The sequence below is a fragment of the Lampetra fluviatilis genome, chromosome 36 (genome assembly GCF_964198595.1).
Source record: "Lampetra fluviatilis chromosome 36, kcLamFluv1.1, whole genome shotgun sequence".
In the NCBI taxonomy this organism is placed as follows: Eukaryota; Metazoa; Chordata; class Hyperoartia; order Petromyzontiformes; family Petromyzontidae; genus Lampetra; species Lampetra fluviatilis.
Window position 1 is genome coordinate 5,515,494 of NC_136310.1, and position 71,035 is coordinate 5,586,528.

The following is a 71,035-nucleotide window of genomic DNA, read 5'->3' on the forward strand; positions in this document are numbered from 1 at the left end:
TCTATGTTTGATTGTTCTATTTCAATTCAAACATTTTAATAAATATATGTTGGAAGCAATTCATATGTTTTAAGTTCTCATCCCTGCATTGGAATATATAGAGCAGTTCATATTTTGATGGCACCATGTGGTAATGCTCCATCACACTTTTTAAATCTATTACACAGTGAATATTGAACTGAAGCTTGACTTAAAAAAATGTAATCGCAAATCAAATCGCAATTGCAATATCTGTCAGAAAAATCGCAATTCAATATTTTCCCCAAATCGTTCAGCCCTACTGGGGACATGCAGCTACGAGCTGGGCACACGAGGGCAGTGCAGCAAAAAACTATTGTTGTGTACAGTACTGTACTTTAATGCCCCCTAGTCTATGCTGCCTGCCTTCACCGACCCGTACCGTAATGCATTTGGTCAAATAATATCAATAACCCACGCAGTGTGGGGAGGTCCTCATCCAGCAGTGTGTATTTTGGACTTGTTTCGCGCCGTATGTAGCCAACCGTGGATAGACAAGGGGGCTGCGCGTGTACATTGCATTTGGAGGCTCTGCACTTCACATTCTGTGCGACATTGATGTGAAACACCGCATCCGTGATTGGTTGGGGACACAGCTATCCGCCTCTCTCCTCATGCTACCATGCCTGGATCTGAAACAACCCTGTAGCAGAGGTCGCAAACGGGTTTTGATTCCTTACCCGTACCCGGCCGCACCAGGGTCGCAAATGGGTACCTGTACCCGGCCGGGTACGGGTAGCCGTTCCCTACTCGTACCCGTACCCTACCCGAAATGAGTGACAAATGGCTACTCACCAGTGACTCACGGCCTACCCGTACCTGGCCGCACCAGGGTCGCAAACAGCTACCCGTACCCGTACCCGGCCGGGTACGGGTAGCCGGGTATCGGGTAGGGTACGGGTATCGGGTACCCGGTTGCGACCTCTGGCCTGTAGTGTTGTGGAAAGCAGGGGTGTGAAGGGGGGGGGGGGGATGATGGAGGCTTGGTCCCCCCTTCAAAGTCTGTTTCAGTATTCAAGTTCAATAAATTTTGGTACAAATTTTCAACGCATTGTAATATTTGCTCGCATATCTTTCCTTTAGTAGGCATCATACAACGATGTTTAAAATACGTTTAACTTTGATTGTGTTGTATGTATGTTGAACTTCTATCGCACCGTACATAGCCAACCGTGCTAACGGGAGGTGTGGGGTAAGGACAACAAACTAAACACAAAAAGCTATTTTTTGTATGACCCCCCCTCCCATTATCTACTTTAAACAGGCTTAATCTGAACCCCAATCTTCTGCAACAAAACGTCTAAACCGCAAAGTGACTTCGACATTTTTCCGGCTCTTTCCATCCAAACGGAAAGAGTGTCTGTGCAATTGCTCTTGTTCGTTCGTCGAACTTAAAAACTGAGAAGCTGAATTGTGACCTGTAGACGACTGCAATCGGCACAGAGGACGAAACCGAGATTGGTTTTCTGCATGAGGTGGCCGGGTGGCTCAGAGGTCGGAGCTCTGAGCTGGCACCGCTCACACATCCTGGGTTCAAATCCAGGCAGCCGCCTGTGATTGCGCGCTTTCGGATGTGCTTCTGCCGTCTGGAAAGCTCTTCCTTCCTGTATATTAGGTACCCACTGGAGCTATGCACTTTTAAATCATCTAGATTTAAAACTAATTTCTTTCAAACTGCTTTTTGTGTTTAGTTTGTTGTCCTTTCCCCATACCTCCGATTAGCGGGGTTGTCTACGTACGGCGCGAAAGAAGTTCAACATACATGAAACCGGGTTCTCAAGTGTAGCTAGTTGATAGTGTCGCGGCTCGGTCACCAATGACTAAACAAAAAAAGTTCAATCACAATGAATTTGCTCTGCGATTTATGTCGGATGAAATCCAGCGCTGAGAATTACAAATATCCATTTGATTGTTCGCGGGAGAAAGATTACTTGCTGTGACGGGGCGGGTGGCAAAATGCCGCCCTCTACCTTGTGGACCAAAACTCACTTGGAAGGAATTTCTGAATCAGAATCTTGGAAGGGATTTCAGAAGTAGCTCCGTGGTATCCGCTTCCGTGGGCCGATCTCAATTTCAAAGGAGTGCCACTTCTCTTGCGAGAGATCCGAACTGATTCCTCATCTCGTTACGTGACATCGATAGCACATTCTAAATAAAATTGGGGGAGTGAGGAAAGAAAAAAAGAGTTGGGTTACTTGTGGATTGGGTGAGTGTTGTACACCAGGAAACGTGTTATGTTTGACATGCACATTTTGAAATCGTAGAGCATTGTGGGATGTTATTTGAGATGCAAAGGTTGCAGTGAGCATGTTATTGATTAATTAATGTTTTAACACACTTCAGATTATATATACCAGTCAACCTTTCAAAAAAAGGTTTTGTTAGAGTTATTTTAGAGAGCACTGTTAAAGCACTTGAACGTCAGTTTTGTAGAAAACAATAAACTGTAACTTTTAAATAAAACTACTTTGCTTTGTATCTCCAGTGACGAAGTGAGTTAATCGGTGCACCTAAAACACACGGCAAAGTTAGAACCACGAATGGTTGTATTGCCAGTTCACCGTTTCTATCTTGAGATATTTTTGCAATTGCACGCATCATAAATCCACTGTATTTGTTACGAATTTGACAGCAATCTTCAAATTTGCTGTTCCTCCAGCATCATGAGACTGCTAGCATTTATGGCTTACAAAAAAACTAATTTAAATTATCTGCATTGTAAGAAGCTCCATATGTACATTTGCGAGAGGTGGCAAACCCTACGTGCAGGTCATGGCGATTAATTCTCCATACGTCAGCATGCTGGTCAGTGTGGTTTGGTGAAGGCGTGGAGTAGAAATGGAGCATGATAAAAGTCTAACAAATGTCGCTACAGTAGACTGCCCTCTGCTAACGACCAAGACCCACAGGATCCGATAACACCACACAAGGACGATCCAGGCTAAGCCCTGCATAGCTTCCGAGATCAGACGAGATGGGACACATTCCGATTGATTTGATCATCGTGAAGATACACGTAGCAACATTATTATTATTAACAAGAAATACCTTCACAAGCGGTGTGTTTGAGCTGTGGGCTGCCACACTTTTTCTCTTTTAAACCATATGATATTTAGAATCAAGTGGCAATATGTCCGTGGAATATCCCAAGAAGAAACACCACTGTAACTTCAATTATATCATTTGACCAGTAGTAGCGAGACTCTACACTTGCTTCAGCAACAGTGTGGATGACTAACCGCTGTGTTTTACACCTGATCTGTAAACCTGCAATGGCATAGCTGTCGAATGTATGTGTAATGATGACTTGATACACTTGTCTTATGGTGGTTCATTCATACAGGTAGAGACCACACTGCAACAGCTCCAAGTCTCCCGCGCATCTCCCTTATATATGGACCGAGGCCACACCCCCCTTCTCGAACCTTCTCGCTGGCTCGAGATGCTCGCTCCACCTGCAGAGTCTACCGTCCTCTTTCGTCACTTGGCCACGCTATTCTCGATCATTCCCGTAGCCACCAGTCCCTTCATACTGCAAGCTGACACCCTTGTTATTACCTCCCAAGGCCACTAGTCCCTTCGCACTTCCGGCTGACTCCCCTGTCATTACCTCTCGTGGCCACTAGTCCACTCACACCACAGGTTAACTCCGTTGTCATTACATACGTACATACGAATGTTGAACTTCTTTTGCACCGTACGTAGCCAACGGTGCTAATCGGAAGTGCGGGGGAAGGACAACAAGCCAAACACAAAAGGCAGTTCTAAAGACATGAGTTTTAAATCTAGATTTAAATGTGCAAAGCTCCAGTGACTTCCTAATATCGGAAGGAAGAGCGTTCCAGACGGCCGCAAAAGTGCATTTGGCTGTTCGATAGCCAGCCAAAAGCTGCTGTTGCTGCGAGGACCGAATTTCTTGTGATGGCTTATGTCTGTTGATGAGATCGGCAAGGTATTGTGGTTCATTTGTGGCAAGCACTTTGTGTGCAATGAGTGCGATCATATAATGAATTTGTTTGGAAAGGGGAAGCCAATGCAGGTCAGCGAGCACTGAACGAACATGAATGTGCGGGTGGTGTAACTGTACCGTGCCCCACATGACATAGGGATCCAAGTGGGCAGGGGGGAATAATAAGGCACCGGGACCCATGCCAACCCTAACTACACCAACAATACCATGCCACCAGGTCTCAAAGTCAGGCTTGACTGAACGAATGAAATGAAAAACCACACTTTGTTTAACATATTTTGTCGAACCGTTCGTTGGTGATGAGGCTGATAATCGTCAACTAACAATACCCGGAAACAAACGTTTTTACTCCCCTGGAACAAATCTTGGCACTATAACAGAGGACAGTGGCTCAGTTGCTCTGACACAGACCAAGTGTCCGATCTCTGAGCCATTCGGCCACATTTAAACTGTCCATGTACATTCATAAATTGAGACAATGGGCCTGTTGACCCGCATGGGATAGGAAGGCCCTCGGCTAGCATTCGATTGTACAAGTTACGTAATGATTTTCGTGTGCGTGTCTTTCACCCTCGATTGTTTAGACAACATCTCTGAGTCACTGATTTTGTCCTAACCGCTCCCTTTCCTGTTGTATTAATGAGTAAACAAACATGCCTCATTTTACGTAGGCAATATTTAATAGGCATTAGGTAACATTTTAGGGTAGTGGCAGATTGGGGGAGGGGTGGCGGGAGAAGCAGTACACAGTGGTTCGCGAAATTCGCTATGAATCTAGCCACCTGAGCTTGATTTCCAGCTGTAACTCACATGAGTTGGCGAGTTATATCTGAACCGGTCCTGGGCCCCCTTTCTTCACCAACTGCACAAGCCGGAATGGTGAAATACGGTCATATAACCACAAATATCAGTAAAAGATGATTACTTTCAGTGGCTGCAACAGACAATATTAGGAAAGGTGGTTTGTTACCAATCATAAGTTGCATGTTCTCCCCGTGGTCGCGTGGATTTTTTTCCTGGTCCTCCGGTTTTTCCCTCCACATTAAAAAAAGCTACTATATATTTCCACGCGATAAGCCACTTCGTTGAGCTATCATTTGTGGCCAGATCGCTTCTGAAAAGAAGCTATATGGCTCAGTGGGCCTTACCTGGTAAAACTCGGCTACCTCAGTTGAATTCCTGGCCATAGCTAACATCAGTGACGAGTGGTAACTAAACCAATCCTTGGACCCCTGGCCCCTTAATAGCCCGTGCTGACCAGTATGGTGAGGTATGGTCAAACAAACTTTTGCAACAATTAGCATTATTATGAAGGACCCGATAAGACGAGTTAAATATTTTTTAAAGGAGCTCTGGGTATAATAAATATGTTACATCATAATGGCAAGTAGATGTTTATGCAACAAATTAGAACAGATAAGTTAACATCAAAATATCAAACATCACAGCAGCAAACAGGTGCAGGCAGGTTCATGCAGGGCTTTACACAGACAAGAAGCATGGCATCCTCAGGCAACGTAGGCATACCAAGGTTCTTGTGAACAGTTGGCACAGAGTGGAACAAGGAACGATTCTTGATAGAGCCTTGGTTTGCCGGAAAACAAATTAAGCTCCTGCACCTCCGATTAGCACAGTTGGATGCGTACGGTGCGACAGAAGTTCAACGTACATACGTACATACGAAGCTGGGATATTCGATTCATGAAGTGATAAAATACACAAGCATGCAATACACCTCGTTAGATATCTGCCCCCTCCACATAAAACATTTTAACTATTTAAAAAAACGAAATGCACTTCCCATCAACCACAAATCCTTCTGGGAGTGCACAACCCTAGAGGCACTGGCCAAAACACGCAAGCTTTTGGCGCGGTTTCAACAGCGACGCTAATGATTATTTAGTGTTATTTATGACATAACATTTCGTCGAACCCATGTCTGAAAAAGAGAGTACTTGCTTCTAGCTTTGGGCAGTTCACCAGCTTTGGTTCAGGCGGGTCTGTTGATGAGACGCTGCATGTCGAAACCAGTCCAGTGTGCTTCTATTGCACCAGTGCTGCTAAAAAAATATGCACATCCAGAAGGCCTTGTGATTGACAGAAAGTGTAAAAAATTAACCCGTAAAAACAACGTTTTTCACTATAAATCCTTTATATGCGTGGCATCGGTTTTATTTTATTATTAATTTCTGTTTTTCTTGAGTAAGAGTTTCATTTTTATCACATTGGTATTTTAAATTAAATATGACATTTTTTTTTTCCTAAAAAGTGGAAAATTTTGGAAAAAAATTTTCACGAAAATAAGTTGTCACGCACAACGAGTCTGTGTGCAAAATGTCAGCTCGATTGGATCACGGGAAGTGGGTTAAAAAACGACCGAAAGATTTGCACGGTCGTAAGCGCGCAAGCAAGCAAGTGAACTTAATATAAAGGATTTAAAAAAACACTTGATGGCCAGCCAGAAAACGTAGCCAATTGGATTTGTTGGCCACCTTTCTTGATAAGAGAGAAATGCTCATTAAATACCACGGTGTTGGACGTACTCGGTTGAACCGACGGTGCATTCGGTTCGTGCATGAATCAAACTTTTGACTTATTTCGCCAATCAGCCACTTTTCTTTCCCAATCTAAAATTACCTTCAAAATTACACTCTAGATGTATAATCACGGTGGATAAAAAAATATTGACCTAAGATTGCCCAATTAGTGGAACAGCGCACATTAAAATGTATTTTGTTTAACGAAGTGAGACCTAAAGACAAAATAAAGTGCGGCAAATTTTATTCGTCATAAATTCCAATCTCGAGGTCTGCTAGCCACAAGAGGGCTTCGAGAGAGTTCGCGTAACTGTGCGATTCCTCCGTTTGAAGGAAATGAAGACTAAGAGTGGTTTACTGCATGGCCCATAGTTTGGGTTGCATAGCCTACAATCGCATTATTGCGGATTGTTTTTAATTATTTTCCCAGATGTTTTTTTTATGAAGTAGATGTTCCACATCAACGATTTGTTTGACGTTCTGATGCGGGGTTGATGGACCACGGCATTGACTTTGTGGAATGTCCAACGCCAGGAGGGGGCGACGTTTTGGGTCTTGAATCAGGTTGAAAAAATAATAGGTTTCACCCTTTCTGGCAATGCATATATTATTAACATGTTTAAATTTTGACTTAAAACTTTCGTGACTGCAAGAATTCATTTTTTTTGTTTCTTTCGGTAATGTCACGTAAATAGAAAACCAAAAATGTAAAAAAATATATAACTTCAATTACAAATTTTTATAATAAAATTAAAATAATAAATTGAAAATAAGAACAGCAAAAAACCCCACAGTAAAATAAAAATAGTAAAATATAATACATATCTTTTTTTAATTGAAAATAAAAGCAAAAAACTCACGACGTTTCGGTCTCAATACAAGCGGTCTTCATCAGGCGGAGAAGACTGCTTGCGACCGAAACGTCGTAGGTTTTTTGCTTTTATTATTTTTAATTTATTTTTATTTTACTGTGGGTATGTTTGCTTTTATTTTCTATTAATAATTTGTATTTTTATTTTAGTATTTAATTTAATATAAAAACATTTACGTGACTTTACCGAAAGAACCAAGAATATTATCATGTTTATTTGCATGTTTACCACAAGTACCGTGTGTGGTTAATACCTTGCTATTTGGCGTTTGAACACCTGCTGTTTTGTTGCCAAAAAGGGTCAAACCTCTTCTTATTTTTTCTTACTTTGCTCCTGGCAACAAAAAAGGTCCCATTTTTGGAACGAGGTTGTTTATTCCGGACGTTCAAGTTAATTTATTAGGTATAGCCCTGTGAGCCATTCGGCTCTTGAATCGGGTGCAACCGCAACAAACAAAAACATGAACAAGAAAACATCTTAAAGTGACTATGTGACTAAGTGCATGAAATTGTCTTTTCCGAGACTAAGGTGCTCTGCAAGCCTCCTGGCTACCATCAAAGGTTTGTACACGAGGCCATCCAAATATACAAACACAGACATCATTTCAACCGTGATGATGGGTACAAACTTAGTAATCATTGGAAAGATGTTATGAACCATGCAAAAAAGATTTAACTACACATATTTGGAGCATTCCTAGCAGCGATTTCAGCCGCACCACATCTACATAACAATAGGCTCAGTCAACCATTCTACACAACAAAGACTAATTTCCTGGCAGCGATTTCAGCCGCATCACCTCTACATAACAAAAGGCTCAGTCCCTTTTACACGCACCTTTACATCATCAGCACCTAGTTTACACAACAAAGGCTCATTCCTAACAGCGTGCTTCAGCCGCACCGAACCTCACAAAAAAAATATTCAGGGCCTTACCTTGGCTCCTTCCACCCTCAACCAGTATATATACAAGGACTGTTTTCTTGGAATTTCTCTTACTTGATACAGCTATCGTGCTGTGACGGTTCCACCTGAAGACGGAAGCTTGTGTTGCCTCCGAAACGTCGTGATTTTTTTTTTACTTTTATGAATTTTAATTTTTTACCTACGTGACTTTACCGAAAAAACTTAGATTAAGGCCATCCGTCTTACTCCGTACTACAACAAACAAACATGGCCAAACCAAAACACTTTTCGAAATCACCCAAATAAAGCCATGAAAGCAATGAAACAGTGATCATATGAACTGTGACGGAATTTTCACAATAAACGACATAAACAACATGTACTGCCAAAACCCTGCAGCCATGGCTGGCTGCATGAGTCACTCTACAACAGCAGGAGCATCAGTCGGAGTATCATCATTTTTCAATGCCCCTTTAAGGGGCCAGGGGTCACGGAAATTTAAACTCCATCCTGAAATCTCACGAGAGAATAAATCTAAAATAATATAACACTATCTACATTTATAATACATGCTACTGTATGAATTTATTAAAACAAAAAAAATCACGTAGGAATTTTTTTTTAATTAATAAAAGTAAAATAAAAATAAAATAAAAATCACGACGTTTCTGAGGCAACGTCGTGATTTTTATTTTATTTTACTTTTATTTATTTTAATTTTTTTTCCTACGTGACTTTACCGAAAAAAACCCCTAAGAATGTGAATCCTTGCAGTTACGAAAGCTTCAAATCTATAATTAAAACAAAAAAAAGTTTAAAGTTTTCTTTGTCGTTTAGTTTCAGCCAATAGCGGCAAGATACGCCCCGCCATGCGAAGGTCGGGGCGTGACGTCACTTCCGCTCGAGGCCCAACTCCCGGCGAGCACCGCGCGCGGACCTTTTTTTCCCACGTCGCCATTTCCTCTTCGCCTTCTCTCCCGACGTGCGGCGTCTTCCACCTCCTCGCCTCGGTTGTATCCCCTCCCCTCCATCGCTCTCTCCTTTAGCTCGTCTAATCATCGTCATCACCGTCTCACGCCTGCCGTGGTGTCTGTGTGCGAGTTTGGTGCTGTGCGGAGCGCTTGTGCTTGTCGCTGTTGTCTTGACCTCACGCCGTAGCAGCTTCACCATGTTCCGTCCTCGCGGGAACTCGAGCTTACAACAACAACAGCAACAGCAGCAACAACACCGCGCCTCTACCCCATCTCCACACCACGGCGGCTTCGGGCCTCATCACGGCGGCCAGCAGAGCCCAGCGACCAGCCCCCGAGGAGCAATGCGCTTCGTCTCGGCGACGTCGCCGCAGACGGTCGGGTTTCAGCAACAGCAGCTGATGATGATGCTGTACCAACAGCAGCAGCAGTTCAGTCCCCAGCAGCAGCAGTTCAAGCAGCAGTGCTTCCAAACGCCGTCGCCGCGGTTCAGCCCCTACGGGCAGCAGCGAAGCCCACGTGGTTCCCCGTGGCGCGGGGAGACGCCGAGGGGCCGCGGCTCCTGGCAGCAGGTAACTAACGCACAACACGGGGGACAGGCCGTGGCTTCTAGACCTACGAGGGTTTGACGATAAGGCCATAACTGCACGTGGCTGATAAGCTATAGAAAGCATACGAGGGTTATATGCATGGGGTTAACGAATAGACGATCATAAACACGGTTTACTGATGCCTTATCAAGTGTACAGATTAACTAGAATCACAGCGTTATGTTTCAAATAAGGTCCTTATCAAGTGTACAGATTAACTAGAACTACAGCGTTATGTTTCAAATAAGGTCCTTTTTGGTAGACTACAAATTGTTCAGAATGCGGTAGGATGCTCACCTGAACCCCATTACATAACCATATTTCCCCGGTTCACTTGTATTTACACATGCTGCCGGCCTTGAAACGAGTAGAGTTTGAGGCTTCTACTCGTTTTTAAAGCTTTGCAAGGGCTTGCACCACCACATTCACGAGCTTATTCATCCGTACAACCTGCAGACTGCCCATGTGTGCGTGCCTCGATCCTGGGGCTGCGTTCCTGGGGTCAGCGGGCGACTTGCTGTGTGCGCCTCGGTTGTGAAATTTTTTCCTCTTTGGAAATTCTTTAACCGATTGTGGATACTTTTAAGTCGCGTCTAAAAACACAATTTATGTTTATTCTATGTAGCGCTCCTCTATCGGCCTTTTCTAACAAAGGCGCATTGAGACATTCGTGGAAGGTGCCTTACAAATGTAAATTATTAAGCAGAAATCGCTAAGGGTTAACTATTATATAGATTTGGTTATAAACTATTCATGACCACGTGGGATAATGCAGGGTGTTCAAATTATAAACTACCTCGTATATAGCTGCAGGATATAATATACTTTAATGAGAATATAAACTATAATAAAACATCGTAAAGATACATCAATGTGCATAATGCACTCTATGGTTTATACATTTAACCTTATGGCGGTACCCCGGGGTACCATAGTACCCCGGCTCTCGCATAATGTCCATGAGTCTGTGTTGATGGTCGGCGATATGGAAATCGACTCATCTCGACGAGCTGTACACTACGATGCACCACTACGGTGCGTACACGAGCGTTCAGGGTTTCAGCGCAATCGTCCTCGCTGCGTTTCGACATCGCGGAGTAGCACCGATTTCGGATTGATTGGTACCCCAATCGCGGAGTTAAGTACACCCCTGGAAAAAAGTGTCCCAGAAATAAAATATTTAATTGCCTCGGGCATTTTGTATTGTTTGGTACCCCGGGGTACCGCCATAAGGATCAACTCGCACCTCACGGGGTGTTAACAGGAGTTGTACTCTTTGGATTAAAGGCCATGCTAACACTGGTCAAAGGGTTAGTTGCGAGGTTTTACGAGCACATTGAGGCTTCCGAGCCTCAAAATACTGCACACGTGCCTTGGGTAACGCAGAAAACGCCAAACATTGGGCCACCGTTAGTTGATGTGGGCCCCTTAACAGTTATTGGTCCAATGGCCACCAACGTTTGGCGTAACGTTTGAATATTTTTTTGTTTCCTCCACAGTGCTGATCATAGCCGCAGCCCAGGTTAATGTTGGGTTGGAATTTTGCAAGTCGCGTTCACTCGGGAGTTTCACCTTGGTTATGAAATAATATCGATTATCCGAGTGGCTTGGTTAGAATTTAATTTAACAAGCAGCCTTAGATCCTGAGTTTTAATCCATGCTTATACTAATCGAGGACTTCTGGTTCAGCAAACTTGAGTCTGTGATCAAAATACCCTACACTTTGCTTTTGGCCACGTTTAGCACTCGGGGTCGTATTTAATCGACATATACACATAACAAATCGTAGAGACAATTACATTGCCTTCAGGTTGCAGCATTGACCTATAAGGCACCCGTGGAATTAGCTTAATCCCTGAACTTTGTAACCGCGTCATATTTTTTTTAAAGCAGTCAGGCGTATTTGTGACAAACAATTTCTCGTCCACAAGGGATCACCAAGGATGCCAGGCTCCCGCTCTCCGTGGCACGGCCGTGCGGACAGGGAGGCTAGTGTGGATTGCTATTACAAGAGCAGCATGGTGCAGGACCCCTGGAGGGGCCTAGTGCCCGTGTCTGTAATCGACGTGGAGGGCGGCAGGGACCAGGAGGTCAGTGGTAGGCACGCAGGACGCTATTTTGGCCGGCTCACGGCCTAAATTCGCTTCCCGTACTGCAAGCGTTGGTGCCCGCTAGAACATTTGTCCTGGTGTGTCGCAGCCACAAGAGCGGGGCTATGTCGCCTTCCGATGCAGCAGCAGCAGCACATTCAGCAGCTGTTTGATCAGCATCACTCGTATGGCGTATTTTATCGCTGAAAGAGTTTGTTTTCCCAAACAAAACGAGCTGTGCATTTCTACAACACGAAGAAACGTTCTTTGTATCTGTTATAATCTCAGCAAACGTTTTACGACTACAGCTGCACGCATTCAAATGCAGTCACAATGTATTGACATTTGTAATAGTGGTTACAAATCTCGTGTTTATTACCAGATAGCCCATAGTCTACTTACAGCAGATATCTGCTTGGGAGTTGGGCCGTGAAGTTACATCGCACAATAAACAAATTGGTCAATATATTTAACATCAATCTACCGGATCCAACTAAAATTGTATTTGTTAACCATCTGTGCACAATATTGGCTAAAAGGGGAAATTGAACACTTCAAGACAACTTTTCTCAACAGAAACGTCCATCTGCTGTAAATTATCATGGGAAATAATAATTTCAAACAGAAGAGGTACATTTTGTGCATTGTTAACCTCGGCATGGTATGTTTGTTTTTATAAGCTAGCAAGGGTATATTTTGCTAAAAAAAATTGTAGTCAACACATTACTTGAGCATTTACCCCCATGTATTCAGAAGAGCTGTGTTAATTGCATGCATTAGATGTCCAACGCCAACACCAGCAACATACATTTTGGTTTTAATTATGGGTTTGGTTTTTAAAGAGCTTATGGTAATTATATGAAGTTATTTCATACTTTCAGTTCAACATTGAGTTTTCCCCACCCGATAGGTGGTGTATTATTTATGTATATCATGAAACAAGGGCAGTTGATGACATTGATTAGTTGACATTTTTGAATGTAACTCCTGTAATACAAACAAATTTTGTAGTTTTCTACCATCACTTTCCTGTATAAACAGTATTTATTTTGACGAGAAGGCAGCTTTGCCAATTGTTTTGTAAATGTTACTGCTCAACAAAGATAAGGGTTTTTGTAATAAAGTTGTTAAGTTTGTGTGTATCATTTAAATACATTTGCCAACTGCTTCACTTGACACTGCACAACTACACAAGTGTATAAGCGCGTCAATTACCCTGATGTTGATGATGAACACCAGCACTGACATGGGTCTTAATATTTTTAATATTAACTATGAATGCCGCATGTATAGCATTCACTTTCAAGTCACTGCAGAATAACACAATTATATTGTATACCTCGTCATTAATGAAATAAGTACTGCCCATTTTAATTTATCAACACTGATGACGGTGAGTTGAAAATTGTGAAGAGGTGCATGCTTCAAATTAAATGAAATGTTATTTTACCAGGTAAGGCCCACTGAGCTATATAGCTGTTTTTTAGAGGCGACCTGGCCACACGATAGTTCAATTATGTGGGTTTTGTGGGAATTTAAAGCAGCCAAATACTAAAAACATTCAATATCTTGAGGAGAAAGCTGGAGGACCCGGAGAACAATCCACGCGACCACGGGGAGATCGTCAAACCAAATATACAGGTTTGGGATTGAACCCATGCCCTGTGTATCAGGTGAGGTAGTTAACATCTCGCATTGGCGAGGAAGAGGAACCATTAGATATTTAAAAAAAAAACATTCCTGCGGAGGGAGCTGGTAGGAACGTTGGGTTGCTCTGTCAATGGCCAGGGTCAACGGCAGCGTGGTGTATTCCGCAAATATGGCCGACTGTGAGGGCGGGCACAAGCCGGCGTGAGTAGGTTAAACGTTGAGTTTTATAAGGGCACCACGGGGTAACCAGCCCCTCCCCACCCCTCCCATTTTTTGATGCACGACGGACAAACAATAATCCCCTGTGAGCCGGTGTAACCAGGAGGTTCCTACCAGTAAAAACAATTGGGTTAGGCAGGACACGCCGCTAGAAGGTATGATTGCCAGTGGTCGATGCTAACGGAGTGGTAGAATGAAAGAACACTCCAGATATTACGTCCACTACCGACTTGTAAGAATGAAGTGACTGCTTGGGGAGGCCTTAATCCACCAATGCAGCTTAACCATATTTCTGCGGCACGCTTTCGAGCTTACTGGGTCTTTGTGGCACATTGAGACAAAAACTATGGCCACGTGTGGAGAGAGAGTTGACAATCCCTTATATGTACTTTCCACCGTACGTCGCTAATCGGAGGTGCAGGGCAAGAGCAATAAAAAGCTGTTCTAAAGAAATGAGTTTTAGATTAAGGGGTGCATATCTCCAGTGGCTTAATATCGAAAGGAAGAGCTTTCCAGACGGCCGCAGAAGAGCATCTGCGTGCGATGCAAGGATGACGAGTTCGCGTTATGGTTTGTATTGTGCTTTATATCTGGCCAGCACTAATTATTGCCACCTCGTTAGGCAACCAGAAACCTATGGCAGCTCTGCTAGCAGTACCTGTAGTGAATTGCAATAATCCAACCTTATTGATGCGATACAACACCGTGTTGGATATAAAAATTGCAGGACCTGACTACATTTTGCACGTGGTTATGAAACGAAATTCTGGTCTCGTGGTGCCGAGGCTCTTGAGTAAAAAGTATTTTAAAATAAAAAAATTTAAACCACGCTTTAATTAAATGTACCCTACTCGTGTAATGGCAGAACTCGACGACTCCAGGAAGTGGCCCCGCATCAGTATGACATACCTATACCAAGTTTGCAGTCGATACGACATTGGGAAGATGATTGCAATAGAGTTACAAGATTTGAGGACATAACAGACAAAATATATTTGTTTAATAGAATATGGTATTATCAGTATCACATAAGTATACCAAGTTTGCAGTCGAAAGCACATTGGGAAGTGGGTAAAAATGTAGTTACAATATTTTTTATGGATACAACAACAGACTGAGTTAAATAAAAGCGTGTAATAATAAAAAAGTGAATCCTGGAGTCTGCAATGAACCCCCAAAATCTGACAATCAATTTGTCCCAACTGCGTGATTGTATCAAATGTTTTAATTTGTGTCTCCCCATGTCTCTATCTTTGTGTGGCTGCCCAATTTGACCAAATGAAAACGTTACATCTCGGTCGGTATTTTTTTTCCAGCTGCAAAGGTGAATGAAATCGTGCTGTTATAGTTGTGTAACAGAGACTGCTCCAGCTAAGATGTTCTTAAATACTTGGGTGCTGAGCTTTCGAATATATGCGCTCCATCTAACGCGGGGCAAGATAACGCTGCAAATTATTATTAATACAGCTAGTACATTCTAGATTTGAAGCTTTCGTGACTGCAATGAAGCATACTCTTATGTTTTTTCGGTAAAGTCACGTAGGAAAAAAATAATAGAAATAAAATATTTTCTTTATATTATTTCAATTTTTTTCTATTTTTACCTACGTGACTTTACCGAAAAAACCTAAGAGTACTGCTAGTACAAGTTGTTGCTGCTATTGGTGACTTCTGGAACACGATCCAAATAAAGCGAGGATAAATGCTCGTCTTGTTTAGACGCTGTATCAATTTATTCTTGACATTCTGCATTCTTGGACAAGGCAACGTTAGGTTTTTCTTACGCATCCGTGTTCAATAAGACTGCCTCTGATATTGCAGGGAAAAATATCGTGAGTTTGTGTATGGAATTGCTTTTTTATTTGCCAATAACATCTGATAACCCAACGGCAATTGTTTAAATCATTGGAATGCTGACTAGGCTCCTAAGGTCGAAACACATTGAAAGCGTTCGCTTGCTGCGACAGAAAAGTTGTTGGATGTTGGGAAAGACAACGGGAGGCTGATCCAACTAAAACGGGTTTTATTACAAGACGGACATTAAGAAGAAAAAAAAACTCAATGTGTAAGTTAAAAAGTCGACGTTTCGAGCCATACCTCTGATGTGTGGCGTGCTAACCACGGCCTGTAACAGTCGACGCAGCCTGTTATAGGTTCCAGTGCAAGTGCCGTACCAATTAATAAAATGTTTCCAATACGAGTGAATTATTTGATAATCCCTACCAATTTCAAGCGGTCATCGCGTAATTTGCCGGTAAGAGTGGCGCAATAAAACCGCAAAAGCCGACAATGCGCTGCGGTGTCCTCTGAGCGTGACGTCATAACGAGACGGGGCGGGCGTTCATTGGATGCGGTGTGACGTCACAAGGTGCGGCCGCCGCGCGTCTTGCAAAAATTACGTCATTTGGAGGCTTGCCCCATTTCCGCCTGATGGCCGCTTGTGTTGCGATCGAAACGTGGGGTTTTTTTTTGCTTTTAATTTTCTAGTTACGTGACTACCGAAAGAACCAAGAATATTAATTACGTCATTGTTTTAGAGAGGTGGATGTGTGACGTTGTGGTGCACGTGAAACGAATGCGGATCCGTTCTATGACATTGGCTGCGGATAACCTGGCTGCGTTTTACGCCGCGCTCGTCGGCGGTGACGTCACGACGCTGCGTACGTCCCGGCGTTGTCGGTGCGTGCCTACGTCATCGGAATCTCGCGCGCGCCCGATTGACGACGTCAATGGTGGGGGGGGGGATGGGTCGCGCTTTTACGCGTTGACGTCACGACGTTGACGTGCCGGCTCGCGCACGAGCTTTACGCGCTGACGTCGCGGGCGTGCGTGATGACGTCGCGGGCGTGCGCGATGACGTCACGCGGGCGTTAATCTTCCTGGGGTCACGAGTTGACGACGTTCCCTCCATTCATCCGCTCGCCATGGCCGCGTCAACCTCCTCCTCGTCTCTGCTGTCTCTGCTCTTCGTGACGGCGCTCACGCTCTCAGCGGCGGAGCCGGTCAAATTCAAAGACTGCGGTAAGTTGGCGGTTAAGCGGTGGTGTTTTATAGTGTAAGGGGTGTGTAATGTACAGTGTATTAGAGTACTGTATCGCGTGTGTAATGTTATAGTGTGTGTGGTGCATGGTGTGTAATGTTATAGTGTGTGTAGCGCATGGTGTGTAAGTTATAGTGTGTGTAGTGCATGGTGTGTAATGTTATAGTGTGTGTAGTGCATGGTGTGTAATGTTATAGTGTATGTAGTGCATGGTGTGTAAGATATCGTATGTGTAGGTAGGTGCCCTGTTAGTATAATATAGTTTGCATTATAGTATACAGCAGCGTGTAAGTAATGTGTGTGTTGGTGTTTGTAGGACTGTGATGTGTGCTTGTAATGTAGTTTCTGTATGTTTGTTTCACATGTGTGTATCTAATAGTACTTAAGAATATAAAGTGTGTGGGTCGTAGTGTTTTGTGGACTATGTGTAGTGCAGTGTTTACGCGTCTAGTGTAAGGCAGTGGTAGCGAGTCCATAAAATTACATCATGTTATGTCATTGTTATATAACACATTGTATACCATACTTGCTACAACAACATACAACACTTGTGGGTGTCTCGTATGAACAATTCGGGCACTCATCTCTTGTATTCCTTTGCTGGCTGTGAAAATGGACTGAAGTACATTAGAGGAATTAACTGTTCATGTGCAAAACATTTCGAAACATATCTCTTCCTTATCTTTACGTAAGTTAAATATATTTCCGTCTTTCATACTATTCGCTTTTCAGACCTGTGTTAATCGGAAATATAAAGGTTTTGTCCCCCATCTCTGGGCCTGATCAGAGCCAAGCGTGTTTTAACCCCGAAGATGTATTATCTCGCATCAGATCTTGTTGGTAAGTGCCATCTCTCCACGCCTTGGGCCGTCAGATAAATAGAGAATTTGCGTAATATTTGACCGAGCACTGTGGAACAGTGAAATGAATACTATGAGCGGAAGGTGAGTTATGGAATTTACTGTGCTGTAATCATTCTCACCACTCAATCCATTGCACATTGAAAGCCTCACCGCCGATTAGCACGGTTGGCTACGTACGGTGCGAAAGAAGTTCAACATACGACCATCGCCGCGTTTGCCAATGAGGGTTTGTGAAAGGGGCTGGGTAGGGAGATGATCAGGACCGATTCCCCTTAACCGCGAATCGAACTCTATTCAAGAGTGAGTGCCGTGGCTCGCCATTGAGCCACCGCATTCACTCACACGCGTAAGTGAAGGGAGCAAGAATATGTTTGTTCATTCGTGGAAGAGGTGAATATCCAGGGTGTAGAGGTGATCGTGGGTCGAACACAAAGGATCGCCACCATCCCTGAATGCGAACGGTGGGTGGTGGAGCGTGTCAAAACAACACAGACCATGTGGGAACTCTGCCCATGGCAGTAGGAACAGCAGAGAGGAAACTATTCTCGAAAAAATTCCCACTTTTGGATCGGTGTGCAGTTAAGTAACTGTTGTAATCACGAGGGATTTGGGTGGGCGAGGGGACAAACCTCCAGATAGCAAATGTTGGAACAATGTTGTCACATGCTTCATGTGTTGGAGAGATGCGTCATCAAGATTTGAATCACGTGAATCTCGTAAGAGCAAAACTATCTCATCCTGCTACCCCCCGGGTACGGGTCGACACAAAACAACTGAACACAGCAATTCCACACTGCCCAGCGGCATGTTCCCGATTACGAGAGCTGATGCCGTGTGACTGCATTTGTCAAACAGCCACGTGAGGCTGACTCATGCCCTCCAAATTTCCGTTGACAATTGTCAATACCAAGCTTTGGGGCATCGTCTTCCATATTAATAATCCATTTGCTTCACAAATCAACCGCCTAACTTCCCGCCCACCCCGTCACGATTCTTCTCTCCACCAGTTTGCTTAAATGTCTGGATAATTCTGCGGCGTGCGATGCTGCAATGGTTAGCGCACTGGCTAAGCTAGTGAACATGCAGCTCGTTAGAAAACGAACTACACCACCTCGAGGGGAGGAGAGAGACGCACCGAGAGGCATACCCACGCACAGAGAGAGAGACACAGACAGAGAGACACACATACAGAGAGACAACCACACAGAGACAACCACACAGAGACACATACAGAGGGAGACAGACACATACAGAGACACAAACAGAGGGACACACCCAGAGAGAGAGAGAGACAGAAAGACACGCACACACCGAGACATACACACAAAGTGACACACCGAGAGAGAAACACAAAGAGACGAGAGAGAGACATAAGGAGACGGACACAGAGAGAAAGAGACGCAAAACCGAGAGACACACAGACAACAACAACCGCCATTCGCCACTAAGTGGCGGTGACGTCACCACGACGCTTGTGCCAGGCCAAGTGCACCTTGAGGCCACGTGAAGTGTCGAACGCCCGCTGGCAGGAGGTCACGGGGCAGACCCAGCAGGTGCCACGGGTCGACTGACCGAGATGACCGAGATGACTGGCTGATGCACCACCTTTGCCCCCTACTGTACCAACTTGCTGTGCTTTAGCCACCCGGCGCTCCGCTCGTTGTGAGCGTCGCTCCTCCGCCCTCCGTTGTTGTAGGGCGACTGCCTTCAACTGCCCAGTAGCGTCCTTCACGAGCCTCCTCCACTGAGGCCGATCTTGACACCGCTGGTACCAGTCATCGGCAAGTCCACTCAGCTCCACGTCCTCCTGTACCACATCACTCCATCTCTTCTCTAGCCCGTGCCGCGCCCGTTTAGCCCCCTCGATCCGGCCGAACAAAAGCTGTTTAGGCATGCGGTGGCTGGGCATGCGGGCTACATGACCCACAGACGCACACAGAGAGACACAACATCACAGGGTATTGCTGGTGTCTACAAACTAAGTTGTGTCTGCGGTAGCAGTTATATTGGGGAAACGAAACGACATGTCTCGGACCGTGTTCGCGAACACAAGGCAGATTTTAAACAGGGCAGAACCAATATCTCTGCCGTAGCTAGATTCCTGCATTCACGAAAGCTTAACATCAAGATTTAACAAGTATTATTATACCTCAGACGTAGCCTGGTGCCTCTTTCTGCTCTATGCTGATGTGTTGTCTGTGTCATAACTTTAAGTTGTTAGTACTTTGATTCAAAATTTTTTTAAACCCCGTCATAAACATTTTGTTTCTCACACTTGTTCAGTTTACTGACTCGGAGATATACTGCGCAAATCATTGCTCTGAACAGCCCAAGGACGTTCAGTCTGGAGGTGACGCCGTGAAAAAACTGGTTCTTTTTTACTTGTGCATTGTAAATGTTGTTTTGTCAGAAGGGCCTAGAGTAGTTTTATGCAGTCGGCTGACTCGGTGTAGCTTAATCATCTCTGAATTCTGCACCTGGGTGTAAAATGCTATTTCTTAATAATGGTCACCTACATAAGTAACTAAATGTATTACGTTTGTTTTGTATTGTACGCTGTATAACATAGCTCTCTAAGGGGTGCTCAAGAGTATGAACAATGTCTAACAAAGTCAACTATTACCACTTAAATTTTCCTAAATTTGATTTCTACCGTGCTTGTTTATGGGTCCATTTTCTCCTCCGTCTGCTTTGGGCAGGAATTCCACACAACTCCCCCTCTGCCCCCCCCCCTCTCTCTCTACTTAAGGCCTCGACACAAAGACGTTGTCTTTCTGTGTGCCTATGTGTGTGTCTCTCGCTGTTTGTCTCTGTGTGAGTCTCTCTCTGCTTATGTGTCTGTCTGTCTGTGTGTCTATGTTTTGTCTCTAAAATTTAGCAATCTTTGGAGGAACGTAATCAACCAGGTGGGGTGTTGACTGTTATGTTGGCCGACTGTTGTATTGCATTATATTTCCAAGTTTACTATGTTTGATATCTCATTCATTTGTACCTGATGATGGTTGCTTGTGTTGCAATCGAAACGTCGTATTCTATTATTATTTAATTTAATTTCTTTCGACGTGACTTTACCGAAAGAACCGAAGAATAAAAAAACAATGTTTAACCATTTGTCAATCCACTGCTTGATGAAGGCATCACCATTTGTTCAAGGTCGGAAATAATGGCAGACAGCACGTGAACGTCCTTTATGTAACGTTGAGTAAGGAGTGCGAGATGAGCTGAAGATTTATTCAAATCCCTTTGTCATTCTCCTATTTCCCAAATACGAAGATTACTTATGGGTAAATCGCAAAAATGTAACAGTACCGTAATACATTTTTAGAAAAGAGATTACGTCAAATTTTAAAAGGCCATTATCTGGTTAAATATTGTACGGAGTATTGTTTTGTTTATGGATTTTAGGGTGGGACGGTAGCACAGAGCACTGCACTTTGAACCCAGCAAATCAATCGTACTGTAAACATTCCATAGGCCGCGAATCCCTGTAATTTGTGGATTATTGGCGGTTCGCAAATATTCCCATGATCCCTAGTGGATCCCCGCGGCAGTTTAAAACGCTTGGCGGACCACGATTCATAGAGGTGTGGAGCTGCAGAGTAACATGGAGGTATCTTCTTGGTTCTTTCGGTAAAGTCACGTAGAAGGGAAATAATAAAATAATAAAAATAAAACATAATAAAATGCAATTCTCACGACGTTTCGGCCACAATGCAAGCAGCCGTCCTCAGGTGAAGAACAGGTCTGTCGGAAAGACAGCGTCTGAATGAACACCACCAAGCTTGCGTTGTGGCCGAAACGTCGTGAGAATTGTATTTTATTATGATTTATTTTTATTATTTTATTTCCCTTCTACGTGACTTTACCGAAAGAACCAAGAAGATGAATCCCTGCTGTCACGAAAGCTTTAAATCGAAATTTAACATGGAGGTAATGTTTATTTTTGGTTTGCATTACACAGACTAGCCTTGCTAACATATTTTGTATAGTAAGACTTCAAGAGGATTTTTTAAAGTTTTCCTAATTGCGTCTCAAGTCAAAAAATGAATAAGAAAAAAACCCTTTACCCAAAATTACGTTAAAACCCATAACCTATAAATCCGTGAAAATATTGCAGATAATTTGAATCGTGTAGCTAATTCCTCCCATAGTTCGTGGCACATTGCGTTGGCGTGAATTTATTTTTGGATTATAGGATTCGCAACCCCAGTTCAATGCGGATTATTTGAATCCTGCTGTGGATACCATTCTTGGGCACGACCAGAAAAGGTACTACAGCAGGAATCAAATCCTGGGCACGGGCAGGAATGATGATGAGTGATATCTGAATTGGTCATGGGGTTACCCCCTTCACCGGCCAACACTAGGCAGCATGGTCAAGTATGGTCACACGCCCTCCCCCCCCATAGTGCAGAAAGTTTAAGATATTAAAAATATAAATATCTTTGTAAGAGCTCTGCTGAAAACCTTACGTGTTTTGCCAAGACCAATAATTTGAATCCGCTATGAAGCTGTCAATCAAACCAATCAATTTCTAGTCTCAGAGTTGGAATGAGCCAAATTAGGTGAAAAGGCAAATGTTTGTGCGATAATTGGTGACTGGGCTTAGACGATCAACTCGCTCATACTTTAAGGAACCCGGAATTGAGACCAGAGTCTCAGCGGTACTGGCTCAGTGCTCTGACCTTTGAACCACCCAGTCACCTCTTCACCTATTATGGTGGAGCATTTTATTGCCTGAAAAATCTGATATTATTGGCTCGTGTTAAAAAGGAGCAAATAAAAAAGCAGCAGTTAAAGCCTGGTCAGTGTTTTATGTTTGTTTTAGTTCCCCATAGTGGTGTGCTTGACGAAGGTATTGTCAGCGTTTTACTTGTCTCGCTGTGGATTGCACAGCTAGTGCGTGTACACAGCAAAGCTCGGCATGTTCTGTGCTGCAAGGTCGCGTTGAATGTGCGCGCGGTGCAAGTGTGTGGTTGGGTGTTCAGTGATTACGCAACAGGGTTTGCTTGTCTGAAAGCCAGCTCAAGAAGTAGTTGTCATCATGAGACTTATCTAAATAAAAGTGTATTTGTGTGGGTTTATATTTTTTAGTATTCCAATAGTTTGTCATTAATCTTCAGAGCAGGGGTTGTGTTAGGAGGATTAAGCAGGATAGTACTCCAACTCAATGCATAGGGGACACTTGGATGCAATAGATTTTGCAGCAGAGAATATATTTCACTGCTTTGGCGAAACCATAATGATGATATAATTGGTGAACATTCTCAGTAAATCAAATAGTTATTTCGTTCAGTTTGTTTAGAACCCCGTGATATATTTTTTTCAAAATATCTATCTAGGTTAGTTATCACTTCTTTAATATAACCTAATGGTAATTTAAGCATTTGAATTATAGCCTATTACACTTCCCTTAATGGACCTATCCTTAAAAGGTACAGTATATTTAACGCCCACTACATTGGCAATTCGCCACAGACGTATGAAGCGTCTGCAGAAATTGACCCATTATGTGCAAGCTGGTCAGTTGCAATCTTTTTCCACAACTTCACACTAACCATTGGATTTCCCAGCCACTAAACAAATGTGCTGTTGTGTACATGGTGAGCCCTTTGTCAATCCATTGCCCGATGAGAGCCTCCTCACAGTGTGTCGGGTCGTTTGGATTATTTGTGCCATAGTTTACCACGGTGGTCAGTGCGGTTTGTTGCAGGTGGGGAGTGCGTGGTGTGTAATGAATATTTAGCTGGTCCTCAATGAGTGAGCGAGTTATGCCAATTCTAATGATGTTCTAGAATCGCTCCATAGCTGAAAATTTGCACAAATTAAATCAGTTAAGTGACTAGATGAATCTAAACACTTTTTTTTATTTTGGGTTCACAATTTATTATTTTTTGTTTTTTGAACTTAGACTTACAAAGGTTTTTATCGGGAGGTTTTGATGGATATTGAATCCAAATATAATCTCAGATTTTCACAATCACATTTGCAGTGTACTATTTGAAGAATGTGGCACTAAATTAAATAAATAGCATGACCAGACCATTCCTTGGTGTACTGGTTTATTAACACAACTGTGCTTTTTGTCTTACCTTGCCTTTCCCCTTTCAGGTTCCCAGACGGGAAAGATATCGGCGGTGAACATAATCCCATGTCCTACCCAGCCCTGCATTCTCTGCAAGGACAAAACCTACAACATCAACGTGACCTTCACCAGCGGTGAGCAGCAGACACGTCGCCTTGTGTTTGGGAAAGCGCAGGAGCTGGTGGGAAAATATATGGATCAGTATAATAGTAGTGGTGATTGTAAGGGTTTTTTTTATCAGCAGAGATGAGATTGTGACATTGCCGCTTGAGCCAAGATGATTCTTTAAGCTGTGCTGTACGAATGTGCATTTTCCACCTCAATCAGGGAATGCCGACTATGGAGAAAGCATTTAGCATGGTGGTATTTTAAGGGATAATATAGCGCTTGTTTGAATTACCATGCCTAGCTGTGAATAAATTATTGTTTATAGATAAGATATGGATTGTGTTATGTTATTTTACCGTGGGGGAGAGCCAGACGACATTTGTTTTGATTTTAAAGACAAACATCGGTAATTATAGTCGCATATATAGTAATATTTACGACAAACGGACAGCCTGTCCTATGGATGGGGTGACATGACACTCCTATGACATTTACCCGGCCCTAGTCATTCTCAATATCTTTATGTTGCCTTTGACCACATCAGGCAGAATGTGCTCAATCTTGTCAGATCTTTGATGATAATCAGGATATGAGCCTGGTGGATAGTGCTTGGATGGGTGACGGCATTGCTAGCGTGGGTGGGCAGCAAAAAGTAGTCCAGCACAAGCCATTGTTGTACTGTACTTGTCTGCATCCATGTCTATGGTCCCTACATTCACTAACCTGCACTGACTGAGGTGTGGTCAAAGAATGTCTATAACATGCAGAGGGCTGAGGAGGCCCTCATTCAGCAGTGGTTTGATTAAAGGACTGTACATGTACATATTGTTACTTATCACACATGGTATTTCGTGTGTGAGCGACCAAATTCTCTCGATTTGTTTTGTGATGCGTGCCCTGGCTCACACTTCCTGCTCCCCCCCCCCGCCAACCCTCTCAACCTTGTTCCCCAAACCCCAACAGACACGGAGAGCCAGGGCTCGACGGCGGTGGTGCACGGCATTCTCGCGGGGATCCCCATCCCCTTCCCCATCCCCAACAACGATGGCTGCAAGTCGGGTATCACATGCCCCATCGCCAAGAATCAGGCCTACACCTACGACGTGGGGCTGCCCGTCAAGTCCGACTACCCCAGCGTGAGTCTTCCATAGCCATGACCACCACCATCTTTGCACCATGGCCGTGTACTAAACTAACTTGAACTATCAACTTAAACTATTTTATTTTACCAGGTAAGGCCCACTGAGCTATATTGCAATTTCTCAGAAGCGACCTGGCCACAAATGATAGCTCAATGAAGTGGCTTATGTGGAAATTTATCGCAGCCAAATACTCTAAATGCATGTTTCTAAATTCCCGACACTGGGCACATTCATCTGTGGTGGAAGCTCACAATTTAACCCGTCATTTAAAAACTGCCGGATCATTTCCTGAACATTGGCTCCTAAACTAACAAAGCCATCCGATGCATTGTTGTGTCTAGCTTAAATCTGAAAATTTACGAGTGATTTGTATTTATTGTCAGGCAAAACGAAACATCCTCTGACAAACATTCCATTGTTTTTATAATTTCTGTGGTCTCACTTAAGTCTTTATGATTTTGTAAGTTTACAGATTGCTTGAGGATGCCTGTGGAAATTAGATGTTTAACCTCACGGTCAGTGTTCTCAGAAAATAGTTTAACATTTTGAACAAAATGTGACGAAGCATTCCCCTTGAACCATTACAATCACTCTCGGTTTTCTCACCTGGTGTAAACCACAAGAAAATCTGTTTAAGTTGATTTGTTATTTGACTTGATGCGTTTATTTGTGAAGCTAAACTAGTCAAATACTCTAAACGCATGTTTCTAAATGTGGAGGAAAAAAACCGGAGAAACATCCACGCAACCACGGGGAGAACATGCAAACTCCAAATATACATGTGTCAGGGTCGGGATCAAACCCACAATCTCCTGTACACCAGGTGAGGTAGTTAACATCTCTCTAGCGTGGCTGATTTGCTTTTCTGTGCCGTTTCAGATCAAATTGGTGGTCAAGTGGGAATTGAGGGATGACAAAGCAAACGATCTTTTCTGCTTCGAGTTCCCGGTGGCCATCAGCAGCTGCTAAATCCATAGCACAGCAACCAAGGCGGAGTGTGACGACACCTGCTTGTTGTCACTTTGCCTTTGGACTATAAGTACGGTTATGTGATTTGTCCAATTCATGACCCTGACCACGTGATGGATTAATTTCATTGAGTCGATGCAATACCCTGGTGACATGATAATCTATTTCTTGGCCCTGGTAATTCTATTGATCCAATCTGTCAACCCAGTCATGTGATCTATTGTGTGCGTTTTTGATAAAATTATTTTTTTATGGTTACCAGGTCAGCTTTATTATACTTCACAGATTGAATGTGTACATTTAAAGACGTTAAAATTATGAGTTTTAACAGTTTTTTTTTATAAATGCTCACACAGTGCCTTCGACTGACCTTTTTTTAATACGAATGTTCAAGCCCAGGAATAATTAAATAAAGTGCTGTTTTCAAACGTTATCTTGGAGTTTGCATCTATAGCACTCTGATGGATAAAGAGTTTTCAAATCAATATGGGGTGATGGGGTGATGGATTTCCTCTTTCCTGAGTGCAATGGAGTCTTCCCCCCTTCCAAACCAGCTTAAATAGACGCTCCAAGCGTGGTGGTGTTTCATTTAGACGCTGTCGCCTCGACAGACCTGGTCTTCACCTGAGGACGGCTGCTTGTGTTGTGGCCGAAACGTCGTGAGAATTATTTTATTATATTTAATTTTTCTTATTTTATTACTTCCCTTCTACGTGACTTTACCGAAAGAACCAAGAAGATGAACCCCTAACAATGTTAACTTGATTTATTTTAAATGGCAACCACGTTTTTTGTCAATTCAAAATGGAACAGCATGCAAAGTTATGCAAACGTCACACCAGGCAGTCCTGGCTAAGTATTGTAGTATAAAGGTGACGAGTATTTGATTGTACTGTTCCAGAATTGGCTTGTGGTTTAAATGGTGATTTTACAACATTGATTTCAGTATTACAAAGCCTAGAAAGCAAAGCTGTTAAAGTGCTACATTTGGTCGAGATGTTAAGAAAACGGATCTCCCGGGGCACATACGGATCAGAAACATGGAACGTTCACACAAAAAACCTGAGAAATGTAGAACGCGTGGATAGAGGTTCATACTTGAAATGTAATCAAAAGTGGAAATCGTGTATCTGAGAACATACACAGGCTTGGGCAAGACACTTGAAGGGGGGGGGATGATGGCTCATGGTTGATGGTAAGGATGGAGATGGCATGATGAAATCGGTTTGTGTGCTGGAGCAGCATAGTTTAATTGCAAGACTGATAGCGATTGCTGAGAGGAGCCTTCAGCAGTGGATCGATCGTGGCTGATATTTTTAGAACGCCTTAACTCAAAGCGCTTCACAGTGGTTTAAAAAGCGGTAAGAAACTGGAGTGATTTAGATGACGGGGGCATGCAAGGGCCGAGGAATCGGTAACTGCAACACGGCACAAACGGGTAGTGGAGGGCACGGGAAGGAGTGGAGGGGCGAGGGAAGAGGAAGGGAATGGGCAATGGCAAAGAGGTGAGCTTTGAGATGGGAGGGAAATTACGTGATTGTCAGTCGAGGGTGGAGCGTGTGATGGTGCGCAAACATTCCTGCGGAGGAAGCTGGTAGGAACGTTGGGTTGCTCGGTCAATGGCCAGGGTCAACGGCGGCGTGGTGTATTCCGCAAATATGGCCGACTGTGAGGGCGGGCACAAGCCGGTGTGAGTAGGTTAAACGTTGAGTTTTGTAAGGGCACCACGGGGTGACCAGCCCCTCCCCACCCAGCCCCTCCCCACCCAGCCCCACCCCACCCAGCCCCTCCCCACCCTCCCAGCCCCACCCCACTCTCCCAGCCCCACCCCTCCCATTTTTGGATGCAGAACGGACGGACACAATAATCCCCTGTGGGCTGGTGGAACCAGGTGGTTCCTACCAGTATTATAAATACAGTACATTATTTTCTGACCCTGCATTAGACAAGCACACCTTTTAACTAAAATAAATTCGTCAATAACACTGCCTTTAAAAAAATACAACAGTCGGCAACGTTTCGGGCAATGACTATCAACAGCACAATTACGCCCGAGATGAAGACTTTGCGTTACTTTCCTAGGCTACATTATGACCTTATGCAGAGGTTTAACCTCGCATCTGGCAAAACGTTTAGTGCCGATGACGTAATTCCGTCACCTACCTGTTGACGTCACGCGGCGGCGCAACGTGTCCTCAGGCGACATGACGTCACGCGAGCAGGCGGAGCCGCGCGTTTGTGGGGGGGGTGCGCACAAGCGTCGTCGTGGTGACGTCACCGCCACTTAGTGGCGAATGGCGGTTGTTGTTGTTTCGAAGAACAGACGTGGAGCAAGCGAGCCACGCGATACGTCAACAAAGAATCACGTGACAGTCATAGGCGGCAGTGGGGGTGCCACGTTGGAAAAAAACAGCCACGTGACGCGCGGAGGAGGTGCCACGTGGAGTGGGGGCGGGGACACGGCGGGGGGGGGCAGTAGAGTCATGCGATTCGTCAAAACCGCGTCACGTGATTTCCATCGGCGAGGGGGGGGGGCCATGGTGGCGGCAGGAAGTGAACGTGTCACGTGACCCGCGGAGGAGGCGCCACGTGGAGCGAGGGAGGGAGGGAGGAGGCGGCGCGGCGTTTGGCAGCAGCAGCAGAAGCAGCGACAGAACGATGGAGCGGCTTTTCCGTACGGCGCTCGCTCTGCTGCTCCACGCGAGCCTTCTCTGTGCCGCCGAGGTCACATTCGAGCTGAAGGACAACGCCAAGCAGTGCTTCTATGAAGACATCGACCAGGGAGTCAAGGTGACGCTCGACTTTCAGGTGAGAGATGCGAGGGCGGTCTGCGGCGCGGCTGGGCCCGGTGTCTGCGGCGGCGTTTCCACGGCCACGGGGGGAAGCGTGCCGGCTCGGCTCGGTTCGGTTCGCGAGCCGGTGCCGTGAGACTTTAAGGCAGTGATTTAGCTACCAATTGTGTGCTCGGATTGCCACCGCTTGAGACACAAAAATACTGGGACGTGTCATTGGTTAACAATATTTTACAATACCGGAAGACGGTAGAGCTACGTGTACAGTACATTCATTGTGATGTGTTGTAACGCCACTCTCAATGTTCCGCGAATACTTTCAGAGATTTCCCAGGACCCCTACCGTAAAAGGCTGACGATCCTGGTTCAAGGCAATAGAGTCCTGGTGGCAACCGCCTTCGTGTGCCCGTGGCACGATTGCACCGGAGCCCGGGGGCCAAAGCGGACTGTCCCAGGCGCAGGATTGTGAAGAGTTTGGGAGGGGGGGGGCGATTGGACAGGGCCTGGGTCCCCAAATGGGTCCCCAAATGGGTCCCCCAATGGGTCCCTATTTCTACTCCTGGCACCAGGGACCGTACACGCCACGCCACTGACTAGAGGCTTAGTCGTGGTGGAGATGGATTTATGTGAACCTTCGCGATGGGACTGATCACGGAGATATTCGTACAGAAAGTGGGTTCCATCGTGAACTTGACTGTCAGAAATGTTGAGAGGTTAACCCCTCGTATGTGTCGCGAGTTTCTCCGGGTACTTTGCTTTTCTAGTGTACGAAGCCGATGTCTTTATTTTGAAAGACGCAGGGCAGATAATGCGATGTGACAGGACCCTTCTCAAAGGGTTTTTGACTCTGTAGGGATAGATGTTTTTCTGGATGAATGAATTACATACATTTAGATCAAACATTTAAAACTAAAAACTATTTAAATTTTACCAGGTAAGGCCCACTGAGCTATATAGCTCTTTTTCAGAAGCGATGTGGCCACATGATATCTCTATGAAGTGGCTTATCATGTGCACATTTAAAGCAGTCAAATATTCTAAAAGCACATTTCTAAATGTGGAGGGAAAAGACGGAGGATCCGGAGAAAATTCACGCGACGACGGGGGGAGAGACGCGCAAACTCCAAATATATAGCAGGCGTCAGGGTCGGGATCGAACCTACGACCTCCTGTATACCAGGCGAGGTAGTTAACATCTCGCTAACGTTTGCATACATACACTTTTATGCACAGTGATTGTTTTTGATGTAAGCATATGCTTAGCACTTATTAGTTAATTTGGCCAGGTAGTGGAAACCCTTCTGAAAAGATAATTCATTCAGACTCAGGCTTTGCTGGGTAAATTAATAAATCATTGTGATGTGTTATACTGTCATACCCATGGTGGGGAACAACCACCAAAGACTTCCCGCACAAAGTAGTACTTATTTTATACGACCCTTTGAGAACTGATGAGCAAAAAAAGCATCGAAGTGAGTGTAGAGTGGTGCTCATCTCTCTAGGTGGGCCAATGGTGTAAATTACACATTCCCTTTGGCTGTAGCGAGCCAGTGGTGAAAATTCCACATTCCTGTTGCTCTAGTCAGATTGTTAAAATTTTAACCACTGCTGATGTTCCTTGAAGCGTTACTCGATTTTATCAATCCACAAAAAGATCATGAACTCGGTGGACCCCCTGACAGGAATTTGAACTTTTGACTCAACTGTTTTTGTCAGGTGCATGAGGCGGGTGGGTGGCAAAATGCAGTGAGATGTCGATTGCCTGCCTGTTGGTTTATTCTCTCGTGTATACAAAATATTACTGGTAGGAACCTCCTGGTTACACCAGCCCACAGGGGATTATTGTGTCCGTCCGTCGTGCATCCAAAAATGGGAGGGGTGGGGCTGGGCGGAGAGTGGAGGGAGGGGAGGGTGGGGAGGGGCTGGGTGGGGGGTGGGCTGGTCACCCCGTGGTGCCCTTATAAAACTCAACGTTTAACCTACTCACGCCGGCTTGTGCCCGCCCTCACAGTCGGCCATATTTGCGGAATACACCACGCCGCCGTTGACCCTGGCCATTGACCGAGCAACCCTACGTTCCTACCAGCTCCCTCCGCAGGAATGTGTTTTCATTGTATTGAATGCTGCTTCTTAAATAATCACACTTTGCCTCCTCGTATAATCTCATAACATGTTTGCCAAATGACCTGAAGCACACACAGATCCCATCAGATCTCCGAAGCTAAAGACGGGCTTACTCAGGGTAGCGGTTGAATGGGCGTCCACTGTGCATTAGGCTGCTGCTGCTGCGTGGGCTATGTTGTGGGCAGCAAAATCCACTGTGGAACTGTACTTCCATGCTCTCCGCCTTCTCCTACCCGTACTGACCATCGTGTGGTGAAATATGGTCAAGTAACCCCCGAGACGCACGTGGCATGGGGAGGCCCTCATCCAGCAGTGGATTGAAAGAAGGATGTAGACGTTTTTGGTGTGTAAATGTATATAGTTTTCTCTTCCCCCGCTATTAAATTACCCTTTACATGTCCAAATTATAATCCTATACAATTGCATCATTTGTTTACTGGGTTATCTGAATAAGTTTATTAGCCATTGAATTGCCTCCTCTTGCCTTGCTGTGTATACAATGCAGTATTTGAATATGTCTGTGTGCATTGAGCGTATTTCCCGTTACAACCCACCACATGCACGCATTGCTCTACTCTGTCATGGTTGTACATGGTTAAACGATACAAACGTGGCGGTTAATACAAAAGAGAATTGATTATTTCATTGTGAGCCAGAATGTTGAGAACCCGTGAAATTGCTAGCAACGGGGGTTGGTGAACCATTGTGACCAGTGGAGAGTTTGTCCCAGTGTTACGTCGGGCCTGCAATGTCCATCGTGATAGCGTAAGCAACATTCACTTGTGGTGCAAGCCTTGGACAAAGGGAGTTACGGTAGTTAGGTTTGGCGACTCTGCACTAAATTGGTACAGATACACACCAGTGCTATATCTTTGTCTTCTAGGCAGAGGGAACTGTGACAATGTTTGCCGTGCTCTTCTCCCTTTCTGCTGGTGGATGGTTGTCGTGCGTGCCCACATGTTGGCTCGGTTGTATCCTTGTGCTGTCTTATCTGCAGGTCTCTGGGCAAATCGGATATCTCTTCTTGCTTTTCAGAGCTCGTGTTTTGATTGGAAATAAGAGTCTCATCCTGGACAAAATTTTATTTTAAAACTGTCAGATTGCACGTAATAAATAGCGTAATATGAACTGCAATCTTATTGATTGATAATTCAGTTGTCTACAAGCCAATTATACACGAGTCACGTGTCATCAGAGTAATTTGCCAATGACGTTTCGATATTAGATTCAATCAATGGCGGAGCCAGGATTTTCAGGTAGGGGGGGCAACCCCTCCAGCAATGAAAAATGATAGGAGTTGTTTGTATGTAAGGATTTGTCCCTTGATTTTTATTCGACGCGTGTGCGGCGATGGTGCAGCCATCGATCGAGGGTCGAATTTGAACCGTGTGTGATCGGCATCGCGCTCACTGAAGCTGTTTGCCTTCAGGGAAGTCGTGTCCTGTATAATACGCAACTGCGCACAATTCTGTGAGTCACTTATAACTGCTTTGCCGTTACTTATTGCCAATTATGGACTCATACTATTGTCCTATCATCTCATAGAGTCCCTGGCACTTAATAATATGATACACAGTGGCAGTGGGGGTCGCAAAATGCCGATTTATTACTAATAAGCCCCAATGATCCGATGGATCATTGAGGCTTATTAGGGGGGGCACGTGCCACCCCCCCCCCACTGGCTCTGCCAGTGGATTCAATCCTCTTTAGACCCTAATGATACAGGATTTGAAAAACATTTTTATTTTCATTTAAAATATATTTGTCTTTTTTTCACAAACATTATTCCAGTTGTGCTGTCGCGTTGTGAGTTTGAACAACCCACTCAGTTCTCTCGCTGGAGCAGTGTGACCCTACCCATGGTAGAGAGAGTGGTCTGTGGAAAGAGACCTCGCCAGAACCACTGCTACGATCCCTGTTCGTGTGATCCCTTTTATTCCCACACTCGAGGGGAACTCTTTATTGCTACAGAAGGATGCTTCTTCTAAGCTGGACCCAAAGAGTGACCAACGTAGAAGTCAGAAAACGGGTTGCACATAGAAGAAGTGTGATGTTTGGAAAAATGAAAGGAACCATAAAGATAGGGAAGACCTTGCATAAAATGGCTTAATAACGTACGAGATTAATGCCAGAAAGATGTGGCACTATTTGAGAATATTGATACAAGATAGAGGAAAGTGGAAACGAATAACAAAATGTGCAGTGGACGCCTACGGGGCAATCTGCCCATGGATAGTGATTATGAGAGGGGACGATGAAACCCGGATTCCATCTCGGCTGTAATGCAAATCCATTTCCTGAAAATGATGAGAAAACCCATCGATCGCAACGACAGGGAAAATGCATGCAGGCTGGAAACAAATAGTCTCGGAGAGGTACCAGCTCAGCACAGACCTTTGAGTCACCTGGTGACCTCTCCATCATCTGTATTATTTGTACACAGTAGTGAAATATATCTGGGATTGTATCTGTGCTTGTGCAATGTACGGGTGGACACGTTAAGTGGGTCATTATTTATACACCCTCATCCCCACCGTGATTCAAACAATTGTGGGAATTCATGGTTGAGAATTACAGTTATTCAAGAATCTGTCTTTCCCATTGGAGCGAATGCAGCAGACATGCAACGAAGTAGACACCAATCACAAAGATTTGAATGTTAATCTGTTAATTATAGGGTATGGTGACTGTAATACAAACAACGAGGTGTCCGTTTAAATCCTTATACATTACAAAATGGGCAAAGGGTCTATCATAACAAATCTACTCTGTGACCTCCCTCGGGTGTAGGGAGGGACTGCCAATTAGCAATCACTGAAGCAGTGGAGTTGTTGGTCTGTAATTTCCCCATTACATACAACGTATTTATATCAATAAACATCAATTGTTTCACGCGCAATTACATTCTTCAATGCACGTATCACGAGCGTAAGAAAGTTGGGTTTACATAAAATGACATTTGCACCACCTTGCACAATTGCTGTACTGGGTGTGGGCGGTTAATTGGTCAGGGCGGTTAATTGGTAAGGGCGGTATATGGGACGGTTGGACGAACTGTATTCTGATTCGTTCAACCTCTTAATAATCGGTACTTTTTATCCATTGCCGGTAATCGAAATTGTAGTTACAAATTAGAGAGCAGGGCTGTTCCGTCTTGTTGAATGGACATCAGTTCGCCGGTCTGCCACGTATCCACTGCGGCGAGGTGCGTGGTCGCCGTGGCTTTGTGCCAAGAGCTGTTTGACAAACTTTCCAGCTCTGTCAAATCCTGGTAGCCCGCGACATTAAAGTTTGTATTTTAAGCGCAAACACCCGTGTACCTCGAGTTTCTGTTTAACGCTTTTCAACAAAGGGTGAATGCGTGAGTGCATTAGCTGCACTTGTATTTACCTAGTGAGGGGGAACGTTAACTCTCGTTAAGGTGTCCTATTATATACATATGTTGAACTTTTTTTGCACGGTACGTAGCCAACCGTACCCATAGGTTCTGCTGGGAATGCAACTTTGGTATAGAGTTGTGTTGCTACTAGAGCCTTACCCTAGAGATATTGGATACATTGTTCAAAGGGAAGGATTAAGCCTTTCCAAGCAAGGTGATGACATCATACACATGTGATGTCATCTGGTTTGCCACGGCCTTGAACACAACGTTCTTGTCGTCAATTAAATACTCCCCGGGAAAAAAATGCACGCTGAAGAGTGATTCAAGAGCCGAATGGCTCACAGGGCTAGACCTAATAAACGAACTTGAACGATCTTTCTCCCCCGTGTTTTTGACGTTAAGTGTAGCCTCGTCGAGCGGTATTCGCGCGATGGGACTAAAAACTGACGGGCGTGCTGCTCCCACAGGTCATCACGGGCGGGAACTACGACGTGGACTGCCGGGTGAAGGGGCCGCACGACAGCGTCCTGTACAACGAGAACCGCAAGCAGTACGACAGCTACGCGTGGACCACGGAGCAGCGCGGCACCTACGAGATCTGCTTCAGCAACGAGTTCTCGACGTTCACGCACAAGACTGTCTACTTTGACCTGCAGGTCGGCGAGGAGGCGCCCCTCTTCCGTGACGAGGGGACCCGCGTGGTCGCCCTGACGCAGGTAACTCCGCTCGCCCATCTGTCTTTTGTTGGTTTTTTTTATCGTGATGTTTTTCTCCAATTTTATCGCAATTGCGCCATCAACGTCGTGGATTGCTAACGGACCACTGCAACCTCTTCCTGTTCGAGAACAGTCGACGGAAGTAGATGTCACATAACTCATTCTGAGATAAAATAAACAGACAGTGACCCACAAGTACAAACGCCTAAACCCATTTATCAATGACAGTGCCCGATATAATTGGTGACGTTTTGGGGAATGGCCCTTCCCCGTCCCAGAGAGATGGTGTTATGGTCAGCACACTGGACTTTGAATCCAGAGAGTACTGTCCGATCTCCCAGCGCAGCAGTTGAAACAGTGGGGCAAGTTTCTTCAGTCCTCCCCACTGTTTCTGCCCACCCAGCAATGTTTCATGGTTACAGCACACTTAGTCGATCGGCAGGTCGCGTGCTGTGGGGTAAATTGTGTCTACTCCACCTCTTCCACGATTTCTGGCCAGCGTGAAAGAGTAGGTCGAAACAATCAATCAATCTTTATTTTGTGTGCCAATATCGCCCTCTATAAAGTAGGCACCAGTACACATTACAACAAAACGGGAACGATACAGGCACATTCAGCAACAGGGATTCAAAAGAAGCCCGTCACGCGCTCAGCAGCTAACACTGACCGAGCAGTGGCTTGAGCAAGCAATTGCAGGGCTGCACTTTTATCGTTACCCATACGTACACCCACAACGCGCGGTTAGAAAGAAAATGTCCAGACATCCCAGAGTAATCGCTCCTGAGCCATAGCGCCAGATGCTACAATAACCAACACGACAACCGGCAACATAATTGTTACGTTCCAGCTACTTGTGTTGAGTAGTTCCGACGGACGTACTCGTAGACGGAGGTAAGTTAAGGGCTTCCGCCAGGGTTTATTAAAGCTTATCAATAACACACACACAAGGGTACACAACTCCCAGGGGCTAGGGGGTCCTACTCTGAGTCCGGGTCCCTGCCGGCTATCTCCGGTCTCTCTCTCTCGTGTCGGATCGTGGACTCTGCCGACTCCACCGACCGGAGAGAGAAGCACCTCTACGGCTACCACCGGCTTCTCCCCAGACTCCCTATTCGATCCCTCTCTCTACCCCTGGTTCCCTCTTCACCCTGTTTACTTTACCCGTTCCCACAGTGACCCCGCTCACGTCACGGGGTATCCCTTAAGTACCCTAGGAGATGTGACGTCACGTGCACTGTTCAGCGCGCGCGACCCCACGTCCCGTGACGTCATCGCACTGGACAGCGCACACGACGCCACTACTCTCCTCTACTCCTCTACACTTGTAACAAACACGCACCACCTAAAATTTCCTGTGCCCCATTTCCCTTGTTGCTGTCGTCGTCCCAGATGGAGTCGGCGTGCGTCACCATCCACGAAGGCCTCAAGTCGGTAGACAACTACCAGACGCAGCACCGCCTGCAGGAGACGCAGGACCGCCACCAGGCCGAGGTGCTCAACTCGAGGGTGAACATATGGTCCATCGGCGAGACGGTCATCCTCGTGGTGGTGGGGGTCGGCCAGGTCATGCTGCTCAAGAGCTTCTTCTCGGACAAGAAGGGAGGCTCCACGCGTGTCGGTCTCTAAAGCACTGCTGGGAGTAGGGGGGGGGGGTCGGGTGGTGGGGGGGGAGGGGTGGCAGGTGCCCAAGGCCTGGTTGTTGGGGGTCAGCAGTTGAACGGCTCACCGTTGTGTTTTGAGGTCGTGCTGCGTGTTGTTGCGCACGATGTCCGACGTTTCGCTCCGAGTGCCTGGGAGCATCTTCAGGAAATGAAACATCCGGACGTAGTGCCGGACAGCGTGCAGTACGAACCGAAAACATACTTTTTTGGAGGGCTATACGGCACAACCGCTCACGCAGGTGGCAGCTCCTCAATTGCGTTGCTGCGTCGGTCACGGCGAAAACGGGCAGAGGGTCGGAGTATTTACGGGATGCGCAAATTGACGATCGCAGTTGTGGTGATTGAGAAAAAAACGTTAATGCTTTGAAAAGATGACAGTCGATCCACTTGTTTGTGCCCTGGCTGACGAGAGACGCGATTGTGGAATTACCCTGCAAAGGGGAGGGCATAGTGTCAATCACCTGAGTTGATCGAGTGCTTGAATTTGAAAGCAGATTTGGGTGAAAAGTTTTTAAGTTGTTGATTTGGAAGTGAGCAGATATGGGGTCGTCCAAACTCGAGTGCTAGTGATCGACCACGGTTTCCCTTTATTTACGTTCACTGGTATTCTGCTGTAATACAAATTCCGTTACACACTGCATGTGCCTGATGATGGGTAACCACGTCCCACATGTAGTGGAGATCTCTGTATTTAAATTAAGGTAGAGATATTGCGCGCGTGTCTCCCAAGTGACGTAGAGCGCCAGTTGTGAATCGGCGCTCTGTTGGTCATGTAGGATGTGTTTAGCAATCATCAGGCGTGAGCAGCATGTAACGACACAATTTGTATTTGAAAAAAGATGACTGGTAATTGTAAAAAGGTGGACCCACCGGGTAGGTCACAAGGGTTGGCGTTTGGAAAACCCTCGACCTAATGTACACTGGACAACTGTGATACATTTCTTCCAAAAATACCCTTACCAACTGAGATTAGACTTTCAAAAAGTATCTGACAAAATCAAAATTTAAGCAGTAAGCATTTGACAATTCATTGAGTCATCAATTTGAAACTGTTATGCACACAATAACGCATGGAATATCGCACACCAAGCAACGGGGCAGCAGGAGAGAGTGTTGCCATAGCGATGCATGCCAACTGACACCGCGGGGCCAAAAGCGAATGAGCTTTATAAACGTTCGCTACGTAAAGAAAATGGTAAGTATGTGAAAATAAAATGCTGCACGAAGACAAAACTAAAAAGTGGATTCTTTAGTCCAGATTAAAAGTAGATTGCATCCATAGAGAGATGAAGACCAGATTGAAATTGAACCAAACCTATAATAAGACTTCCAATAAATTTGAGAAAACGTTGGGGAAAATGAACACCGCTCCAATGTTGGGTTCTGGGAACTTGTGTGTCAGACTACTTGCTGTGAATCAAAATGATTTAAGTTGTTGGCAACTTCTCTGGGAAACTGGCATGGCTCAGCCACTGGTGCCCCAGGAACTGTTGTGTGTCTGGTCTGACCTTCCTGGAGTGGTGACATAAGAGTGACATCTGTAAAGGGTGATGTGAGTTACACCTTGAATTGTTTTTTTTACTGATAAAATACAAACATAACCAACTGTATGACAGATGCACAAGACCATTTTGTACCTGGGTGGAATATATTTTTTTGTTATCCATGTCGACGTCATCTCAAGTCTCAAAGGTAGCAAACTCACCGTGGAATCAAGTGCCGCCTAGAATTTTCAACAACGGGCACCTATTCCCCGTGGCCCACTCACACCCTATCGAGCAATATCAGTCCTGCTAGTGGCAGTAACTATTAGGTGGAAGTAAATATTTTCTTCCAACATTGCGTGTTGAACAAATACAATATAATACATCGCCACCATCATCAGCCATGGTCCATCCACTGCTGGATGAAGGCTTCTCCAAGCCTTCGCCACCTCTGTCTCACCATGCATCAATCCATGTAGCTCCTGCACACAAGCTGATGCCAACGCTCCATATCTGCGGTGGAAGTAATCCCAGTCACCGCAGTACAGGGAGGTTCAAGAACACCTGCCAAAACGTCCCTCTGCTACCTATTTGGCACGCGTGTTAAGCAGCGCCGTTGGATTGGAGTTTGCTCTTTAAGAGAGACTTAAGGTGATGACGTGAGCACCCATGCTGATATCGGGAGAAAAATACGGTGTTTTGTTATAAGTTTAAGAAATGCGTAAAAAAAAAATCAGAAACGTTTGTCCCGCATGCTGTGATATTTTAGTACACATCAATCATTGTGGTCACCCACATGGCGATGAGTACATAATTCATTTTTCACTGCAACGACGGTGTGTGTCAGGTTACGCAAATTGTTACGGTGACAAAAGCCGACCGAGGAAAGCCTCTGCGTGTCCCCAGGACTCTCAATGTAGGTGGGTTCCTGTCATGTCGGGATGTTTGGCCAATTGCTTTCTAGTTTGGGTTTTATGCGAGAGGAATGTCGGGTACCTGGACAAAACCCATTGCTGAGAGGGGATGGCAACCCAGCACTGCCACCTCCTGGTCACCAATTAATATCTAATTAATAAGAGGCCCCATCACAAACAAGGAGATTAGCGTTCATTATGGGCAAGCCAATAACTGGGTGACAGGGGAGTGTCCATGCTATTGGGAATGTGTGGTGGTAGGGTGAGTTAAAATGGAGATGAATACGATAGACGGGTCGATCGTGTTGTGGGTCGATGTCGCGGTGGTAGTTGGCACTTCGGTGAACCCATGGAGTTAAATTCCTGGCCAAGGGCTAACATTGGCGACAAGTGGTTTCTGCACCGGTCCTGGACACCCATTTCACCAACCTGAACGGACCAGCATGGTGAAGTCCGGTAAAACCCGTCCACTCCATTGCTAACACTGCATAGAGAGGTCTTCATCCAGTGGTAGATTAACAAAGAGCTGCACTTTTCTTTTATGATACGATCGAGAAAATCTTTCTTTTAAGACAAACGTATGTTCTAATACTTTACGTTTCAGATTCGGATTTGCAATATGATCTGAACAATGTGATCGGGTACATACTCTTTGGTTTTTCGGTAAAGTCACGTAGGTAAAAAATAAAAATGAAAAATAAATTAAATCACGTTTCCGAGGCAACACAAGCTTACGTCTTGATTTTGGCTGTGACGGTTCCTTGTGTTGCCTCCAAAACGTGATTTAATTTAGTTTTCATTTTTATTTTATTTTTTACCTACGTGACTTTACCGAAAAACCAAAGAGTATGAATCCTTGCAGTCATGAAAACTTCAAATCTAGAATGTGATCGGGTGCCTTTAAAACAACCGACCCGAGCACCCCTCGTACCGTACTCTCCACCCCCAAATTGTAAAGCAAAAGTTGGGGGTGGGGGGGCGTCATAATCCAGTAGATGTGTGACCAGATGTCTACTGCATTAACTGTATCGACTACGGGAACAAGTTAGGGGTGCGTCTTATTCTCCGGAGCGTCTTTTAGAATTACGGTAGTCTTTGTCAACTCAAGTTGAAGTGCGAAGCTCTTGATGGTGGAACCACACATCTTCTTCCAATGTGGGCCTGCTTTGCGACACAAGCCCCAGTTTCCTGATGCTGCATTTAAACTTCCACAGTGGCTTTGTGTTCCCATAGGCTTTGGATTATGCAGTATGTTTTTTTATGAATACAAAGTTGGTTGGGACCTTTTTTATGCGTGTGTATTGTTTATTTCTGTGCGAGTGCCCTTTTGTGGTTGATGTAAATGGCGGTGCCGGTTGATTTTCACAAATCCTCACTCCCTCGGAAAAATAGATCGCAGTCATAGCACTTGGTGTGAAGCTCTCCAATGCAGTCCTTTCGGCTTGTACCAACGTGATGGCCAACGTTTCTCTGCACGTGCTGGGAGCAGTTATTCAGCTCCCAGCACGTCGAGGAGAAACTGTTGGATGTCAACATGCGGTATGATCCGAAAAAACGTCGAGTTAGCGAAAACTGCGTGTACCAAGTTGAACTTATTCAATGCATTTTGAGTGCGAAGCAGATGTCTGACCTTTCATACAGCATGGTTACCCTTGTAAACATACAATTATTTGAGCATTTCACTTTGTATGTGTTTGGTAAAAAAAATTGATCAATAAAAACAACCTTCATTAAAACATACATTATGATGTGGATATATGGAATTCTATACTTGGTAGAATTGTTATTCTTCTGTCCGTCGTACCAGTTTGTAAATTATAAATACCCATTGGTAACCAAGGTGAAATAAAAATGCTGTAAATTTTAATATATCTTAAAACTTTCAACTCGATGGAGAAAATGAATCATGGAAATACAAGTTAGATTTCTTGGACATAATCAAAAAACAAGAGACTGAATATGTTTTGACTGAAAAAATTCTAGGTAAAGAAGCCGGGTAGATAGTGAATTGGTATATTTGGAACAATTGTATGCAACTGGGAGTATCAAATGTAAGGTTGAGTAAAGATCATGGACAAATGGGATGCCGTGATCGCGACGTCTTTGAGAAAGGACATGGCACATATGGACTTGCTCACAAAAGACGACAGTAAATGTGCAGTTAAACTGTAAGCAACAAAAAAACCGTAAGAGGTGTTTTAAAGACTCCTCGTTATTTTGGTTATTCTTTATCTCGTTTCAGACGATTTTGTGGGCACATGTTAATAGACAAGAGATTCAGTCTTCGAAAGCACTTTTCCCAATTATCAGTTGACCATGCGTCACTGAATAGCTGTTGGTCACCAACTTCTCCAGGCATCAGTGGCTTAAATAATGCCACTGAGAAAGCAGAGAAAGTGCATTTTAGGCCACCTTTGTAGCGTAATAAGCTTTCTATTTGGTCACATTGCCAGAAGATGTGCATGTTTATTTACCAAAACATTTGATAGTCCAGCCATTCACCGTGAAGAATGATGTTAGAGCAGGTATTGGAGGTCGTGCGTTGACTGTGCAGCAGTTTCAGGATCTTGCGGAGGCTAGAACGTGTCGGCGAGGTGCGGTGGCATCAACAGCATCGGCCGCGATGTCTTGATCAAGCACAACGGGTCTGTGGTTCACTCGCATAGAAGGCTTGTGTGTGTGTGTGCTTAATCCAGTACTTGGGGATAATATTGCAGGTTTCCGAGATTCATTCAGAGGCATCACCCTAAGCTGCTTATGTTGCTGAAAAATACATTTAAGGAAAATCCTGACCAATACCAAACCTGTTCTTGGATATAAATCTCAACAAATTAAAATGCATCTGTGATCTCACTGTCCAAATACCAAATGCATAATCATTTAAATTCAGGAAATTCTCATCGAGTTTCAAGACTTTTTAAGGAGGATCATATGTTAAGAAACCAGAGTACCTAGAGAACCCCACCTTGCATACAAGGGGATAACACAGTGCTCTGGACAGACTTAAGATCCCCTTTCTGCTGTCCCATCTCCTGGCCACCTCATAGCCCAAGTCTCCACAATTAATAAGTGAAAAATAAACTGGCGCACACTTTCTAATATTGAAATGCAAACGATCTTTAAATTGAAAATTATTCAATATATAAAAGGGGATTTGGCAGTGTTGCACAATTAACCAAAAAACTCACTCAACATTTTCATGAAAATAAAAATATCGCCATCATCGGACAATAAAGGGCCATTTTCCCAAAATGTCATAAATTTGTATCTTTTTTTAAAGGCAGTGTAGTTGACGAGTGCGTTATGTATTCAATATAAAAAGAAAGTATTAAACTTTCACCAACTGATGGGGGCCCTCCTGAAAAGTCTTGAGACTGAGGCCATCCTTGGCTACATTAGGTTGTTATTCTTTTCTTTTTTTAAATTAAGTTCAAATGAGCACTGTAATTCTTTCAAACGATGCCATGGAATCTACTCACCTCCACGTACATGTGTTACACTTGCACGCAGTACAACACGCCGAGTGGAATGCACATTTATTGCAATTAACGTGGTCATATGTACGCGAGTTTGGTTTTAAATCAAAACACAGTGTAATCAGCAGTTTCCGCGACAAAGCTTTTACATTACAACTCGAGATGGCTACTGCCAATGTTCTACAATGGACAGTAACCAGGGATTAATTTCAGAACTGTCTGGGGTGGAATGGGGTTGACAGATGGTGAATTACTGTTGGGTGGGGTGGGAGATTGGGATAGCCCAGAAAATAATCCATGGGATATTAAGCCCTGACGATAACCTTTGGTGTACAGTTTGAGATAAAAGCTTTTTACTTTTTCACGTTTAAAAATATTTGAAAGTAGATTTTATATGCGTGAAGAAATATGAATGAAACACCCATGGTGAGGAGTCGCCATACAGAAACACATTAACCATGAAGGCATCACACGTAACTTATAATTTATTTAATCTGCGTTAGGCGTTACAACCAAGAAATAATGACCAGCGTGAAGTATGGCAAGGAAGGTATGGTAAAATTACTCTCATAACTGACATGGTGTGGGGAGGCCTCCAACATACAGTGGAATGACAAACGGCCATTAAATATTCTTATTATCACCAAAGAGTGTGCGAGGTCTGTGACAGGTTTAGTGTGAAAGAACTGGCCGACAACTTGCAAGGTAGGACACCGTTTCCTGCGTCAACCCTAATTCCAGTTTGAATAACAGCCAGGTAAACTCTCTGGGTCACCCTGCATAATGCAGCAGTTGCCAACGTACGAGTAATAATATTTCTCCGATGTGTTTTCGGGTTGTCCTGTGTGTTTGCCATGACGTACAAGGTTTCGCTCCATGTTTTGGGAGCTTCTTCAATTTCTATAGAAGCTCCCAGGACGTGGAGTGCAACGTCTGGAAGTCATGCTGAAGAAACATGTGATACAACCCAAAAACACATTGAAGGGCTATACAGTACGACAGCGAAAACCTACGAAATCGTATGCGAGTAATTTTGCCTCCGATGCGAGGATGAGTGTGCAAAAGTTAATCTCCACTCATTTCTCAGTGGCGTTATTCCGCGGTTGCAGCGTCTTGGACACCATGTCCTTCCACTGCTCGTCGGAGAGCTCCTGTGCCCAACCCGGCACGGCAGGCAGCTTCACCATAGCCATCGTCTTCTTCACCAACTCGACATGCTCTGCACAGCAAACACGTGTACGTGCGCACACACGCCTCCGATTATCAGAAGCTTAATTTAGACGGAGGAATCTGAAGAGCTATGAAGCTCTTTTTCACATGTCCAGTCATTGATACGTCCATAATAAAGCATGGGTGGGGAGCCTACGGCCCCACGGGACACATATGGCCCATGACTTCAATTCACACAGCCCGTGGCCAGATCTGGCCTCCCACTTGAAAAAGGCCCTCATATTGATATTTACTGGCAATTCAAGCATTTTAGCCACAATAACTGGATTTTATTTTAGTCTATTAGCTGATGTCTTCTTGCAGTGACCTCTATACGTCTGTCAATTATGTACTCGAGGGGAAGATTTCTGACCTGGCAAACACTTTCTATGTATAGCACTCTCAGTCACTACTGTCACTGCAAGGGCCTTTTGCTATGACAGGAGTTACTGAGATGTGTGTGTTAATTTCTGACCAACCGGAAAAGGTTCCCCATTGCTGTAACAAAGGATGGGTATATACAATGATCTGATGTGCCTAGAAATAATGATTTTTTATCATAATTAGCCGACCGTGCCAATTGCAAACTACCTGGTAGGACATATGGATAAAAAAACATGGGCACTGATGAAAGAATCTTGAACAAAAGCTGAATAGTACACTAAAAAGTCAATACATATGGAAGACTATTTCCTGCATGAAGATGCAGTCGCCACATTGGGCATGGTGCATGTGAACTCGTCTCACGAGACAGAACACAACTCTGAGATTGCTGCACTAATCCCCATGCCCTTCCATGGATCTGCACTAATCCACATGCCCTTCCATGGATATTAATTTAATTCGTAGAGCTCGAATTTACACCAAATTATCATAATTGGTGACTAGGATGAGAACATCAACCAACTCATTTGAGAACTCAGGTTAATCAAGGGTGATTGAAACATAGTTTTGAACCCAGGATCTTAGTAGTGCCAGTTCAATGCCCTGACTCCTGAGCTATCTGGCCTTCCCACTTGATATATAAACATAGGGTTATCAAGCACACATGTACCGTTGTCCATGTTGATGGCCTGGCTGGAACAAGCACCTGCAGCCTCTGCGTCATCAACTTCATCCTCACTGTCTGCTGGTGGTGGGGGTAGGTACAGCCCCATATCCTGCAACATCAATCACAAAACAAGTTAAATGACTCTGCTGTCTGCCAGTCTTGTTGATATTTATTGATTTGTCTCCAACGTTATCCTCATTGTGCATGCTATCTCTGTCATGTCTTGGGACAAAATACCCATTCGGATCTCGTACAGCAGTGCGACCCTTAATTTTTCGAGAACGGTGCACAGAAGTGGATATCGCAGAGCTAACTGAGATCCCATAAAGTTACCTCTGGTCCAAAAAGTAGGAGACAGCACTTTTCCACCCGCCCTGACACATACAGGAATGTTTGCCGCATGACGGTGAAACTAATTTTTTAATTCTATGAGCCGGAATTAGCCTGTGACGTGGACAGGGGATAGTAATACAGCAAGTGGGAAAGTGGGCCTATCTGTGTGTTATCCACTCGTATGCGTGGTGGGTTTTTCCTAGGCACCGTGGTTTCCTACAGCGTGATTGAATGGAATTCATGAAAACATCCCAATGTAGCAGGGCCCTCCTGAAAAAAGTCTAGAAACTCAGTGAGAATTTGCTCAATGTACATGACTGATATTCGTATTTTCAATAATAAGGACTTGACCAAATATCCAAAATATGGGACCCCTTGGGTTAAAGGATTCGAGACTCTGTGAGACTTTCCTGGGTAGATATCATGATTATTCTGCAACAGATTTACAGGACTTTATATCCAAACAATCCTGATCAAAAATAGCCCAATATTACGACTGACACAACCGTTATTAATGACCATTTTTGTTACAATGGTATTGCAATGACAGTTGTTACAATCACGGCAAATACAATGCTGTTTACTATGACTGACGTTACAAAGATTGTCGTCAATGTTATAAGAATTACTGTTACAATGTTATTATATGACAGTGTCACAATGGCAGTTGCAGTAAAATGTTATTACAAAGACAGTTGTTACAATGTCACACAAATAATTATCACAACAGTCGTTGTAATATTATATTCTTGGTTCTTTCGGTAAAGTCACGTAGAAGGGAAACAATAAAATAATAAAAATATAAGAATACAATTCTATAAAATAATACAAATATAAGAATAAAATTCTATATTTTTATTATTTTATTTTTTCCCTTCTACGTGACTTTACCGAAAGAACCAAGAATATGAATCCCTGCAGTCACGAAAGCTTTAAATCAAAATTTAAGTCGAAATGTTATTACTACAGCAACCAGTTGGGTAACCATCGTAAACAACGCGTTACGCCACAACATCAGAATACGGTATTATTATTAAAAGTGGAGGAATCCGATTAGCTATAAAGCTCTTCTTCTCTCATGCCCAGTCGGGTAGGGTCTGAACTTTACAGCAACAAACAATACAAATACACGACAGGAGCGAAAAGTATAGAAAAGGTAAGCAAATTACGAATATATCCACACACAAACACAAATTAACGAAACTACATTTTACCAGATAGGGCCCACAAAAGCGGCCTGGGCCACAAACGACATCTCGACGAAATTGGCTTCGTATCATCACCACCACCACGCGGACACCTACATCAGTAGCCAAATCATCTAAACGTATCGTTGTTGTTGTTTCTAAATGTTAAATAACATCCATCACCCGCAAGGTCTGCTCGATGTTCTCGGAACTGCATTTTACCAGATAGGGCCCACAAAAACGGCCTGGGCCACGAACGAAATCTCAACGAAATTGGCATCCTATCATTATCATCACCACCACGCGGACACCTACATAAGTAACCAAATCATCTAAACGCATCGTTGTTTCTAAATGTTAAATAGCATCCATCACCCGCAAGGTCTGCTCGATGTTCTCGGGACTTCATTTTACCAGATAGGGCCCACAAAAGCGGCCTGGGCCACAAACGAAATCTCAACGAAATTGGCTTCCTATCATCATCACCACCACGCGGACATCTACACCAGTAGCCAAATCATCTAAACACATTGTTGTTTGTAAATGTTAAATAGCATCCATCACCCGCAAGGTCTGCTCGATGTTCTCGGGACTCTGCGTCGTTTGCCCGACGAATCCCACGCCACCGTCACCGCCACCACCACCACCGCCGTCTTCCTCGTCCAGGTCCTGGGCGAGTGGCAGGTAGCCGAGTCCCGGTTCGTCTCCCGGGCCAGGCTCAGGCGTCCCGGGCTCCGTGGCCTCCTCCTCGTCGCTGTCGTTGTCACTGCTAGACCAGCCGGGTGGCTCGCTTCTCACCACTTCCCCCATGGGCGTCTCTCTGTGGGGGCCCATGGCACTGGGAGACACCGCCGCCATGCGCCACACACACACAGAGACTCACACTCTCACCCACCCCCCCTTCACTCGCCTCTCTAAACTTTACTTTCTGAGCTTCGGGTAAATTATTTTTTTGGAATCCGTGTCCATGAATTTCAACGACACTGCTGGGAGAGGGGGGGGGGATCGTTGCGGTCCTCGGTTCTTCCTGTCCTCTTCCCTCTTGGCGGCTGCGTCTCCGTCGCGTAGAAAAAAATCGTGACGGTGGTGGCGTCGGTGGCGGATTTGTGAGCTTCTTACAGCCTGTGGCCAGTGGGTGGCGTTAGAATGAACCTTGGGGCCTCTTACTCTTAGGTTTTTTTCGGTAAAGTCACGTAGGTAAAAAATAAAAATAAAAATACAAAAAAAAAATACAAAATAAAAATACTAAATAAAAATACTAAATAATAATATAAATTTCTATTACTTTACCGAAAAAAACCTTAGGGACTCTCACGACTCCCCACGCACCCCCACGAAATGTCATCGAAGGGGCAGGCAACTCACAGCACTGTTTAACACGTAGGCTGCATTGGCATTAGTAATAGGTTTTTACCCTTTTAACTGGTACAAAAACTGACACCTTTATCCAAGAGATCATGTTTGCAATAACCACAACACAAGCAGTCAAAATGCAAACATGATGAGAGTCATTGGTGCCTAATTAAGTATGAATCTGCCAATATAAAATAACTACAACATTATAAATCCATATGGTAACCTAAAACAATATAAAATAAACTTACTGATCGTAAACAAAGTGGGTTTCCAACAGTAACCAGCGAGCACAAACGAGTTAGGCCGCGCGTCCGTTGAATTTTTTTTTATTCGCTTGCAGTTACAAGCAGCTAGTTAAGAGGATATCTCACAAAACAGACATTTGGTTAAAATATCAACGTTCATTATTCGTACATTTTTTATCTCATAACCATGCTAAGCGGTTGAAACTAAATTCAACAAGGTGGGGGGGGGGGTACAGGGGCCAAACAATGTTGAGAACCACTCCAGTTCACTGGGCATCTGTGGGGGGGAAGAGCTTTATAGCTCATCGGATTCCTCCACTATAAATAATCAACATTCAGATTAAATAATCAACATTCCGATTTACACCTGATGAAGGAAGCTTGTGTTGCCTCCGAAACGTAGTGATTTAATTGATTTATTTCCATTTATTATTATTTTATTTTTATAATTATTTTTATTTCTACCTACGTGACTTTAGCGATACAACCTAAGAGTATGAATCCTTGCAGTCACGAAAGCTTCAAATCTAGACTTCCCATTCTGTTCGTCTGCACCGTGCGAGGTGAAAGGTTAAAGGTCACGCCGCGGGGCGGGGCAGAGAGCAGCTGCCATCTTACTAACCCCTCCCCCCACCACGTCGACCAATCGCGACGGCCTCGCTCGCTGTCACGTGCGCGGCTTCGGCCAATGGGCGCGCGCGGCGCTGACGAGAGTCGCGTGGCTTTGGTGACCCCCAAAACCCATCCGCGTGTGGCACATTCAGTGGCGGCCTAACTACGACCTGTCTGTGCGTTAGTTCTCTACCTCTGCGTTAGTTCTCTACATCTGCGTTAGTTCTCTGCGTGGAGTGTCAACGGTCTTGGTGGGTTGAAGCATGGCGCGCGCTATGGAGCTGTTCGTGACGCGGCTGCCGTGGATGGTGGCGAACAGTGAGTGGCTTGCACATGTGTGTGAGATTTTGGTGTTTTTTGTACACACACGTGTGTATGTGTGAGACCTCGTGTCCCCTGTGTACACGTGTGTATCTGGCCTCCGTGTACACGTGTGTCTCCTCTCTGATTCCCGGTACTCGTGTATCTAACCCCGGTTTACACGTGTGTGTCTAATGTATGAATGTTGAACTTCTTTCGCACCGTACGTAGCCAACCGTGCTAATCCGAGGTGCGGGAGAAAGACGACAAACTAAGCACAAGCCCTCGATGTACACGTGCGTCTCTGACCTCCATGTACACGCGTGACTCCGTACATGTTGGTCTACAGAGCACGCAACCCCGAGTAGCCGGGCGACCGCTGCGGTCTTAATTCATCGGGTTGTCATTGTCCACTCGGGCAAGCGGCGATGAGCTTTGTCCAGAATGTGGCAATGTATATATATAATTTTCCCCTTTAACTTACAACCGTATAAAAGATGCGTGAGGTCTCGTCATGTTTCATAATCTCAGCAGCGTTGAGCCTGGTTCGTGCGTGGGTTAGGTGACCACCATGTGAGGCTACGCCCGTCAGCAGAGGGCAGTGTCATCTAAAGCCATTGAACGGCGTGGACCAGATGTCTTGTGACCCCTAGTTAATTGACCACGAACATTTTTTTTTCTCTGTATATTAATTTATGTTTTAAGTACACCTAGCCTTTTAAAACATATTACGTTTTATCAAATTAAATGGGGGTGGGGGGGGTCACAATACATCTGGACCATCCTGTACTATCCTCCACAATGTCTTTGTTCTCCACCTTAAACCTGCACTGACCAGTCTGGAGAAGTATGGCCAATAAACCCCCACGACCCCCACACTGCGTGGGGGGACTCTGCGTGGACTGACAAGTCCCTCTACTTCTCGTACCTGTGCAAAAAGAGGCACAATTCCATTTATTTTCGTGGTCACAGTGGTCAGTAGAGGGAGCTGCTGTCACAAGTGTTTTCAGAAAGACGACAAAAACCCTCGGCACATTCCTCAATACCACCACTGCCTTAGTCATTTGCCCTGAAATTTGTCTCACGTACTTTTTTTATTTTGTGTTTAATTGTTTTTGTTGGTTGTGCTTGCTCACGACTGCCAACGCAGTATCACCAAATAATTTAGAAACTAGACACGCGTCACGGTTATCAAGCAGCAGTGTTCATATCTTGTGAATGTGTTGACTACACTCTGTGGAACGGTAATCCAATATCTAATCGCAGTTGCTAAGCAAAGGCCTTTAGCTCTATGAGACGGAGCACCCAGCCGATGAGGAACACTCTAGCATGATGATAACACGATTCTCGAATAGAGAAGGTTTGTGGGGTTTTTTTTTTAATGAGACGAGGTTGTTCTAAAGTCAAGCACAATAAGGAAGAGAAAATGCTGTGTACTGCAGCGTACACTAAAATGTGGATGTGTCGAGCATAATGCCACGGCTATGTGAACTTGATATGGAAAGACGGGGGGAAAGGGGGGGGGCATATTTAGTTGTAGAGAAAGACAGTCGCAGTCTTAGAGGTGAAAGGGGCGGTCTTGAGTTTGGACGAGAGCAGGGGGTCGGACATTGAGCACAGTACGGATGAAAGGAAACAATCTGGTTGAACGAGTCTGACATCGGTAGAGCTATCAAGGTGTGAAGTGTCAGCCTGCTTGAGTCAGCTGATACCGTTGTGTTATGCTGTCTGCGAACTGGAAGCTTATAGATGGAATAGACCGATGGATAAGCAGTTTCTGTGCTGCTGTCCATTTGCAGTCTTCTTTGAGGATGCCTGCTTCATTGATCGTGTGATGCGTGGTGCTGTTGTCACGGGCGAAATTTATTTAATTAATTGTTTCCAACATTTCGTTTTTGCACCATTTACATCTCAATAATGTCACAAGATGAAGAACCCGTTCGGATCGCTCACAAAACAGGATAATAGCCCATGGAGGCAGATTCTACAGGGCTACCTCTGAGATATCTTCCAAGTGAACTGCGGTTCACACAGTAGGGGGCCAGCACTGTTCCACCTGCCTGGCATGAGATTCAAAACCGATATATTTATTCCCAGAGATGGACAATTTCCAAATTAAATGGAGAACCGAGTTTTTCATGCATTTATCATGAATCGACCTATCATTACATGTCTACTCATCTCCCCATGCATTCCCAACCTTTTGCGTTATGCAAAACCAGCAGTTCCTAAAGAACTACATTTGGTCTCAAGTTGTCTCTTGGTCTCACTGCTGCTGCCTAATGGTTGGTCAAATTTGCTCAATTAGTTTGATGGTAACTTCAGACAAGATGACCACAATGTAGTTCCTCAGGAGCTGTTTTTTTCAGTGAGAGACTGATGTAGTCTCCAGCCAACAATTCTGGGCACCAGTAATTAATGTGCAGACTCATTTCTTTAATAATTTGTTGCTAATTTGAAACTTCTGGATTTACTCCATAAAACTGTCGCCCATTGACTTAATCTGGCGAATGACGTCAACGCGGCTGAAGGGTTCATTTTACGCATCGCTAACTCCTCGCAAATTAGTGGGCAGCTGGATGAATGGAACTGCTGCCAGTTGTCGTAGATAGAAGGCCGCCAAATAATGTATTACATTCTAAGATGTCAGCGTGGAAGTTCCTTCGTGGCAACACTGCAAATCTGACTTGTGTTTTTTTTGTCCCATAAACTGTGGTCAGTTCCACAGTTTCGAACGTACATTTCAGACACTTAAAAAAGTTAGTAATAAAGTGGATTTTTATTTGCTCAGTACATCAACTAATTAGGACTGTCATTTAGTTAGGAATAGTTGGGTCCACCTCGATAAGGGAGAAATGCTCATAAAATATCGCGGTGTCAGATGTACTCGGATGAACTTTGTTTTTCATCTGTGCTGGGATGGTGGTGATGGGGCATGCAGTTTAGTCTGTCAGTCGATGATATCATTGCATAAATGAACCATATGTTGTATTATGTCTGTTGAACTTCTTTCACACCATACGTAGCCAACCGTGCCTTACAAATGACACTCACGTGCTCATATAAAAAGTAAGAAGTCCCTTCATGATTGTACCAATGATTGCCCATATCTTTAAAGTGTTTGAAATGTCTGTCCATATTTGTAAAATGGGCCACCTGTATCCCAGCTTTTAGCACTCTCTTGCTGAAGGCAAGTGCCACTGGCAAGTCATTCTTTTCGTGCAGTGTGGTTGACTTGTGTTTGTGTCTTTTGCGTTCTTTTTTCAAGGGGAAGTGAAGGAGTACTTCAGCCAATTTGGAGCCATCAAGAAATGCTATTTGCCATTCGTAAGTATTGGTTTTGTCTTCTCTACTAATCGCACTTTAATGGAACATGAGCTCCTTTGGCCACTGGATCACCCCTGATTTTCACCCTTTTTTGTCTTTCCACAAATTATATTCCAATTATGCAATGCTGCTGTTATGCAACCCAACTGTGGACCGTATAGTAAACCACTGTGGTTTGCGCACCCTTCAATGGAGAAATAGCAAAACTACACAAACTCTCGACATCGGCATTTAGCTCCTGAACATGTTGATTGGCCCACACAAGAAGAGAATAGAATTGGTTTAGATTTAAAGCTTTCGTGACTGCAGGGATTCATCTTCTTGGTTCTTTCGGTAAAGTCACGTAGAAGGTGTTATGTGACAACACGAAGTCTCCTTTCGGATTTTTAGTAGTGAGACATATGTTATGTTTGCCATGCCCAAGTGAAAGAGCCACTTTTAGATTACATTCTGGATGAATCGCATCTTTCAAGTGTACGTAATGGACCCACAAACGCGTAGAAGCTGTCCATGGGGAACGTGGAAAATAACCTTTTGGAAATTGCTCCCGCCCAGTTGAGGTTCTGTTGTTAACTCACGTTTTAATTCAAACAAACCGGAGGTCTTAATGAGCCCAGTATCTTGCATGCTCAATATTAAGACTCTCGCCATAACGCGCTGTTTAGGCTGTCTATACACAGCAACACAATCTCCCTGCAGGAGACCCTTGCTTGTCGCTGACATTACAGTGTTTTATTTCCTATTTTAGTTGCTCTACAAACATGAAGTCATTTGATACTTTCGTGTGCCACCTTGCACTGATGGCTTAGTTTCTAATCCATTATTATGAGGGCTGTGGTGGGGGTGAAGCGGTGGATGGCACAGTGGTTACGACATTACACAATGAACCTGATGATATGAGTTCCATTCCAGCCAAGGCTAGCATGGGTGGCGAGTGAAATCTAAACCAGTTCTTGGCACCCCCTCTTCACCAACCCGCACTGATCGGCATGATCAAGTATGGTTAATCAACATGGCATAGAAAGGCCTTCATCCAGCAGTAGATTGACAAAGGACTGGACACTTTCTTGGATTGCAATGTTTTACGCCCCCCCCCCCTCCATTCCTTGTTGTTTCAATGAATTGTTGCAATTCAGGGTCATGATTTGATTATAGAGCGTATTTTTTAACCATCCTCACAGTGGTCAAAATGGGCCGCTAAGCGACGATACACCACACCGCCACTTCTCAGAAAACCAAACATGTATGCCGGCACTGTTCGGAGCGCTCCCTACACCACAGATTTTCCACAGCGGGGAATCGGCAGTGAATGTTGGCTGCAGGATAAATAGGTTTCATAAACTATTCACCCGCAGGCATCCTAGCGAATGTGGTTGCCGCAAGTTGCTGGCAACACATATACACATCTACTAAATACAGTCATCTTCCATTCATGTAGGTGATTTTGGGGGAGGGGTAACATGGATAAAACAAAAACACAGATAATGCAAAACATGTAATTGAGGCTATGAAAGCATCGTTTTTGTTCACCTTCGTAGTATGGGGGAGAAGACATTGAATTTATTCACTTGCTGATGTTTGCGGTCACCGCATCGCTGACCCTAGACGAGTGAGGAGCGACTCGTAATTAAACCAGCACGCGCATGAAAGGTGCGAATGAGCATGGTTAATGCGACACACTGATAACCCACCCACGGGTAGTGTCGAATTAACTGCACCTGGTTTCTTACACACATTGGATGTGGGTGTTGCAAGCTAGCTAAGCGATACATTGATTCAACGCTGTTAGATTAAAATTACCTGCACTTCTAACTCTGGTTCTCTCAGTTGCTACTGCTGTACAGTGCAGGCCAGAGGGCTCTAAACGGAAACGTTTGTTTTGTTTTGTGGATGCAGAATAAGGACACCGGCTTCCACAAGGGCACGTGTTGGATTTCCTTCATTTCGGAGAATAGCTTCAGGAACGCTTTGCAGAGAGAGGAGCACGTTATTGAAGGTGTAAAGGTAAAGGAGGTTGTTCCATCGCGATGTTCATAAATGGCTCCTTGCTGCTGCTGTTGCACGTAGGTTTTCACAGTTGTGCTGGTTAGCTCTCCGATGTGTGTTTTGGGTTGTGGTACCCTGTCTTGTTTGGGGTGATGTCTGACGATTTGCTGCACTTTCCTGGGAGCTTCATAAAAAACTTAATTTAATTTACACAGGGCTTCAGCTAGCTAGATTGCCTTGGATCAATGTGCCAGGAGTGAAACGTCGTGCATGGTGTTGTACATCACGCAGGGCAACCAGACATCACATCGGGGAGCTTCATCTTGCGCTTGCCACTGTACGTAGCCAACTATGCTAATCGGAGGTGCGGGAGAAGTACAATAAACTAAAAACAAAAAGCAGTTCTAAAGAAATTAGCTTTCAATCTGTATTTAAAAGTGCATAGCTCCAGTGACTTGCGAATATCGGAAGGAAGAGCCTTCAAGATGGCCGCAACAGCGCATCTATGTATCGATGTTGAACTTCGTTTGCACCATACATAGCCGTCCGTGCTAATCAGAGGTGCAGGAGAAGGACAACAAACTAAACACAAACAGCAGTTTTAAAGAAATTAGTTTTCAATCTAGATTTAAAAGTGCATAGCTCCAGTGCCTTCCTAATATCGGAAGGAAGAACATTCCAGACGTCCGCAGGAGCGCATTTGAAAAGGTCACGCGAAGGTCTCTTGTCAGTGTCATGGCAACGGCTTATGCCTGATGAGGGTCCACGCAAGTGTCACATGAGGGTCACGTGAGTGTCATGTCGTGCCTGCCTACGGGACAGGCTGCTCACCCGTTATATATAAACGTTTGCTTGGATGCGCCATTGCTGCTTCTGTGTGTGGCGTTGACTCGGTTTATCTTCCCCTTGCAGTTGGATGTCCGGGTGAACAGGAGTTTTAAAACAGACCTCACCGACCCCAACGGCGCCACAAGCGAAGTCGACGGCGCGCACTGAAAAAGCCACACGACGCGCTGTACACGGCACCGAGTCACATGTCTCCGTCCTCAAGCAGTAATAATAAACTATTTACCATGAATACGTGAAGTAATTGTTTTGTCTTGTTCTGTGCATTTGAGTTTATTCGTATTCCCGTTCTGCCCTTTTACAGAGTCCACAAGCTTCCGGCAGCAGTAACAGTCCTACATTGTTGGCCATCATCATATTAGATCCATCTCTTGGTGATGTTTCAATGTCATTTTCTCTCTGCTCCAGTGCCTCCTCCACTCAATTGGTCCATCTACTCCGTCCCTTGCCTTTACCAGTCCTCCTGTGTACATATTTCCAAGAATACAAATTGGATACTTGAGGTAGCCAAGTTGTTGCTTCTTCACCGTTTACCTTCACCGGTGACAATACAAATCGCATCACATTCCTTGCCTATTGGGTAAGAACCCATTTAAGGAACCTGTGGAGCTGAATAGAGCATCATGGTCATTGCCAATGATGTCACCGTATCTCACGTCACTTCCGTCAGATGCCATCATCAAAAACCGGTCTTCATCGTCCACCAGGTCTTGCACTTGGTCTCCGATCTCTGGGTGCCACTGCATTGCCTGTCTGGGTAACCTGCCCTCTGCACCCTCTACACGTGTTCCACTCATCGCAAACTCCTTTTTCTGATAACATTTCTAGCAGTATTTTCTTAAAGTTATGTTACAAACACCCTATCCTTCCGAGGAATTCATAGGATCATCCAAATGCACCTGTATTCAAAGGTCCCAAAGTTTATTTTCGAGGGTCCCCCTTCATTCAACCTGCACTGACCAGCTTGGTGAAGTATGGCTATACTACCTCCACAACTGAGGTTTCATGGGATTGAGAAAGGGCAGCAAATTGTTGTTTAATGATAACATTTGGCCACTCTTACATCCTGTGCTGGCTGTCGTTCATTTTAATTGAAGCACTTCTCTGTCCAGATATTGTGGCATTAAATGAGCCAAGTAGGATAGGTGGCTAAAAGTTCAGACCATTGAGCCAGATCGCCGAGTTCCTGGGTCCCTAGGTTGAAATCTGGGTTTTAGTTGGCCATGATTAACTCGGTTTCTCAGGCATGGCAAGTTGATTGATGTTCTCGAGCCAGTCATAATGACTGCACAAAAATTCATCAAATTTAATTTAGTTTTTCCACTTCATTTGGCACTGTACCACCTCTGAGAATGAAAAAAGTGTGACTCATGATGAACATTTATCTCCAGCTCTCTGTTGTGTTTTCAGTTTGTACCGCATGTTGTTTGGCATAATGTTGGACGTTTCACTCAACGTCTTCAGAGCTTCTTTAGGAACTGAGGAATTCAATGGAGCAGCTCGCTCACAGCTGCCAGCACGTTGGAGGAAACGTCAGACAATGGGTCTGACATCACACGGCACAACTCGAAAACACATCGGAGAGCTGTGCAGAGCACTACCCATGAAAACCTATGCAGTTGGACATTTCTGTCGAGTGGAGCACATGGAAAAGTGCATGCGCCCTTTGTGTGGATAGAAAAGGTCTGCGGAGTTCTAAATCTTCTGCAGCCCATTCTCTAACACGGGGTGATGCACTGCCCGGTGACAGCCCCGCATGGGTAATGTGTTTTGACACGACAACAGCACAACATTTGGAAAAGCACGGGGAAAAATATCCTTTTAAAAGGATGACATAACCAGGGGCTTCCCGGTAAAACCTATTGACAGAGAGACACGGAGGGCTATATCCACATAAGTTTTTGGACCCTCTAGAGAAAATAATGACCCTATCAGTAGAGCTTGAGAAAAGGAACCAAGGCATGTGTGGTCTAACACTGACACAGTCTGAGAGATAGCGAGAGAGATGCGTGCAGATTATTGTGGGGGGCCACACCGCCCGTGTACTGTGCTCATACCCTTATCCCACTTCTGACCCAGCACTGACCCAGGTTTGCATTCCAAGTCAGCCACCTGAGATTAATTCCAGACAAAAGTATGCATAAACCCACAATACAAACACACAAACACATTTACGTGTTCCTTGCACGCGCTATTCCACCTCGCACTTTCGCCTAGCAACTGGCCTTTGCTTTGTTTGACAAGGGTAGCTGCAGCCAGCCGTGGTGATTTGCAAAATGGATTTCTGCCAAGAAAAGTGACTCCGGGTTTGGAACAGAACATTATGTGAAAGCCGGGCATGTGAATGTGGCTCTGCTCTATTGACACCAATCTCTCCCCACCAAGCCACCCACGAACCCGAATTTGCAGCCAAACCTCTTGACCCGGCCATAGAAACTGAACCAGCCAATAATTGGAAGCCCTTTTGTCTCACTCCTGTTGCGGTTGTTTTCCATCCAGGGCTGCATGGGATTGATAATTTAAAGTTTGTGTGGTTTGCGTAAGCGGATCAGTGTCTGGCGATTGAGAGTTAATTGGGATGAATTTTTTATCTTATCTTCCCTGGGACCTTTTTTATAATTAGGGGCAATTTAAAAATATATATATTAGTAATTACATTATAGACAGTTAATAACGGTTGTAATGATTGCCCTCCTGGAAATTTGATGAATGTTTCGCTATTTGGCATTGCAATAAAATTTCAGAATTATTTTGTAAATAGGGTTCGGAATGTGATGGATTCTAATTGGCTGGAAGGGTTAAGTGGACCCATCCATGACAGCACAAAGAAAAATCAATCCTTTCTCACGTAATTCGATTACTGTATCACGAGCTTAAGACTCTATAGTAATAATTTAACTGATGCATTGTTATACCCCGACAATTACGCCAGGATCAGCCCTTGCAAACTATATATTATTTGGGAGGTTTAATCGCCACATTAAAATGTTATTTAGGGAATTCTAAAGGTCCATGCTGTAGAGATTGGCGGACAGCCCCAGGAAATGAATCTTGGACCCTTTGTAATTTGGCTCAGGAATGAGGAATTCTGACCGCTAAGCTCCTGGCCAATTAAGTGGCCGGGTGCCTAAGAGGTCAGATGACCTGGGTTTGAAACCAGGCAACCGTTGAGATGGAGTGATGCAATTGTCAAAAAAAACCAAATCAGAACCGTGAGAGATGGTGACGACTTGGGGAGGCCTTTATCCAGCAGAGGATAGCACATAGCTGCTGATGATGACGGTGGTGGGGGGGGGTCACTAATTGCCCTCGGCCACTACAAGCTTCTTCTTATACGGATGCTGCACACACTGAGCTGTCGCTGTGCTTCACTGGCCGTGCGTGACCGGCACACAAGTTAATAAATAAGAAAGCATTAATTTATTGCGCTTAATAAGGGCTCTACAACTCTTGACGGCATCGGCCGCCGAGGGATCGGCCTGCGCACACACCTAGCCCTGTGTCAACACAAAGTATATTGTAACCTATATTTTGCTGGTGTTACTCATCAAATGCACGTCTGTCGGTGCCCTCTAGAGTTGCCTGTCGTCGAAGCGCTCTCCGCTCCCACCGGCGAAAGCAATCGCAAGGCTTTACCTTCACCGCCACCTTTTGTGATGAATATCTGTAAAGTCATTTTACATTTACCCAATGCAATTTTGCCAAGGTCAAGTTCGAACAAACTACAACTGAGGCTTAAAGAGTCCACCGGTATACACGTTTAGATGACGTGGCGCTTTTGCACGATCCGTACGGCGTGGTGTGATTTCGCCGAGGAATGGCCCCACAATGCATCTGTGTTCTTCACGAGAGGTTGGGGACAAATATCCACACGAACGCAGCTTTTGAATAACCACACACGTGACAAAACAAACTTGTTTACATGGGAACTAATACCTATACATTGCTGTGTATGCTTTCGCGGTCGTGCTGTATAGCTTTCCGCCGCCGTGTTCAAATCGTACCTAGTGTCGTTTGTTAGTGTGTGTTTTTTGATGTCCGACGTTTCGATCCACTTGCTGAGAGGTTCTGCAAAACGCATCGGAGACCTGTGCGCATGTCCGTTAAGGTGCCTGAGCACTTATTCTTGCGTACGGCTGATGCAGAATCCGAGCAACAACTGAAATTGCACATTCAGGTGGTCAAGCCCATACAACCGCGTCGGGACCAGCGAAGTGTGTCGCTGAAATGTATCCTTGGTATTGCTGAGCACGGATGGCCTTCGACCAAATCACCCTGATTGCACCCGATCTTACCAGACCTCGGAGCCGAAGCACGGATGAGCCTGGTTAGCATTTTCTTGGTTATTTCGGTAAAGTCACGTAGAAGGGAAATAATAAAATAATACGAATTAAACATAACAAAATAATTCTCACGACGTTTCGGCCACAACGCAAGCAGCCATCCTCAGGTGAAGAACATGTCTGTCGGAAAGACAGCGTCTGAATGTTTTATTTTTATTATTTTTTATTATTTTTATTATTTTTTTATTTCCCTTCTACGTGACTTTACCGAAAGAACCAAGAAGATGAATTCCTGCAGTCACGAAAGCTTTAAATCGAAATGGTTACCATTTGTTGGATGGGTAACCACCAGCAGCTTTCAGATGTTGTGGGCGGGGGAGCTGTGAGATGGCCCCAGGGTATGACGATTAAATACAATTGTGTGGAGATATGTTTGTGTTCATCCCCATGGACGTAAGGTGTTATCAGGGCTTTCTGGGTTGCTCCCACTCGAAACCAAATATATTTTAGTGGAATTGGCCAAACATCACAATTTAGCAGGACCCTCTTGAAAATTAGTACTTTGCTGTATTGAGCAGGGCATAATTTATCACTGAATATATTGAATCTCGCTGGTAGACTGGAGTATGTGATACATCACTCGTAGTAGCTACAGCCCCTCGCGAGAGGTATACTGGATATGATGTGCCGGGTGCTGAAATATTGTCTGGGTCACTGACCCAGACAGACCTCTCTGAAATTAATCCCTGGATTTTGTGACATTGTGACTTTCTCACAATATCAGAATTAGAATATGTATTTATACTGGAGGAATCCGATGAGCTATAAAGAAATGTTTCACAGATGTCCATAAAATTGGTAGTATTACGGTTTATGATAATAGTAATAATATAAAAAAAATCTAAACCCGTGGAAAGCTGCCGAAAAGGCCTTGGATGCCTCCAAAAATAGGCCTCTCGGTGCCAACTGGGGACACGAGTGGCTGCTTGTGAGAGCGATGAGGTTCGTAAAGGAGCGAGCCGGGTGCCTGTTGACTCAGCTGGACACTGCCTCCACCCGCACCGCACCGGTCACAGTGGAGCCCTCTCTCTCTCTCTCTGCCCTGGTGAGCCCCCGGTCTCTCAAGCCGTCGCCTCCCTATCCAACCGAGAGAAACCTTTATCCGCGCGTGAATGAGTGAACTCACACATAAGAGGAGTGAACTCGCGTAAGACGAGTGACTCTAGATTTGAAGCTTTCGTGACTGCAAGGATGCATACTCTTAGGTTTTTTCGGTAAAGTCGCGTAGGTAAAAAAATAAAATTAAAATTTATACAAGTAATAATAGAAATAGTATTTTATGATTTTATTTATATTATTACTTTTATTAATTTAAATTTATAAAAATTTTAATTAATTAAAATTAATAAAAGTAACAATAGAAATAATATTTTATTATTTTATTTCTATTATTACTTTTATTAATTTTAATTAATACAAATTCTAATTAATTAAAATTAATAAAAGTAATCATAGAAACATTGTTTTATTATTTTATTCCTATTATTGCTTTTATTAATTTAAAAAATTTTTACCTACGTGACTTAACCGAAAAAACCTAAGAGAGTGACCTCACGTGTCTCCTACGTTGGCGGGTGAAACGGGGCCAGGGAGTTGAACTGAAGTTGGTGATGTTTGAGAATGATGATGATGGAGGGGGCACAGTTTTAAGGAAATTGACGTGTTTTTAAACAGCTGAATGGTTTTGCAGCCTTCACTCGTCATCATTATCATCGTCGTCGCCGGCCTTGGTCAATCCACCGCTAGATGAAGACGTCCCCCAAGCAGACACCATCTTTCACGCTGCTGCGCTGCAGGAATTTATCTCGCACCTGCACACGAGCCGATTTCACCGATCCATCTCTTCGGTTAGACGTACTTTTGCGGACGCGTTCCATGTCGTGGCTGCGTGTCCGTCGTTGTGTTCTTCGCTGATATCCGCATTTTGTGCTGTCGGTGTGGAGGAAACATGAAACCCTTATTTAAAATATATATTTACTTTTTTCACGTTTATATTCCCATCGTGATATCGGCACGTCGTCGCAAAACGAACAGATGGCTTGACTTTTCGATTTAAAGCTTTCGTGACTGCAGGGATTCATATTCTTGGTTCTTCTTCTTCTTATTTCCCTTCTACGTGACTTTACCCAAAGAACCAAGAATAAGATTGCTTGACGTTGCTTTGCCACGTTGTATGTGGCAGTGAGCAGTGTAGAAAATCCTGCTGTTGTACCGCACTTCTATGCTCCGGTGCCTATGCTCTACTCTCCACGTGTCACGGTGTTTAAAGCGACTCGATGTGGACATGAAAGCTTCATATTTTGCAGTCTTCGCAAAAATTTATAGATTGTGATTTGGGTAGAGAAGCAATATACAACCCCTGATGTATTTATTTATTAAAAATTCTTTTTTTTACAACTATATTCAAATCGTTCTGTTGGAATCATGTCACGAGGGGTGTTGTTTCAGCATAGAGGTGAGGGTGCCGAGATGGTAACTACCTCGCATGCTCTAGAGGATGTCGTGGTTCGATCCCGACCCTGACGCCTGCTGTATATTTGGAGTTGGCATATTCTCCCCGTGGTCGCATGGATTTTTCTCCGGGTCCTCCGGTCTTTCCCTCCACATTTAAAAACCTGCATTGAGAGGTATTTGGCTGCTATAAATTTCCAAGTAAACCACTTCATTGGGCTATCATTTGTGGCCAGGTCGCTTCTGAAAAAGAGCTAAATATTCTTGATTTGAAGCTTTCGTGACTGCAAGGATTCATACTCTTGGGTTTTTTTGGTAAAGTCACGTAGGTAAAAAAAAAAAGATTTATTTTCATTTATTTTCTACTATAATTATTTATTAGTAGAAATAAATGTATTTTATTTCTACTATTATTATTTCTATATTTTTATTTTTTACCTACGTGACTTTACCGAAAAAACCTAAGAGTAAGAGCTAAATAGCTGGTAAAACAAACATAGTTTCATAGTATTGATGTAGATTGTCGACTAAAGTTCAGCGCTCTTGTTTGTGGAACTCACAATATTCCTCTCCCGTGAGCAAGCGATGAGTCTTGCGCCGTTTAGAATTGTCTCAATTGTTCGAGGGAGGCCATTGAAGTCACAGGGCTGGCGTGTTCCGGTCTGGGACGACAACAAAAAAACCATTCGCCAACACTCCGCTTTGTCTTGAGACAGCCATGCACAGGTGACCCAGAATGAGAGCAGTGTCAATATTACAGTCGCGTGTGTACATGCCGACCTCCTTGCTCTGGTGTGGAGTAATTTTCCGAGGTTGGCATTGAACTGATGGTTCCGTTCGTTGTGCTTCATCTAAGCTGGCCAGATCCCCCGTGAGGAGATGTGTCACCCCTGCTGCTACGATGCATCGGCATGGCTACTAAGGAACGGCAAAACTGTGTTCATAGGGGACGTCCATAAATGACGTCACGCGATTTTGGACGATTTTTGACCCCCCCCCCCCACCTTTTCACACGGCGTCACAAAAAGTCAGACCCCCCCCCCTCAGATATGACGTCACAAAGCTCTGCCCCCCCCCCCGCCATATTTCCATTTTGAATATAAAACATGCTTCAAATCGCTTTAAACTATTGTCATTGTAGTGCTATTTAATGTGCCGCTGCACTCTGATGTTGTAGGAGAAAACATTTATTAAAAAGTATATTTCATTAAGTAGAACGTGTTGTCTATATTTATTTAAAGTTGCGCATTTTGATGTGACGTCACACATCGTCACAAATGTCTGACCCCCCCCTAGGTGCGTGACGTCATTTATGGACGGCCCCATACTGCATGCGTTCATACAGTCAATCCACAGTTGGATGAGGGTTAGGTCTGTAAAACTATACACACACTTGGTAGGTAGTATGAAGATTTTATCATTTGGTTTACATATCACTTGACACGTGGCCAAGAATCGAACTCAACGTTCCGGATGTCATATAATTTTGCCCCAATTTCGTGGAGCGGTGGTGTAGTGGTGCACAATGAACCCGACTTCCTGAGTTTGATAACTGGCCACGGCTAACATCAGTAGCGAGTGATATTTGAACCGGTACTGGGCCTCACCCTTCATCAACTGGCTCTGACCGGTATGGTGAAGTATGGTGAAACAACCTCCACGGGGAGGGCTTCTAACCAGCAGTGGACAAAGGGACTGCTACTAATTTAAATGGATTTTAGTCTGGGGATGGTGTTCTTATAATGAGGCGCTGAGTTCCACTTAAACCTAACCTTAACTCCAACTCAAACCCGAACTCTATTCATAACACCAAAACATAGACCCCCTCCACTGTAAACATTGTACATGGAGATGTATTGTAGTCAATATACATATGAGGTACAACAGCTGTGATATTTCACGGTGCTACTTTATATTAAAACAAAACCAAATGATGAACGTAGCAAAGTTTTTTCGGATCGTCAAAAAATACTTTTATTCCGACATCAACGGTGGGCCAATGTTGGTCAAACATTGGGATGCTTGCTGGGCTCGCATGGCATGCTATTTGTTGCGTGTTTGATTTTAATGCGTGTTTCATTATCGACAATGTAAGGTTTCCATTACCACGTATATGCGTGAAAAAAAAATTAACTTTTTCTTAAAATAAAATCAAACCGATCTTACAAAAACATTAAGCGGCATATTCATAAGCTCAAATTCAAGTATATATATTTATATAGACGTATATTCTAGTATGTATGCTCTAATTTACGATGATATTCAACAGATATTCAACATAATACCACCGTCAATTAATCAAACGCACACAACTGCGCAATCAAACGCGAAGTGGCAATGGCAACCGTATCGTTGATGATCAAACGAATATACAACAAAAAAACTTGGCAACATAATTTCGTGCCAAATTGTACGGGGCCTCTCCCTCACCGCCTTCTCGCTTTGTTCAGCCGGGGCAGTCAATCCAGGTCACGGCTGCCTAAGATGGAAAGTTATTCAGCGCTACGGCGGCTACGTGCGAGCGTTCTGAAAACCAAGGGGGCTCGGGCCCACTGAGGTGTTTACCCAGAGCTAATACGAAATGTCAACACTAGTTCAGCATCTGAGAGCCTCGGACTGCCCGTCCCGCTAGGATCACAGCACTGGCATTCCTGCGGTGTATGCACACTGTCCTCCAGGCACGGTGAAAGACAATTGACCCGGTTGACATGTGGCTAATTGCAAGAAACGCTTTCTTAAATTAAAAAAATAAATATTGAAATTTCGATTTAAAGCTTTCGTGACTGCAGGGATTCATCTTCCTGGTTCTTTCGGTAAAGTCACGTAGAAGGGAAATAATAAAATAATAAAAATAAAACATAATAAAATAATTCTCACGACGTTTCGGCCACAACGCAAGCAGCCGTCCTCAGGTGAAGAACAGGTGAATAACAGGTTCTTCACCTGAGGACGGCTGCTTGCGTTGTGGCCGAAACGTCGTGAGAATTATTTTATGTTGTATTTTAATTACTTTATTATTTCCCTTCTACGTGACTTTATATATATTTAGTTTACCAGGTAAGGCCCAATGAGCTATATAGCTCGCTTTCAGAAGTGACGCGGCCACAATTGATAAACTCAACCAAGTGGCTTATAGTGTGGAAATGTATAGCAACCAAATTCGCATGGTGATTCTAAATGTGGAGGGAAAAACCGGAGGACCCGGAGAAAAGTCCAACCAACCATGGGGATAGACAACATGCACACTCCAAATATACAGGCGTCAGGGTCGGGATCGAACCCACGAACTCGTGTAAAACCAGGCGAGGTAGTCAACATTTCGCCACCGTTTCTTCGGTGGTGGCCCTGATCTGTGGCACGGTGGGAATAGTGGCCACATTTGAACTTCGTTGTTGTAGATGTAAGGTTAGTGGGGGGGGGGGGGCATTGGTGGCAGCACTAAGCAGGCATAAGCAAGCAAAGCAATAGCCGAGGGCCCCAGGTAGCTCAAGGGGACTCGAGATTAATGAAAAATGTGTGCATCAAATATATCAGTTTGAATTCGATTCCTAAGAAACATAACAAGCGAATTATCATGAACTTAAATTATGCGAGCCCTTTAATATTGTCCTTCCTGTCCATTGTGTGTATTAAAATAGCCGTACCAACGGTAGTTGCTATTGAATGATGGTGCCCTGTATAGGCATGCATTTAAACAATGTATTATTTGATGATTCTCTTCCACACAGTACTAAGGCGGTAGCTATCCGAACGGTTATAATATTGTTTTATTTCTTTCAATTGCGATAGATTATCTAATTAGTCTTGGCCAGTAGTAGCTAGTTTTGCACAGAACTTCAACATTATCAAAATAAATTGAGTGTCCTTGTTGGAACGCGTGTTCTGCTACTGCTGACAGTTGTATTTGGGAGTATTTAATATTTATCTGATGTTCTTCTTGGTTCTTTCAGTAAAGTCACGTAGAAGGGAAATAATAAAATAATACAAATAAAACATTTTTATTTCCCTTCTACGTGACTTTACCGAAAAAACCAAGAAGATTAATCCCTGCAGTCACGAAAGCTTTAAATCGAAATTTATCTGATGTTATTTTAGTATTGTGCTGATCATTCGTCCTGTTTGGCCAACATAACATTTGCCACAAGTGCAGTTAATCCTGTACACACCTTCTGTTGATAGCTTCGGTAATACATCTTTTGTACCAGATATGAATTAATGTATTTTATGTACGGTGCCAAATCTGACTCGGATGTTTTGTTTTTTCAAACATCTGGCTAGTTTATCAGTTACTCCCGCAATGTACGGTATTTTGATCGTTTTAATTACTTGGGCAGTTTCAATGCTCGTGTTATTTGATTTGGTTTTGGCATTCAATGCCCTGTTGATTTATGCATCATTGTAACCATTAATTTGCAACGCTTCTTTAACATGTTGAATTTCACTTCTCAGACTGTCACCATCTGACACTTTCTTAGCTCGATGAATGAGCATCTTGATAAGAGCATATTTCTGTGCAGGGCGATGGTGTGACTCTGCATTCAGATAGGCGTCAGGATGCGTTTTCTTTCGGCAAACGATGTGTGTTATTTCACCATTTCCACCCCGTCCGAGCAGAACATCCAGAAATGGTAGAGTTCTGTCAGCTTCCACTTCCATAATGCACATGCATCATGTACATTGGCTCATTAATCCCCCACCCCACTTTGTGCAAGAGCGCAGAAGTGTGGTCACCACATCTACGCCTCTATAAAGGAACGAAACAGGTGGACTTCTCCACAAATCTGGCGGTCGCCTGATGAAGCTAGTTGCAATTACTGGCGAAACGTCGTACTCAGATTGTAAATGTTGTGGCTTGGCTCTCCAACACACCGATGTGCTTTACTAGTGACGAATTGGCCACGTTCTGTTTACGTGACAACCCTTATTAGTTGGCTGTGTCGGGTGGTGGCGAGTTTTAACGACACATTTATATATTTACACGATCAAAACAAACAAAAAACCACTATTATGAAGAATACATTATACCTTTGAGACACTGTGCATATCAATTCTTCACCAAATGAAAGAACATTCTCATTAAAATGACATCATCAAAAGTTGCTCGTAAAAAAGGTAAATAAAAAAAAACTATCACGATATAAAAATATATATATTGCCGTGTCGCAGCCATTATTCATTCTTTGAAGCCTCTTGCAGACTGACAGCGCCTGGCTCCCAGATCTGCATATTTCAATTACAAATTACTGCCGAGGCCAGTTGGCAGTTAACGCTCTCTCACGTCGTTGTTCACAACATTTAAGGTGGCGTGTTTTGTCAGCTGCGACAGCCTCGCGTGTGTTGCATGAACGATCTCTGGCTGGAGTCACCTCGCAGGTAGCATAACGTGTCTACTATCCCTTGCACTCGCATGCAGTGTTTTGTTCATGGGTATTTATTTGTCACATACTGTTTCAATCGCTCTGCCTATTCGATGACAGGGGTGGGTCCTCCCATCTCCTCCAAAACGTCTGAACTGCGTAAAAGAGTCGGCCAAATTATCCTGCTGAGGAGCCATGTGGAGCTACAGTAATACTCCAATTTACGTCTCCCCCTTTATGTCGTTACCTAATTAACACCACTACCTGATTTGCGTCGTCTCAACCCACACTTAAATCGCTGACAATATCATCCGTCCTTCCTCGTATTCATCATAGCAACCTTCGCCTGCAGCCACCGTGAAAATCGTTTCGAAATTCGTCATCGCACATTTCAGGAACGCGTTCCCGACGTTAACCGGGGTATTCCTGTATCTGCAATGGAAGCGCTTCTGCTAGCAGTGGTACGAGCAAGCAATTGCAAGGTTGCGCCTTTACCAAAGTGAACACTGGTGGCAGGCAGGAGATGGGGCCGCTGAGCTGGCAGTCAGGATGCATGGCCCAACTCGGGGTTTGCAGCAGTAGATGCCCCTCTACAGCTGTCATCTCCATAGCGATTGTGCGGTTGTGTGGATTGTGTGGTTGTGTACACTCGAGGCGAGTCATGGAACGCAATGGACAAAAGTCTGACCGGCGTGCTTATCCAGTCGAATGTACGCCCAAGAATCACAGCGGAAACACTGACGAATGAAAATAAGATGGGGAAAAAAACACACAACTCCCAGCCATGCGCTGTAGTAGCCTCTGCGAGCTCTGAAAGGAATCGCCGCAACGTATGTGATGATGAAGTGAACAATAAAAACTAAAAACTATTTGTATTTTTCCAGGCAAGGCTCACCGAGCTATATAACTATTTTTCAGAAGCGACCTGGCCACAAGTGATATCTCTACGAACTGGCTTAGCGTGTGGAAATTTACATCAGCCAAATACTCTAAACGAAATGTTGATTTAATGTCGATTCTAACTGTGGAGGGAAAAAACCTGGAGGACCCGGAGAAAAATCCACACGACCACGGGGAGAACATGCAAACTCCAAATATGCAGGCATTAGGATCGAGCCCACGACCTCCTGTATACTAGGCGAGGAAGTTAACATCTCGCCACCGGTCACAATGCCACCAATGTCATGACGTGTACATCTCAAACTGAAACCCGAAGCAACCTGCACTTGAGATTGACACATTATCCGATCATAAGATTGTATAGATTACCCAGTTGCAAGATTTGCAGGTTTTTCATATACGGCAATTTATATTCTGTACAGTAAAATAGCAGTATAGTTTTTTTTTTATATTGTTCATGCCCCAATCTCTTTTTATTTTATTACTAGTTTCTGTAAAGTGTATATTACTTTAATAATGGTCTTAACATTATAATTACTGTTACAGAATTCTATTAATTACATGGAAATACGAAATGCATTAAGAGCGGGGTAAGAGCTGTTTTTCAAGAGAGACTTGGGAAAATGTAAGTTCGTCAAACAGCAACCTCCAAGTTATATGGGAACAAACAGTTTCTACAATTCTCAAATTTATGCTGACAATCATTGCCGGTTCTTAATATATAGGCTTCCAAGATGCAATATTCTGATTCCTAATTAGTTTATTTTGGTTTAGATCATGTCGGTGTAATGGCAATGTTAACCTGTACCCTCCGCCACCAGACAGTGTCAATCAAAAAAAGTTGTCACGTGGGCAACTGTGCCAATTGATTTGGTTTCTCAAAAAAAACAAAGCAAAAAATTTAAATGTTATACATTGCCAGTCGTTTTCTGAGCGTGTGCTCTGTGAATAAATAACGTATATAATACGTTTACTCAGCTATAATGAGATGAAACATGGACTTAAGTGATTCAACCAACACAGCTGTGATTATTTAGGGTCTCTAAACATCTCTCTTGCTTTGTTTACCGCAATGCCTATTCAGGTTGCGTTAGAAAAATTAAATGTGTAAAAGTCTTTGCGTGCCCATATAAAACAATAATACCTAAGCAATTGCTGTAATCACTGACAATTCGTGGTCCTGACCTTTGGCAGTGTATTGGAACTGCATCATTTGCTGATGAGGTGTTCTTGATGGTGTTTGCTGGTTAAATAGAGGATTGTGTTGACGTACGGGGCTGTGTGCAATGGGATGTAAATAAAGTCCTTATGCACACGGCACCCCCTCATGCCCCTTCTCACCCACGTGGATTCTCAGGGACACCCCCTGCCCGTACAGTCTATAGCAACGGAATTTTATCACTCACAATGGTTTGTTTAAGGCCGAATGTACCAAGGTTTGTTTGTTAATTGAGCTTGTGCACCTCAGCCACCTCCATTCTCCGCACCTCCGATTAGCACGGTTGGCTACGTACTGTGTGAAAGAAGTTCAACATGCGTGTGTGAAGTCTGTATGTCCTCCCCGTGTTCTGCAGAGTGTGAGTCAGTGTGTGAGTGAGTGTGTGGAGTTTTGCTGTATGTCAAACAGAAAACGGTTGAATTTATTTTCTTGAATGCGATAAACTGTTGTGATGTGGTCGGGGTGGTGCGCACATTTGATTAGCGCGCTGCACTTTGGAGCCTGGCGACCTGAGTTCGATTCCAAGATGTGGCTAAAATCAGTGGCAGTGATATCTGAAATAAGTTCATTAGCCAGCTTGTCTCAAACACCCCCACTTGACCGGAATCATGAAGTCTGGTCAAACAACTTCGGCATGGGCAGACATTCATCCAGCAGTGGATTGACGGAAGGGCTGTAGTTATTATTACTCAGTTCCTGGCTCACTGACTCCAAACGGTCGTCACCGATGCAATCTTAGCTACCTGTAGGCACATGCCCACTGTCTTCTAACAACAGTGACCAAGTTAAGCCCTGTTAAACGAGAACACACGGCCAGCTAACAGCTGCACTGGGCTTTTAATGGTTTCTACTGGACATTTGTGAAACTACTGGACACGTAATAAAATGGGTTTTTCCCCTTTTTTCTGGCAACAACACTGAAACCTTTTTACAAGGAATCATGTGTGCATTAACCACAATACTTGTGGTCAAAATGCAAACAAAAAACACACTCTGATAATATATGCATTGTCCTTGGAACGGATTGGTCCACACCAGAGACGGCTTTCTTTTGAGCCTCGTCTCAATTGGTGCTAGACCAGAGGACGCCAAAAGGCGTACAGCCCAAAGACAATGCACTATCAAAGTAATGAGGACTCGGGGTAAGCATCTACATCATTAGTTTTGTTGCCAGAAAAAAGGGGAAACCCCTATTATTATATTTTGGGACTGGCAAAGGAGGTCTAATGATACTGGACACCTGTAAAAAATAACTTCATAGCTCATCGGATTTATCCAGTATAAATACATATTATTATTATTCTTTCATTGCACACTTTAGCAGACTTAGACATTGGTGATTAGCTCCTGAACATATCGCCATATTGCTACGAGCGGGTGCACAGGGAGGTAGGTGGGTGAGTAGATGTCCCTGACAGCGCAAAAATTGTGGGGAACGTATCGTGTTGTCTCGGTCAACTGTTGTGTGCGACCAATGGATGCGGAAACTGGCACCACGCACACACCAGCCAGATAGGAGGGTTTGCACATCGATGTCAATATTTGCAGACGGGTATATACTTTCGTAAACAAAAAATCCTAGCTGTGATTTTCACATCTGATGATGATTGCTTGTGTTGCAATCAAAACGTTGGGATTTAATTGAGTTATTTTTCTTTTTTTTAATTCTATTCTTATTTTTTATTCTTATCTTTCATTTTTAGTTTTCACCTACGTGACTTTACCGAAAGAACC

General features: G+C 44.2%; 6 protein-coding genes across 7 annotated transcripts in view; 5 read left to right on the forward strand and 1 right to left on the reverse strand.

Annotated features, from left to right (window-relative positions):
* The window catches only part of LOC144945035 (uncharacterized), a 14,464-nt gene extending 11,968 nt beyond the window's left edge, over positions 1-2,496 (forward strand). For both annotated transcript variants that reach the window (XM_078873223.1, XM_078873222.1), the window contains one exon: positions 1-2,496. This exon is cut by the window's left edge and continues 2,800 nt beyond it. The gene's annotated coding sequence lies outside the window, so the exon portion shown is untranslated.
* A 6,748-nt stretch (positions 2,497-9,244) lies between these two features.
* MPLKIP (M-phase specific PLK1 interacting protein) lies at positions 9,245-13,105 on the forward strand. Its single transcript, XM_078873225.1, has 2 exons — positions 9,245-9,846; positions 11,796-13,105. Exons 1-2 carry the CDS (start codon positions 9,472-9,474, stop codon positions 12,000-12,002), a joined length of 582 nt encoding a protein of 193 aa, XP_078729351.1. The 5' UTR covers positions 9,245-9,471; the 3' UTR covers positions 12,003-13,105.
* Positions 13,106-16,674: 3,569 nt separating this feature from the next.
* Positions 16,675-26,463, forward strand: NPC2 (NPC intracellular cholesterol transporter 2). Its single transcript, XM_078873226.1, has 4 exons — positions 16,675-16,844; positions 23,838-23,945; positions 24,883-25,055; positions 25,941-26,463. The coding sequence occupies exons 1-4, from the start codon at positions 16,748-16,750 to the stop codon at positions 26,028-26,030; spliced, it is 468 nt and encodes a 155-aa protein (XP_078729352.1). The 5' UTR covers positions 16,675-16,747; the 3' UTR covers positions 26,031-26,463.
* A 2,136-nt stretch (positions 26,464-28,599) lies between these two features.
* LOC144945038 (transmembrane emp24 domain-containing protein 7-like) lies at positions 28,600-36,683 on the forward strand. Its single transcript, XM_078873227.1, has 3 exons — positions 28,600-28,838; positions 34,796-35,044; positions 36,434-36,683. Exons 1-3 carry the CDS (start codon positions 28,689-28,691, stop codon positions 36,668-36,670), a joined length of 636 nt encoding a protein of 211 aa, XP_078729353.1. The 5' UTR covers positions 28,600-28,688; the 3' UTR covers positions 36,671-36,683.
* A 6,363-nt stretch (positions 36,684-43,046) lies between these two features.
* Positions 43,047-47,462, reverse strand: MEA1 (male-enhanced antigen 1). The gene is made up of 3 exons (XM_078873258.1): positions 46,924-47,462; positions 44,843-44,948; positions 43,047-43,798 (listed from the first exon to the last, which is right to left on the reverse strand). Exons 1-3 carry the CDS (start codon positions 47,215-47,217, stop codon positions 43,656-43,658), a joined length of 543 nt encoding a protein of 180 aa, XP_078729384.1. The 5' UTR covers positions 47,218-47,462; the 3' UTR covers positions 43,047-43,655.
* A 1,199-nt stretch (positions 47,463-48,661) lies between these two features.
* LOC144945161 (SRA stem-loop-interacting RNA-binding protein, mitochondrial-like) lies at positions 48,662-55,271 on the forward strand. The gene is made up of 4 exons (XM_078873447.1): positions 48,662-48,890; positions 52,141-52,199; positions 54,096-54,203; positions 55,098-55,271. Exons 1-4 carry the CDS (start codon positions 48,836-48,838, stop codon positions 55,179-55,181), a joined length of 306 nt encoding a protein of 101 aa, XP_078729573.1. The 5' UTR covers positions 48,662-48,835; the 3' UTR covers positions 55,182-55,271.
* Positions 55,272-71,035: the final 15,764 nt, after the last annotated feature.

What these genes read in the sequence shown, in the direction of transcription:
- MPLKIP (XM_078873225.1), top strand. Translation starts at nt 9,472, where the DNA reads ATGTTCCGTCCTCGCGGGAACTCGAGCTTACAACAACAACAGCAACAG. An exon ending in GCCGCGGCTCCTGGCAGCAG is followed by an intron (nt 9,847 to 11,795) that starts GTAACTAACGCA and finishes CTCGTCCACAAG; the next exon opens with GGATCACCAAGGATGCCAGG.
- NPC2 (XM_078873226.1), top strand. Translation starts at nt 16,748, where the DNA reads ATGGCCGCGTCAACCTCCTCCTCGTCTCTGCTGTCTCTGCTCTTCGTG. An exon ending in GGTCAAATTCAAAGACTGCG is followed by an intron (nt 16,845 to 23,837) that starts GTAAGTTGGCGG and finishes TTCCCCTTTCAG; the next exon opens with GTTCCCAGACGGGAAAGATA. An exon ending in CAACGTGACCTTCACCAGCG is followed by an intron (nt 23,946 to 24,882) that starts GTGAGCAGCAGA and finishes AAACCCCAACAG; the next exon opens with ACACGGAGAGCCAGGGCTCG.
- LOC144945038 (XM_078873227.1), top strand. Translation starts at nt 28,689, where the DNA reads ATGGAGCGGCTTTTCCGTACGGCGCTCGCTCTGCTGCTCCACGCGAGC. An exon ending in AGGTGACGCTCGACTTTCAG is followed by an intron (nt 28,839 to 34,795) that starts GTGAGAGATGCG and finishes CTGCTCCCACAG; the next exon opens with GTCATCACGGGCGGGAACTA. An exon ending in GCGTGGTCGCCCTGACGCAG is followed by an intron (nt 35,045 to 36,433) that starts GTAACTCCGCTC and finishes TCGTCGTCCCAG; the next exon opens with ATGGAGTCGGCGTGCGTCAC.
- MEA1 (XM_078873258.1), bottom strand. Translation starts at nt 47,217, where the DNA reads ATGGCGGCGGTGTCTCCCAGTGCCATGGGCCCCCACAGAGAGACGCCC. An exon ending in ACATCGAGCAGACCTTGCGG is followed by an intron (nt 44,949 to 46,923) that starts GTGATGGATGCT and finishes TTGATGTTGCAG; the next exon opens with GATATGGGGCTGTACCTACC. An exon ending in GGCCATCAACATGGACAACG is followed by an intron (nt 43,799 to 44,842) that starts GTACATGTGTGC and finishes TTTGCTGTGCAG; the next exon opens with AGCATGTCGAGTTGGTGAAG.
- LOC144945161 (XM_078873447.1), top strand. Translation starts at nt 48,836, where the DNA reads ATGGCGCGCGCTATGGAGCTGTTCGTGACGCGGCTGCCGTGGATGGTG. An exon ending in AGAAATGCTATTTGCCATTC is followed by an intron (nt 52,200 to 54,095) that starts GTAAGTATTGGT and finishes TTGTGGATGCAG; the next exon opens with AATAAGGACACCGGCTTCCA. An exon ending in ACGTTATTGAAGGTGTAAAG is followed by an intron (nt 54,204 to 55,097) that starts GTAAAGGAGGTT and finishes TTCCCCTTGCAG; the next exon opens with TTGGATGTCCGGGTGAACAG.